This window comes from Neopsephotus bourkii, unplaced genomic scaffold, assembly GCF_033783945.1.
Source record: "Neopsephotus bourkii isolate Nb327-2 ecotype Australia unplaced genomic scaffold, CSIRO-AGI_Nbou_v1 NB_491, whole genome shotgun sequence".
NCBI classification, from domain to species: Eukaryota; Metazoa; Chordata; class Aves; order Psittaciformes; family Psittacidae; genus Neopsephotus; species Neopsephotus bourkii.
The window spans coordinates 53,263-104,101 of record NW_026900992.1 but is presented as its reverse complement, the minus strand read 5'-3'; the positions used below and the strand labels follow the sequence as shown (position 1 = coordinate 104,101).

Genomic DNA, 50,839 nt, shown 5'->3' with positions numbered 1-50,839 from the left:
TTCATTTGGAGCTTCACCTTGGATTTGGCAGGAGATGCTGTTAAGGTCCTTCCCAACCCAACACATTGCATGGCTCTGCAGTTTCCTGCTCATTGCAGATCCCTGTGTGTCACCTGGAGCCGGCGAGGCCTCGGCTCCCTGCAGCGCTGCGGGCAGAGGGGCACTGCCACAGCAGCTCCTACGCTCCCTGTGTTCATGCTTTGGGCCATGCACGTTCCCTGGTGGCACCGTGCTGTGGGCACAGCCCTGTCCAGTGCTGCGGGCACCAAGACACGCTGCGGGCACAGCCCTGCCCAGCGCTGCGGGCACCAGGACACGCTGCGGGCACCAGGACACGCTGCGGGCACCAGGACACGCTGCTCAGCACATCCCCAGAGCCAGAAGCAGCTGGAGCCACCACCCCTGCTGGCGCATTGAGGCATTCACCCACCACTGGGACTCCCCTGCTCCTCCCAAGGCAGAGGCTGCAGGCGCAGGGCTCTGCCGGGGAGCAAAGGGACATGGCACTGCACCAGCTACTAAGAAGGAGAAAAATGACTGCTATAGCTGAACCCAGAACACCCACACAGCCATTCCCGGCAATGAACCCATGAGCACCTCCCATATGAGGCCAAGCTGAGAACATCGGGGCTGTTCAGCCTCGAGAGGAGAAGCTGCCTGGAGACCTCAGAGCAGCTTCCAGTGTCTGAAGGGGGCTACAAGGATGCTGGAGAGGGAGGGACTCTTCATCAGGGACTGCAGCGACAGGACAAGGGGTGATGGGTTCAAACTGAAACAGGGGAAGTTCAGGTTAGATCTAAGGCAGAAGCTCTTCCCGGTGAGGGTGCTGAGGCGCTGGCACAGGGTGCCCAGAGAAGCTGTGGCTGCCCCATCCCTGGCAGTGCTCAAGGCCAGGTTGGACACAGGGGCTTGGAGCAAGCTGCTCCAGTGGAAGGGGTCCCTGCCCTGGCAGGGGTTGGAGCTGGAGGAGATTTAAGGTCCCTTCCAGCCCAAACCAGTCTGGGATTCTGTGAATGTGTGTCTTGAGGCAGGAGTAACGCCGGTACATCTCTGCTGGTTTGCACAGAATCCAGGTTCAGATGCAGTCTGCCTGCCTCCAAGGTTCAGGCAGAGATCCCCACAGGTCTGTTGCTATTCAGGACCATTTGGGAAGGCAGCCTCACAGGTCCTGCCATTACCCATTGTCCCTGGTGCCCCAGCAGTGCCCAGCTACGCTGAGGATAAGCCAATGATATTTAGGGTTTGGGTTTTCAGCTCACCACTAACCTGTGTGCATGGCTAAGGAATGAACACGTGCTGCACAGGCCACACTGCCATGGCCTTGACTGCCCCTTCTTACACGCTGCTGACCCCCCCTTCCCCATCAGGGTGTAACAGGGTTGAATTAAGCCCCTTTGTACAGAGTTGGACACCGAGGTTCACTCCATGACTGACACTCCATGCATGGGAACAGCTCTTTTGTGATGTGCTCGCAGTGGGGACACCCAGCAGGGACTGCCTCAGGAAGACCACATGGGGTGCTGAGCTGAGCCCCACAGTGTGTTGCAGGACAAGCAGCAGAGACCTACCCCAAAGCCAAGCTGAGGCACTGCTCGGGTCACTCCTTATGGCTGCTGCTGGGACAGGATCACTGCGTCAGGCGCTTCCCTTTCTGCAACAGCAGAACCTCCCTGCACCTTCAGGCTGTTTTTAGACTTGTCAGTGATTTCCGATCCCCCCCCCCGGTGATGGGTGAGCCCCGGGTGGGCCCCGGTGGAAACAACCATCTGGAGCCATAACTTCCTATGCCAAGATTTCCCATTGTATGGCACAAGCCGCTGAGCCTGCTTGGAGCTGTGCTGCTGTGCACTGCTTTAGCTGGTGCACTTTCACAAGCGACTCCATGCCTTGCCTACAAAGGTGAAATCAATCACGACAGAGACTTAACAGCAACTGCCCCAGCAAGACTCCAGTTTGAAACAAAATTGAGTTTATTTCAGAATGAATGCAAAGCTATTTCACAGCAGAAAGTATGGCTGAACTGGAGCAGAAGCTAGCTGGGGTGATGCCAGTCTGTCTTCCAGCTAGACGAGTCCTCAGGGAGAGAAAGAATGTTTTCAGCCACTACCAATAGAAGCAGCAGATGTGACTTAAATTTGTGCTGAGATTTTCTTCTCGAGGAGAGGAACAGTTCAACGGAAAAAAACAGAGAGATTGACACCGGACCGACACAAAGAGCCAGCCCAAGCGTCTGCGTGTGGAACAGGAGCCTCAAACCACTCAGGTAACCAACGCAGGAGGTGTGTACACGGCCTTTGAAACCTGCTGCTGCTGCAGAAGCACACGGGAGCTCCTGCCGGAGGCTGCGCCAGGGAGGGGCAGAAGGAATGGATCCCTGTGTCAGTGTCCCAGACTTTTCTGGTTCTGGGGCTTTCCTGTTCAGATGCGCTCCCACTGCCCCCAGCCCTGCGTTGCTGCCAAGAGGGATCAGACTGTCTGTGGTCCTGCACAGGGAGAAGTTTACCGGAGCACTCGGAGCTGAGGAACGGTGATTTGGACATGCTTCTGTTTCCTAGTCAGACATCAACAACAAAGCTGAGGACTCAAGACGCAAAAGCAGGAGGAAATGAAAGGCAGAGCGAGTCCCCGCAGCGATGGGTGTCAGTTTACAAAACAGGATTTACCAGCTTTCAGGCTCTTTGAATTCCCCCTCCTTTTGCTGTCTGTGGAGAGGGGATGAAGACACCTCCTTGTGCTGCGCTGGCGGGGCACCTTCCCAAAGGGCACTGCACAGCTCTGGAACAAGCAGCAGAGGTGGGAGCAGGCTGAGGCTGAGCTTTCCCCTCCTGGCCCCGCTGTGGGGAGCTGAGGGGCACTACTCCCACCTCGGGAAGCACAGCAGGGCCTTTGGTGGCTCTTTGCCACTGTCACCCCTGCGTCAATGGCTGCTTGCACCCCAGGCCTTGCCAGGTCCCTTTCCTTGAGGACAGTGGCCTGAGGCCTGGCACTATCCAGCCAAACAGGCTTTCTCAGCACAGGAACTTCCCTGTGGAGTTCCACTTGCCCTCGGACCATAGAGCCCTGACAGTCTATGGCACGCAGGGCTGCAGCCGCTCACCCGCGAGCCCTCTGGCTGGATGAATGCAGGCGCTGCAGTGCTGGGTTCTGGGGTGCTGGGCCCTGCTCCCAACCCACCTCCTCCCTCGCCACTGCTGCATCTGCTGGACCCTGTGTGCAGGTTGAGACAGGACCAAACGGGTCCTCGGGGAGCAGGTATTTTCTCTTAATGTCCTTTGATGCAGTGGGGGTCCTGTCGTGCCTTCTTGAACAGCTCATCCAGGGCAGGATGCAAGGGCAAGGAGAGCTCTCCTGTTGCAGGAGAGCTTTTGATCCAGATACCAATCAATGGCACTCTCTACTGACCCCTGGAATGGAATTGCAGGAAATCCAACTGTAGCCAATCTTTTCAAGAAAGAAAAGATGGGGAAAGATGGATTTTCTGATGTGGAAGTTTCACCCTCTTGTTCTGCTCTAAACCGGTAGGCAAGATCAGCCAAATCATCCTCTCCAGGGGAATCACAGCAACAACCCTCATCCCAGGGAGCAGCACCCAGGTGAGTCACGCCCCGCTGTTGGTGAGGGGACACTTGCAGGGTGACAGCGGCTGTTCTGAGACCAGTGCCAGAGGCATCATTCCACCAGAGGGAACTGCTTCATCTGCTGGCAGGGACAGCCCCATCCCAACCAGGCCCGGGCTGTGCCAGGGCTCAGCAGAGGCTCTGCAGTCCTGGGGGCTCTCTGGGCCCGAGGCAGCCTCAGTATCCAGGTGGGCTGGCGGACCCGTGCCCCCTGTGCAGTGACCCTGTTCCACAGACTTGTTTTCTCAGGCCTGGAACCCCCATGACCGCTCCACACCCTAGGCACACAGAGCAGCCTCCTCCTTACGTTACCCACAGAAGGTGCAGGAGGTCCACTCCTGCCTACAAGGACTGGTTGTATACATATAATTGTAATGTGTGCTGTGTCATTCCTCCTATCACTACACAGTGAGAGGAAAGGTCTTCACCTGGGCCGGGTCTTTTCGATCCGTGGATGTGAATTTTAGCAGTACAATGAGGACAGTTCACTTCAGAACACCTTAAACATTGGTTCCTTTGCCAGGGTAGGGAACCCAGTGGTCACTTTGCCAAGTGTCCAATACTCCTTTAGTACAACCAACCCTGAGTGTTCTGTTGCTACTTCAAACTAAGCTCTTGCCCTTGAGTTCCTGATTGTTTCAGGAGGGTCACTTCGTCCCAAGCCCCAGGGAAGGACCTGTGTGGCTGTGACGCCCGCTGCCGTGCACAGCGCAGCACTGGAGGGGTCAGGAGGACAGGGTCCAGCTTTACAGAAGCAGCTGCTGGGCTTGTGCGGTGCTGTCGGTCTGGGCTGCGCTCCGGAGGGTACCGCGGCTCCAAAGGTGCTGACAGTGGGTCCCTGGGGGGGGGGGCCGCTGCCGGGCACCCGCAGGCTCCGCTCCGAACGGGCCGAGCGGCCGCTTCCGGCCACAAGCGAGAACTACAGCTCCCGGCAGGCACAGCGCATGCGCCGAGGGCCGAACGGAAGTGGGCAGAGCAAGCCTCGAAAGCACCACCCCTTCTGCGCGGCCGCCATTTTGTCACCGACTTTCACCCGCCGCCCGACGGGGCGGTTTTTTTTCTTAAAGGAGAAGCGGCAGCCCAAAGCCGCCCCGCACAAGGTGCGCCCCAACCGGCACCGGCGGCAGCACCGCGGCACGGAACGGCCGCGCCGGGCGGGGGGCCAAGCGGCATCCCCAAACGGGCCTCGCCCGCAGGGCCAGGGGACCCCGGGGCAGCCAGAGGGGAGCAGGCAGCGGCGGCGGTAGGGAGCGCGGCGGTGCCGAGGGCCGGACGGCGGCCGACGGCGGCCGGTGGATCGGGATACAGAGCGGCGGCCGCAGACGCCGCGGTCGGGTGGGCGCCGCGGCCGAGCCGGCCGGGGGGGGGGGGGGGCAGGAGCGCGAGCGCGGCAGCCCAGCAGCGCCTGCGCGGGGTGGTGCGCGCGCGGGGAGCGGCGCGCTGGTTGGCCGGGCTGCAGCGGGCGGGGGCGGGCCCCCCCGAAGCCGGGCCGCCCATTGGCTGGACGTTGTGCGAGCGGCGGAGAAAGGCGGGAGGAGCGCGGGCAGGGGGGAGGTGGGGCCGGGGGGCGGGGCCATCCCTCGCCTCCCGCCCGCGGATTGGCGGGCGCGAGGTGTGGGTGGGTCGCCTCGCGGCCCCTCGTGAAGGTGGGCGGCAGGCGCTGATTGGGCGCGGCTGAGGCGCGCGGGGGGGGTTTGGCGGGTGGTGGGCAGCGCGCAGCAGCCGTCGCCGCGGCCCCGCCGGTCACCGTCCCGATGCCGGCGGGCGCCGAGCAGCCGCGGGGCGCCGAGCAGCGCCCGCCCGCGCAGGGCCCGCCTGCGCAGGGCCCGCCGCCCGCCGCCGAGAAGCCGCCGTCCTCAGGCCGCCGGCGTGCGCCGGCGCCCGCCGCCGAGCAGGGGGAGGAGTCTGGCGGCAGCCGGGTGCTGAGGGGCGGCCGGGAGCGGGGCCGGGCAGCCGCCGCCGCCGCTCCGGCCCCTGGAGGGTCCGCCGCTGCGTCCCGCCGCCGTAAGGCCGAGTATCCCCGCCGCCGGAGGAGCAGCCCCGGGGCCCGGCCCGCCTCCGAGCAGCCCGCCGCTGAGACGCCGTCCGCGGTGAAGAAGTCCTCCCGGGCTGGGTGAGTGTCTTACGGCAACGGGGCCGGGGGGTAGGGTATGGGCTGGCGGGCGGTCTCGACCCTGTCCCGCTCGAGTGGCGCCCGGGGCCCGCCCTTGGCCGCGGGGCGCCCCGCTCCTCCGCCTCTTTGTTCTGGACTGGCCCCGCCGGTCCCGAGCGCTGCGGGCCTTGCCCGTCCTGCCTGTTGTCGCCGGCGGGTCCTCGGTTGTGAGCGGGGCCGTGAGTGCCGCCTGCGCGAGCGCCCGGGTGCTCCCCGGCCCCGGCTCTTTTCGGCTCCGCAGCCAGGTGAATGCTCGGTGCAGGAGGCGGTGGGATGTGTTTCCCGAGAGGCGATGCCGGCACCTCTCTGCCGCCTTACATCGGGAATGGGAAAACGGCCACGTGTGCACTTGGGGCGCTCGGAGCTGATGCTCCTTGTTCTCACGACAGAGTCCGTGTGCTTTAGAAACAGCGGTTATGGGCAAGACTGGGCTTCTGCTGATATGTTATTATAGTTCACCCAACCTTTCTCTGTGTGAAATAATCCCTGTTGGTGTGAGGGGCTCAAACCAGCAGTGCAAGAAGAAGGTGGTGGGCCTGTCCACAGCTGGGAATTAGGGTCATTGTGTTCATCATTTGGTTTCTGCTGTCATGCTGTGGGAGCTGTCTCTTATTCTTGCTTTTGTGCTTTTTCAGGTGCACGGATAAAGCAGCTGGTAAAGGTAAGAGCTGAATTACTGCTACTGTTGTATTCCACTCAGAAGGTCAGGGACCTTCCCATGAAGGTAGCCAAACATCTGTTGGATCTTCCTTTTAAAGCATGGTTTGTTGCTTGATGGCATGCAGCCTCTTTCCAAGGTCTCCCTCAAGACTGGATCTGGGATAAGCTGCTGATGCTGTTTGCATGTGCCCAACGTGCAAAAACTTAGTGTTCCAGATAAGCTCTGGGGTATTGCTCCACCAGCAGAAGGTGGAACCATGCTGCACCCAGTGTGACTGCTCTCGTTCCACAGTGGCCTTGCATTGCTGGCAGACCCTGGGCTTGCATGCCTTCTGCTGCTGTCAGACACAGCTGTAGGGCCTTGAGAGATGTGGAAATAGGAATGTTCAAGGATTTACACTTGTACTTTTCCTGGTTTAGTGGATGGTGAATTTTTTATGCTTGTGTCTTTACGGGATGAAAGAAAAGTTTTGAAGGGGACAGGACAGCTTAATGGGTCTAATCAAGAAAGTCCCAACTGTGGGGAGCTGCGATCAGGAGCAGAACTTGTGTTCTTCCAGAGTGAGCTATGAACTCTGCATTGTACAAAAAGAAAAATGGAGGGTTTTGCTCTTCACCCAGTGATGGCTTCTGGAACAGTTCCAAGTAAAAGGCTCTGTGTGGTGTTGGTTTTGCTCTGGCACTAGAGAATGGTCACAGAAATGGTGCGGAGTGAAGGCTGTACACCTATGCAAATGAATCCACCTTTCTGTTGGAGCTGTTTGGTTCTTGTTTGCAGGCGTTTGTGTCTTGAAGGCTGCCTTTATTCTTTTAATCCTGCAACTCTTTAGCTTTATTCCTACAAATCTATAGCTTGCTTCCATTTGGGTGTCAAATGTATCACAGTTGTAGCTGGCAGAGGGTATTTCTGCAGACCACAGCGGCATTAACCAGTGTGGTTTTAGCAGGCACACATTTGTGTGCGTTTACCTCTTGCTGCATGAAAGGTGGGGAGAGCATTATAAGAGCTTCAGCCTTCTAGGTCAAAGCAAAGTTGCTGAAATGCGTGAAAAGGTGTGGGGTTGTCACCTAATACACTCCTAGTGTTAACATTGTGTTTTAATGGGAATTCTCAGTGTTCTGGATATCCTTAAGCTAAAATGTTTATGTGGTGGTGGTGGTGACAGCAAACAGGCAGAACAGTCCCATATTTAGCCTAGTTCCTTGGGACGTGCTTGGAAGTGGCAAATGTCAGTCTGAAGTTTCCCAGGTTTGGTGCTGCTCTGTGCTCGAGCCATTATAGACTTCAACTTTGGGCTCTGAGAGATTGGCTTTCTCTGAACATGAGAGTGAAGGAAGTGTTGGTTAAATTTCTTGTGCTCTTTTTCTATGATGAGACTTGCAGCCAGGATGGATGGCACAAATGTTTGTGAGGAAGTTGGCATGGAGAAGCAATGACTACTTATATCATAGAATCACAGAGTGCTTTGGGCTGGAAGGGACCTTAAAGCTCAGTCATTCCCAAACCCCTGCCACGTGCAGGGACACCTTCCACTAGAGCAGCTTGCTCCAAGCCCTGTCCAACCTGGCCTTGAGCACTGCCAGGGATGGGGCATTTACCACCTCTCCAGGATACCTGATTTCACGACACTCATTATAAAATAATCTCTTCTTTGTATCTGAGTCTCCCCTCGGGCAGGTTCAAGCCATTCCCCTTGGCCTGTCCCTACAGGCCCTTGTCCCAAGCCCCTCTCCAGGTTCCCTGCAGCCCCTTTAGGCACTGGAGCTGCTCTCAGGTCTCCCCTTCAGGAGCCTTCTCTTCTCCAGGCTGCCCCAGCCCAGCTCTCCCAGCCCAGCTCCAGAGCAGAGCTGCTCCAGCCCTCGCAGCAGCTCCGTGGCCTCCTGGACTTGCTGTAGCAGCTCCACGTTCCTCTTGTGCTGTTGCCCCACAGCTGGGTCAGGACTGCAGGGGGGGATCCCCAGAGCACAGCAGAGGGGCAGGATCCCTTCCCTGACTTGCTGTAGTCCAAAGGAAATCTGCCTTGGTGCTTTATTTGTTGTTTTTCAGTCTATAGAAGGGCAGGAGTGATAACGCTGCAGGTCTGTGCCCAGCTCTGCACGGGTTGAAGTGCTTGCTGCACCTTGTGCTTATTGGGGAAGACCCGGAAAGCTGCTGAAGAAAGAGTCATCCTTGGACAGGTCACAAGGCAGGAGAGGAGTTCCCCTCCCGCTCCCTCCTTTTTGGCCTTCAGCATAAAATGTTTGAAGAAGCCCGATCAGGTGTTTGCAAACTGCAGTTGCCTCGTGTGGCAGGGCTTTGCAGCTGGGAGCCCTCTCATTCTGGAGGCTAAAATACCCTTGGACGTTTCACCCCTGACTGCAGCTGCCTTGGAAGAAATGCATTAAATCTGTTGAGTGGTTCTGGTGAAGGCTTTGAATTTAGTGCTGGTGTTTGCTGGCACCAGTACTGTTCTCTGCTATAAAATAGTACAGTTTAGAACATGAAATCGGCATGAGCTCAGCCATAGTGGTGTGCCTCTGTATGCAGGACACATGGCCTGTGGAACGAGGTGACATATCCTGTGGATCTATCCAATGGATGACAAAGTTGCTGCATCAGAGTTTGTTCACCAAGTTTTGTTGTCTTATGCTTGGGGTTATATTTTGAAGTAGTCGTTGGGAAAGAAAGCTTAGAGGTGTTGGGTGCCTTCAATCATAACTGAGATGCTGTAACAATGGAAGTGTCTTGCCAAGTTTTATGTTCTTCTGTGTAGTGCCATGGGGTTTTTCTGCCCATTGACTTGGGAGCCCAGGCACAAAGGTATGGCTGTGCAGTTTTGATAGGAAGACTACAGGAAGGTTAAAGTCAAAGGTGTGTGTCGTGTCAGAGTTGGTGTGTGCTTGTGATGGTGCTGGTGTTCATGAAGGCAAAGTCAGTTCTACCAGCTGTATTTCCCATCTCATCTGCTTAGTCATGCAATTCTGTATCTCCTGGTGTGTTTCTGTAGCAATATTAGTTACATAAGTAGAACATTTAATCTCGGTTTATAAATGAATTCATGCAGCTGGAGCCAGACTGTGCAGTGTCATTCACGTTCGACTTCCCACAATGCTGTATGTCCTTATGGAAATAATTTTCATTTTAGTTAGGCCTGACTAACTTTAATTATTGGAATATAGATTTAATAAACACAGTTCATGTCCTTCCATCACTCCACTGAAAATTTAGTGCTTACTGTGGCTCTTAAAATCGTGTTGGCAACCAGACAAAACCTGCTTCCCTGATTCAGTTTGACACCCAACCCAGTTTCTGACTATCCACCTTTTTGTAAGATTTTTATCTGCTGTTTAGGAGCCACTTTGAAGAGTTTGATTGAAATCTTTTGGTTGGTCACAATTCAAACCAGGCTGTGGGGTGGTTCTGCAGGAAGTGCTAAGGGTAGTGGCTGGATACGTGAAGCCTGGATTTACTTACAGCTGTTACCGAGAGGTGTAGTGCCACGTGCCTGGAGTCACCTCCTTGGGAATCCGTTCCCAAATCAGGGGGTTCTGCCCAGCAGTGTGGGCTGGAGGGTGAAGCCAGCAGTGCCGACATGCTCCTGCAGTGTATGGTTGTAGAAAGCATGTGTTGGAAATGGGGTTGGATGGAAAACTTGTGTTGGATGCTCACATGTGGAGAGCTGTCTTGGGGATTTGTTCTGTGATTTCCTCCCCAGTCTTTTCTGTATGAGGCCACTGTAACACACTGTATGGCTGGCTGGCATAGCAGCCACCCTCCCATCACAGTGAATTTCCAGGTATGGTTTGGAGGCCCAGAGAAGGTCAGAGACATTTCTTCAGGGGCTGTGCAGGGATATGAGTGGGGAATACAGGTTTGCTCTGTAGAAGTCCACTTTTAACTGCCAGAGAAGTGGTAAGATTTCCCATGCAAAAAGAAGGCTCTGGTTGTGTAGCACAGGTAACTCATGTTACACCTCGTTGTTTGTATTCTTAAAGCTTTCTGCTGCTTTGGTGATGACTGCTTTGCCTTAAGACTTTGTCAGTGTTTTGAGAGAAATGTCATTACTTAAAACCAAACCTCATAAAACCAGGTGAGTTTAAATAACTCAGGTTGCCCAAACCTTCTTTGACTCCTACGAGGATTTTCCTGTCTCCCATGTGTACAATTTCACAGCTCTTTGGCAGGGGGGGAGCTGTTTGGATAGAGGTTTTCACTAAGATTTTTCTTCCTGAGTTTCATTTTGGCCTGTGCTGTTAGGGAAGCGCGTGTTCAGTGCCTGATCTGTTGTATAGTTGCTGTGTTAAAACTCGCAGTCAGAAATGTCTATATGTTGTCGTGATTTCTGGTTTTCACAGTAGTTGTTTTGTAGCTTAATAATTCACAGTTGATTTCCCTTTCACTTAACTGCACATAGGTATTTTCTGAAGGTGTCTACCAAGGACAGCAGTGACTCCCAGCAGCATCTGTATCAGTGTTCCTTCTGCACACCCTTCCTGCAGGGAATCCTGCTTACATTTCCCAAAGTCCAGGGCAACATCACCACTGCATCTGCAGGGGACGAGGGGAGCAGGGGTGGGAGAGTGGTGTCAGACACAGCAGGATCCTGTAATGAAGGAAGTCCTACTGCTTCTTCAGGAAGTAAATGCAGTTGGTTTGGACTTCCCTTTTCTGCTCCTTGCAGTGAGTAATTGATATGGGCCTGCGACTTGTGCTCTTTCAGTGCTTGGGAAGAAGACTGGGGAGGTGCTGGCTGTGGGCTATGTGTATTTACTGCTCAGGTCCTTGTCAGCTCTGTGTCAGTTACTGGGACGCACTCAGCACTTCCTGCAACCAGTGGTGTAAGGAAGCAGCAGTATGCACCCTGTCCTTGGGCCAGTCTCCTATAGAGAGGATGCTGTGGGCTAGGGAGTGATGTGAAGAAACAAAGCATGAGCAAGTGCAAGTGCCACTTGCTGTGGCTTCCTGTGAGGATCCTTTCTGGAAAGTGGAGTTACGATATAGGGAGGAACTGAAACTTGTAAGGGTGGCTTTATCCTATGGGCTTGGAGACAGTGGACAAGCTTTGGTGTGTATCCCTTCTGTTTCAGTTTGTGGAAGCACTGGTGCATGTAGAAAAATATGACAGGGGTTCTGAGAGATGCTTTTGCTGGTGTGGTGACCCTGCTTGCAGTGCTCTGGGGCAGAATTCGAGTGTGCATGAGAACACGTTTCTGTTGTGTGTCTGGAATGGAAATTTGTGCTGACTACATGTTGAGTTAAGATGGGATGTTACTGGGGTAAGCTTTTAAGAAGCAGAACAGTGCCCAGAGTCTTGACTTTTGGCTGTCTAAATGATTACCAGAGCTTCACCTTTAGTTATTTTCCTCCCAGGTTTCCTTTTCTTGTCCCTTTTCCCAGTAAGGTGTTTCCTTCACAAATGTTAAGATTAAATCTCAGACTAAAATGGGAGATTTAGGTTAGGTGTAAGGCAGAAGTTCTTCCCTGTGAGGGTGCTGAGGCACTGGTACAGAGTGCTCAGAGAAGCTGTGGCTGCCCCATCCCTGGCAGTGCTCAAGGCCAGGTTGGACACAGGGGCTTGGAGCAAGCTGCTCCAGTAGAAGGGGTCCCTGCCCATGGCAGGGGTTGGAACTGGAGGAGTTTTAAGGTACCTTCAACCCAAACCAGTCTGATTCTATAAAGATGAAAGGATGTTTGATGCCTCTTATGTTAGGGTGGTGAGGCACTGGAATAGGTTGCCCAGGAAGGTTGTGAATGCTCCATCCCTGGCAGTGTTCAAGGCCAGGTTGCACGAGGCCTTGGGTGATATGGTTTAGTGCGAGGTCTCCCTGCCCATGGCAGTGGGGGTTGGAACTTGATGATCCTAAAGTCCTTTCCAGCCGTAACTATTCTGTGATTCTGTGTGGCATCATTCAAATCTGTAAGTGTGTTCTGCCCTGCATGCTGTTAGGTTCTCTGTGGGACATGACTCGGGGAGAGGGAAGGCAGCCCAGCTGTTCAGCAGCAGCCTGGTGCTGCTTCTTGCTTTGCATGGGTGCTTTGGCACCGATTGTCTCATATTCTTTTGTCCTGGAGTCTGAGTGCTTATGATCTGGTGTCCATCGCCACTGTTGACACTGGCAACGGAATAACTGGATGCTGGTGTATAATCCATTTTCTGTGGGACTTCTGGGATGACAGGAGCCCTCCAAAGAAACTGCAGCTAGCCAGAGTTGGGGTATTGACAAGTTTATACAGTTTGAAATGCAGAATTGACGGCAGCCTTTCCCATTTAAAACCTGCCTGTGTTTCAGCTTCAAGACATTCCAGCAGCTGCGTTTTCTGTTGGAAGAGTGGAGCATGATGATCTTTTAATCACCTCTGTGTTGTTCCTCTAGCTGCTTTATGCCATTAGCCAAATCCTAACTGAGGAGCATGGCTTTCTGTGTAGAGGTGTTTGTGAGAGGAGATGGATAATGCTGTGTTCATCCACAGGGCTGGGATTTGACCAGGCTAAGTGTGGTACCCAAGAGAAGATTGACAATAACTGAGGTCCCTGGGTAGTCAACTGGAAGAGGTTGGCACCTCCCAGCTCCTTCCACTGGTGATACAGAGAAGGACAGCTGTGTTCCTAACTTGACACAGGCATGAGTCCTGACATTAAGCAGGAAGTATCAGAACCTGGGGGAGGAATCCTCAAACACAATTAGAACTGCAACACCGCCAGTGGCAGTTTGTGATCACCTCTAATGCCAGGTCAGGTGTGTTGGACTAGAAAGCAGCAGGAATAGGAGGTGCTGCTTTCCTCTGAACTGTCAGTTGCTGTCTCTGTGTTTAGTGTTTTGGGTGTTGGTTTGTATTTTGTTGGTGGTTTGGTTTTTGAGGCTTGGGCTGCGTTCATCACAAAGGTGTTTGTGTGAAGGAGAAAGGAAACTGGAAAGAGGCATAAAATATATTGAAAATCCACAGCTTTCTTTCACAATGCTTGATTTCAGGCAGAGCCTTGTGAGTGCTGATTCCAGCTGCTTGTGTAGCTGAAAACTTTGCAGGTCCAAGTTTACTGGTGCAGCTCTGGCCTTTGCACGAGGGACCTGTGTCCCCTGTTAGGAGGCCCTAGAATTGTAAGGATTTTCAATCAGTAGCTCTACACTGCTTTATGAGTTCTACAGAGTAAGCCGTTTGATTTTTTGGAGGTACATAGGCATTCACATGTAAAAGTGCAGTGAATATGTTAGACAAGCATGCTGAAGTGAAAAGGAGAAATTATGGAGAAAGGCTTATTAAGCACTTTCACTTCAGAGAAAGGAAGCAAGATCAGAAGGTGAGTGGGGTGCTCTGTAGAAAAGTATCCTGAGGGAGGTCTCTTTCAAATCCATAAGGCTAATCTTTAAAATACCAGCTTTTGCTAAGAAATTAGCTGAATGCCTGATCTTCCAAGGGAATAAACCTCTTTCAAGAGCAGCAGTGTGTGCTAACACTGGCAACATGGTAATGTTGGAGGGGGGAATTGCCGGAGTATGGTTCCAAGTGGTTTAGGGTTTGATTTAACATTCAAAAGAGCCTGAGGATGTCCACAATTAGGATTAAAGACATAGAGCAGTCGTAGTTCACCATGAGGTCTGCTAAAACAGAATGCCAAAAAGGCGGTGTACATCAAGCTCTGATGATGAAGTGGCTTTTATACATGCAAGACCTGAGTCTTGGTTGCTGTTTTACAACAAAACTCTGATGCCTCACATCCTGTATTCCAGTCAGAGTTTTTTCAATCAGATGCTGATTATTCCCACCCTGTTAATCAGGGACTGGGGAGTGAGTCACACAAAGGTCCATGCTGGAAGTAAAAGGCTTGATGCAAATTGATGCAAAATTAGTGATTTCAGGTTGGGAGGGACCTCAGGATATCTCTGATCCCAACTGCTGTTTCATGTGGGTTCAGCGTAGGGTTCACAGCTCAGGCCCTTCTCCAGTCAGGTCTGGATACACTCAAGACATGGGCCCATGCAAACTTCATGAGGTTCAACAAGGCCAAGTGCAAGGTCCTGCCCCTGGGCTGGGGCAATCCCTGCTATCAACACAGGCTGGGAGGGTGAATGGGTTGGGAGCAGCCCTGAGGAGAAGCACTTGGGGGTGTTGGGTGAGGAGAAGCTCCCAATGCCCTGGCTTCAGTGTGCGCTTGAGCCCAGAACCCTCCTGTGCTGGGCTGCATGCTCAGAGCGTGAGCAGCAGCTCTGGGAGGGGATCCTGCCCCTCTGCTGCGTGAAGGCGAGACCTGAGAGCAGCTCCAGTGCCTAAAGGGGCTGCAGGGAACCTGGAGAGGGGCTTAGGACAAGGGCCTGTAGGGCCAGGCCAAGGGGAATGGCTTGAACCTGCCCGAGGGGAGACTCAAACTAGATACAAAGAAGAAATTTTTTGTAATGAGAGTGGTGAAACCAGGTAGCCTGGAGGCGCAGTAAATGCCCCATCCCTGGCAGTGTTCAAGGCCAGGTTGGACAGAGCCTTGGGTGACGTGGTCTAAAGTGAGGCATCCCTCCCCATGGCAGGGGGGTTGGAACTAGATGATATTAAGGTCCCTTCCAACTCTAACTGTTCTGTGATTCTAATGAGTGCCAAGTAAGGGGGATTAGCAGTGTTCCTGTCCTCCTGACTGTGTTCCTGTTACTGGGACTCGGGATGCTGTGGGCTTCCTCTCGATGTGCAGTTTGCTCTTCAATGGGACTCCAGCGTGGCAGGGCTGCTCCCCAGCCAGTCCTTAGGGGACTGCCCATGGGCTTTGCTAGCAGATGCTTGATAAACTCCCCAGCATCTCGGGCTACTGCTGGCTGGTGCTGAGGCAGCAGAAACCTTTCTGTATGGGGCAGCAGCATAAATGCATTTGGGTAAGAAAGAGCAGGTCAGAGCTGAACCTAGAGCCCAGGCCCTGTGGAGCACTGCAGGTGCCTGTGTCTGCCAGACCAGTGGCAGACCTGGTCACTGAGCACAGCCATCTACTTGGCATTAATTTCTTCAGCTCATCAGGTTTGAAATGTCCCAAGGCATTTGAATTCATTGGGGCCCAGTGTCACAGTGAGCACCAGAACGCAAGAGCAGGTGAACTGTACTTGGGTACTTTTAAGGGATGAACTTGCTCACATAGGCATTTCAGCCAGTTCTGGTATGCCAGAACATATCTGGAGACCAGCCGTCAGCTGAAAAGAAACCACCTGTAGAAGCTGTAAGTGAGTGCAGAGACCTTAGGCTAACAGCACTGGTGATGCTTTTTGCTCTAGCATAAGATCAGAAACATCCAGCTTGGATTCCAGGGTTAGTACCAGGTGATAGCTTGACTTCGCGAACAAAGATTTGGGAAGGGCTTTACCCACGCTTGCTACAAGTGTGCTGATGACTACAAAGGCCAGCGTGGGATAGGCAAATCCGGTTGCAAAAAGCACAGTGAAAGTTCTCCTTGCGTGGTATAGGTGAGGCACGATTCTTTCTACGTTGTCTTTTCTCCCTGAGACTAATTCTCCTCTCAAAGGAGACAACAGTGTTATGTATGGTGTGTCTCCAAGTCTCCCGATTGGAGGCCAAGGTGGACGGTAGTCAGTATGGCCAAGGCTAAGGTATTGTTTCAGGGAGTCCTTATGTCTCCTCTCTGGGGCACTTCTCTTGTGGCAGCCGGTGGCGAGTTCACCATAAAACACCATCTTGGGGAGGCGGTGATCCTCCATCCTGGAGAGGTGCCCTGCCCAGCACAGCTGCCATTTCAGCAATAAGGCCTCGATGCTGGTGACCCCTGCCTGTTCAAGGACAGTAACGTTTGACACACTCAGTCCACTGGATGGTTAGAATTGTACGGAGGCAGCGCTGATGGAAGTGTTTGAGGAGCTGCAGGTGATGGTGGTAAATAACCCATGATTCACACCCATATAAAAGAGTAGACAGTACAATGGCTCTATAGACACTAATCTTTGTACTTTTGTTCAGGTGTTTATTGCACCAGACTCTTTTATGGAGTTTTCTGAAGGCTCTATATGCCTATGCAATACCTATATGCCTATATTACCAGGTATACAATGCTGATTAAATGTGTTTGGGGGATTCTCCAAACATGACTTTTAATGTGTTCCAGTTCTGAAGCTAGCCTTTCAAAAAGCAGTTGCTGAGGTTTATGAGTGTCTATCTTGTAGTGCTTAGGGGAGATGGGAGCCAGCAAATAATCATCTTATAAGCCTTTATCAGAAGGAAATGCAAGCTGCTTTTAAACATTTGTGTCTTAGAGGCAGTGGGAAATGTGATCAGATTTTCAAGTGCAGCCTGGCTGAGGCAAGGCCCCAGGATGTATCGTGTCTGGCTTAGTAGAGCTGTGCTCCACATCTGAGAGAGCCAGTGAGTGGTTTCCCCATCAGAGTACATGGAGGCAGTTACACTGTTCACCATTGTGCCCCAGTTGGGAGTGTGAATTAATGATGGCCTTGATGTTTTCATTATTCTTAAAGAGATTGCAATGGTGTTTCAGATCCCAAAGAAGAGAAGGAGGAGGAGGAGGTCTCCAGTGTCCTCAGCCATGGCTCCCCTGTCAGCACAGCCAGGCCCAGCAGGAGCTGGCGCAGCAGCAGGGCAGCCACTGTGGCCCGCCAGCGGGACACTGAGAACTCACGTGCCTCCAGATCCAAGACGGGCTCCCTGCAGCTCATTTGCAAGTCGGAGCCAAACACAGACCAGCTTGAGTACGGTACGTGAGGAGCCCTGGCATGAGAGCACCTGGAAAGAGTCAGGTCTTGGGCAGCTTTGAAGGGAGCTGAATGTGGGTGTAACGTTGTGAGCTGTATGCAGACTGTGGCTGGTACAGGTGTGGTGCTGCTTGGTCATGAGTACCTTCTGCCACCAGCACTCCTGGCACTGAATGTCGACGGAGGTATCTTGAGACAGATGAGCTCACTGCAGCGAACACAGATTGAAACCTAATGGTGACTTTTCCTTTCAGAGGTCACAGAAGAGCATCAGTCTCCAGCTGGAGTCAGGTAGGAAATTCTTATTTTGTGACATTTCTTCCTCTTTAATGTCTCAAGAAGTTAAAATAAGGGCCTGAGGTTTTTTTCATAATAAATGCTTCTGTGAGCGGGTCTGCAGATGGAGAGTAGCTCTGTTTTCATTCAGTCGTGGACCTTTGTATTTTCAGCCTGGCTTGCAGATGGACTGTAGATGCCAGGAGATACTGTGGAGAAATTGATTTTAAGATTTACTCTGAGCACTCCACCTGGTAGCTTTATTCCCTCAGGAGCAGAAGCTCTAGTTAGGTGGGTTCAGAAGAGGAGGCTGCTCTGCCTAGCTTTGTCTGTTTTGGCTGTCATGTTCTTAGTCAGTGCAATCTGTTGGCTTTCCCCAGTCATGCTGGGTGCGAAAGTGCTGTGTAATAGAGTCTTTCCCATCCCGAGGGATGATGCATGAGTATTACTGCAGTAGTGCTTAAGCTGTTACTGCTAAAGTCCTTCTCTTTTTTTTTGCCAGCAGTGATGACGAGGAGGAGATGCTCATCAGTGAGGAAGAAGTTCCCTTCAAAGATGATCCGAGAGATGAAACCTACAAGCCCCATCTAGAGAAGTAAATCACTTGATTACACACTTACTGTGGGTTTAGACAAAGAAAAAGTACATCTTAGTTGAATGAGCTCAGTACTCCCCAAAGAACCTGAGAAGCTGCTAAGGTGGAATGGCTCCCCCCGGGCACAGTATTTTCTAGATACTGTCTACAGGTATGGGTCTGTTCTTGTCCAGTGGACTACAGCCTTCAGAGCCATTCTGTCTGCCAGGTTCTTCCTTTTTTCTCCTTAGAAGTGGGACTTGATAAATAGACCTGAACTTTTATCCCCTTTTTGCTTTAATCTTTGTGCAAAACAGACAATGGGAGGAGTATTGGAGCAATGCATTGTATTTGTATCTTTGTAGGGAAACACCAAAGCAAAGGAGAAAAGCTAGCAAAGGGAAGGAGGAAAAAGAGAAACAGAAAGAAATTAAAGTAGAAGTAAAAGAAGAAAGTGAGTTTCGGGAAGATGAAGAACCACCAAGGAAGTGAGTAAAACTCTGCAGTTACATGTAGCAGTGTGTCATATATATTTTATACTCTTGCTAGTGTACAACAGTTGTTGTGGTGGTTTTCTTTCCTCCTGGCCTGGGCAGAATCTGTTGTTCTGATAGAAGTCCTGCTTCCTGGTATCTTGGCATGTTCAACAAGGAAAAATGGAGTTGATATTTCCATATAGTTTAAGCTGAGGGTTTTCTCCATACTGTGGTTTTTGTCCCCTTCCTGGATATGGCCACACAGTATGAAATACTTTAGATCATTCTTAAAATCGGTTTCTGCTGTGATGTGTGAGATGGATTAGACTATATTGGAAAGCCAGTTGGAGAAGACAGCGTCTCCTCTGTTCTGGGCCTAGAGGGAGACACGGGAATATTCTGTAAATGTCCTCTTTGTACGTTTGGGACCATTTTACCAGGGTTCAGGAGAATCAGCAGTGTTCCTCTGGCTTTGGAGAACAAACTTTTGCTGCCTGGTCAGTCACTAGTACTTTGAGTGGAGACTTGAAACCTTTAGGAATGCTGGCTCTGGAACTTTCATCTGGCAATTGAGGTAGATTGGATTTGCGGGTCAAAGCCACTCCTTGGGATGGGGTAAGCAGGTTTTGTACTTGTAGCTCCTGTGCGAGCCGTTGGAACAAACGGGGCTCCATCTGCTGGTATGTGCAGTGGGCTCTGCTGCTGCAGAGCTGATCCCACTGGGGAGGGGTCAGGTGCTAATGGCATTTTGAGAACTGGTTTGGTTTTTATTTTCCTGCTAGAAATGGCTTTCTGAGCCTCATGCTCATGGTGCTTGGCTCAGACGCTACTTTTGTACATAATAAAACCTGTGCCTCTTCTGAAGGCTTGGCTTGAATGCTGAGTGCCAGTTCAGCGTGTTACTGGCTTGGTCTTGCTATCAATAAAGATGTCTGAGTACAAGGTAGGAAAGACTTCCATCAACCTACTGGTAATGTCTGTGCAGCAATATGATCTGGCAGGCGTGATGTTCTGAGCAGGGAGCATCTTACATAGGTCTGCTCAGACAAGATGGATTTTTTGTCTTGATAGATGTATAAGCTTCTATAGTTAATTCAGAACACTATAAAAGAGCTGCTAGATCATTCATCCCATTCTTCCCAGTCATGCAGATTGATGTTTTTCATGTGGTATGAAACCAAACGAAGCAGAGAAAATGAGGTGCACCATTAATTTTGGACTGTGCTGGTAAAATTACATGTTTATAAAAACTGCATTAGGAAGTGAAGTGATAAAGGGTTGTGAGAGCAAAGCACATAAGCATCTCTTTCTCAAGAAGGCTGTCTTCATCTGAATCTGCCTCCAACTTGTACTTGATGGATCTTGCAGTAGCTCGCAGCTCATGAGGCAATAGCTTGCTACCTGTTTGGAGCAGAAACTGAGCAGAGCAGAATCTTGTGTGCTGATGCACAGCCTAGAGAGGGATGAATTTAATGACAAGGGTGCAAGTTGCTCAGACAGTTGAGGTTTAAAAGAGAAAATGTGAAGGGTGTGATGCCTGGTGGAGGCTTTTTTACAATATCCCTTCCACTCTCCATGGTGGCACAAGGGTTGGTGGCTTCTGACCGCAGCCTCTTGGGTTGTGGCTGTCCCACAGCCACGCAGATTCCAGTGGACAGGTATCAGTGGTCAGCTGAGACACATCTGAGCCAAGCAAAAACATTCAGCAGCATAGTATGCCAGACCATGCAGCTGCAGCCTCACTGTTGGCATAGGCAGTGGGATTTGAGGTCGGAATCCAGGTATCGGACACGTGGGGACTGCAGCCCCACAGGAGGGTGCTCTGTGGGGTGTGGCAGTTCTGCAAGGTGCAGGGACAGTTTGCATGGAGGCCTGGTTACCCCACTTCTTTAGGGAACCTGCCCAACTATTGCAGGAGTGTTTCGTTAGCAGCTCTGGAGTGTTGGGAGCTGGAGCAGGTGCTGACTTGCCATGTGCAGTGTTACTTCTCAGCCTGGGAGGGTGGAAGAGTTCCATAGTATTTCTTGCAGCATGCTCCTGCTTTGTAGCATGCACTTCAAAAACTCTGCCTGCCACCAGTGTAGGGTCTTTCAGTTCTGTTTCTGTAACCCTGTTGTAGGAGAGGAAGGAGGAGAAAGGATGACAAGAGCCCAAGGCTTCCCAAGAGAAGGTGAGTGATCCTCTCTGCTCAGTTCTGTTCTGAAGACGTGCGTCTCTTGTGTCCTGCACAGAGATGTTGATTGTCTCAAAGCCATCCCTCCTGAACAGTATAGAAGTCTGCTTTGAAGGTGGAGAAGCAGTGTGCTTTGTCTTCCCTTCTTCAATTACCCCTTCTCCCTGTAGTTGTGGGCTTTTGATTTCTTCCAACTGAACCAGCCCCTCCCACCTTCTCCTGACTTCACTTCTGAGTTCATCCCCTGCTGGGCATTGCCCAGTGAAAGGTTTGGGAATGCTGTGTCTCCTGGAGTTTTCTCAGCTCTGGAGAGAGTCCTCAAGGAGGGGAAGGAACTCTTGGACAGAGTCTATAACAGCACAGCCCAAACAGGAATATCGGAGCAATAATCCCTTGCTCTCACGTCATGGAGCTGCACTTGCGCTTGTTTCTCTTGCTGCTGCCCTGGCTTCAGACCCAGGAGTTAACAGGGGCCCATTTCCTCACTGCCACTTTAGGAAGAAGCCCCCGATACAGTATGTGCGCTGTGAGATGGAAGGCTGCGGCACCGTCCTGGCTCACCCACGGTACCTGCAGGTTCGTTGACATTCCTCAGCTCCCAAATGGTGTGAGGGCAGGGATGGGCCACTGGAAACCGGCAGCTAACCCTTAACCCAGCACTGAAGGCTTGGTTCTGATGCTGTCCTTTTGGTAGACTTAATCAGTTGTGGCCACGTGTGTCTCTATCTGTCCTGTTGCTAGATGTCCACATCAGTTTGGCTTTCTTCTCTCAATGGAGATCAAAGCCTTTGTGTTCATGGTACAGGGGTGTCTTGTCAGCGACTGGAGTCTGGTAGCCTGCTGAGGGGTTCCAGCTGTCCTCTTAGACATGTAGAGAGAGTGTACAACCTTCCACTCTTTCTTTATAGCATCACATAAAGTACCAGCACTTGCTGAAGAAAAAATATGTGTGTCCTCATCCCTCCTGTGGTCGGCTCTTCCGACTCCAGAAGCAGCTTCTGCGGCATGCCAAGCACCACACAGGTACAGGGAGGTGGGAAATGGATACAGACTGCTCCCTGGGACAGTGAACAAAGAGGGGAGGAAATGGAAAAGCCCAGAGGCTAGAGGATTTCTGGGGAGCATGAAGCCAAGGCAGATGGCATAGATGTGCATCGGCAGCAGGGTGTTACTTTCTTCTGGATTACAATCTTTATAGCCTGTTTGTTTTGTATTCTTAAAGAGTTTTTAGTTCACCCCCTGGCAAGTATCACTTGGGAGTTCTGTAGAGTAATAAAACACTCCAGGCTTTATCCTAACTTGCCAGTCCTGCAGTATCGGTCAAGATGGATAATTGGCTTTTAGGGGAGCCTTAATCATGTGTCAGCTATCCAGATGAGCTGCTGTGGTATACTGTGGGACTCCTCCTTTGCTATGCCTGCTGGCTTCCCAGCACTTCTGGTTCTGCTGCTGCTTCAGCAGCTTCACCTGCAACATGGGAGAGCTTGAAGGGGAGCAGGTCTGTAGGAGAGTAATGCTCCAACTGGTATTGCTTTTTAGATCAAAGGGATTACATCTGTGAGTACTGTGCCCGGGCGTTTAAGAGTTCTCATAACTTGGCGGTGCACCGAATGATCCATACGGGCGAGAAGCCTTTGCAGTGAGTACTTCTGCCTGTCTCTTGCTATCCTACTTGGAGGGACCCTTGGATACACCTGTTCACAGACTCCACTGAGAGCAAGGGTGGCTCTGAAGTCAGGGCTGGAACTTGTTCCTGGTGTCCGAGCTCTCCTTAAACACACACCTAAAGGAGTGTTTGAGCTGCCCCTTCTCTTACGTACTCCTTGAGTCAGTGTCTCAGGAGAGATCTGAGGAATATAAACCCTCGACAAATTAAAACTGGAAGAGCTGGAGCTACCGTGACATCCTAATTTAGTGAGCCCTGGCTGTTTTCCTGGGCTGCCTCACTGCTCTCCTGCTCCCACAAGTGGGTGGGCACATCCCTTTGTTGTGACCTCCCCTTCTCCCCTCCCAGGTGTGAGATCTGTGGATTCACGTGCCGGCAGAAGGCTTCCCTCAACTGGCACATGAAGAAGCACGATGCGGACTCCTTCTACCAGTTCTCCTGCAACATTTGTGGCAAGAAATTTGAGAAGAAGGACAGCGTCGTGGCCCACAAAGCCAAGAGCCACCCTGAAGTGCTTATTGCGGAAGCACTAGCTGCCAACGCGGGTGCCCTCATCACCAGCACTGACATCCTGGGCACTAATCCTGAGGCCATTGCGCCGCCCACCGATGGGCAGGGCCTGCCCCTGCTTCCTGACCCCCTGGGAAGCGCTGCCCCTGCAGATTGCCTGCTGCTCAATCCCGATGGGATGCCCAAGACGTTCTGCGGTGCGGCCGAGCGTGTGAGCCTGGTGGCTGACGGGAAGCTCTTTGTGGGCAGTGGCAGCAGCACAAACCCCGAGGGGCTGGTCATGAACACCGAGATCCTGGGAGCCACCGCTGAGGTGCTCATCGAAGATTCAGACTCCACTGGACCCTAGTGGGCGGGAGCAGGCGGGTGCTGGGACAGTTTGGATTCTGTATTTAAAAGGAGGAGAAAAGAGAAAGGAAAAAAAAAAAGACACAGAAACAGAGCAAATCTAAACAAATCTCACAATTCTAGTAAAGAACTGAAGGGTCTGCTCCCCTCCAGCTTGGATCACAGCACATCCTCTTTCTCCCAACCGCTGCTCTCTCCCACTACCCCTTTGCAGAAAGGGGCACATGCTGCCATTGCCAGAGCAAGATGGATTGAGTGACATATTTCTCCAAGGGAGGTGGGGGGGGAGAAACGGCTGAAGCCCTTCCTCTAGCCCAAAGTAGATGCCTTTCTGGCTCCTTGATGTGGCCCTGTTTGCAAATTAGAAAGCATCTGATGTGCTCTGGACAGGTTTCTTAGGACTCCCTCTTGCCCCTGGTCCCAACTTCTATGCATCGCTGCACTCTGGTCCTTGCAGTCTCTTTCTTCCTCCTGGGGCTGGGAGTTTGGTTTGGCACTTTAGGCCCCTCACGTAGCAGGGTGAGCTGTGGAACAGGCACATCCCTCTCCCCACCACGCTTCTCTGCTCCAGCTCTGGCAGGAAATGGAGGGAACGCCCTGGCTCATAGATCATGTTTGCTTGGAGAGGCCCGGGGGCTACGGGAGCCCTGCGTGGGAGAGGCGAGGAGGAGCATCCCAGTTTGACGACAGTAATTTGCACTTTGAACATGCTTCGTTTTTGTGTTGTGGTAACAAGATTCGTTATTTATTGATTAAAAAAGGGTCGGTATTCTTTAGTTATGTTTGTAGGGGTGGGGGTGGAAGGGGTTCAGGCTGTTTCCCAGGCTCCTTCGCACCACCGAGCTGCGGGGAGCACGTGGTGCCATTGGAACAGCAGCTGGGAGAGCCGAGGTGAAGGCAGCCTCTGGAGTCAGATGTGTCTCACAGCTTTTCCAGAGTAGAGGGAGAGCCCTTGAAGAGCCTGTTTGCAGTGGGAGCCTCTGCAGCAGTGTTTTAGCAGGAGGATGAGGTGAGTGATGGAACTGCTGGCTCTTTACTCCCTCCCTCCCTCCCAGGTCAGGGGGAGCTCCTTGCATTAAATGTTCTCTTTGCCCTCCCTTGCTCCCTAGCTTGTCAGGGAAGAATGTCATTAGCCAGGAACTTGTTCTTGAGACTCAGGACAGTTGTGAGCTGCTTGCTGCTGAGGGATGTTGTCCTCCTCATCCAACTCTGCCTCTCCTTTCCAGGTCTAGGCAGACACAGAAGGAGGGGCTGGAGAGGGTGGTTTGTCCATGACAATAGACTGACGTGGGGCTCGGGGGCTGTCAGCTTCTCTCCCTGACCCTGTCTGGGGGGGAGGGTGTTGTGCAGTGTGTTCCCAGAGCTGCTCTTTCCCACACAAATGGCTCTGCTTTCCATGAAACGTGGCGGTTCGTGTGTTGCTGTGGAGTTAGGATAGCACTAAGCCCTTGGAAAAGTTTACATAGGATACCATGTGTCTGCTATGGAGACTTGGATCTTTTTGCCCTTCTCTGACACTTTGTGTGGTGATTCAGTGGCCTTGAATTCCTAGTGCTTTTGGAAGAGGTGAAGGAAAACCTGGGCTTTTTGTTTGGTTGTTTTTTTGGTTGGATTTATGCAGCTGGGAGCAGAGCCGAAGTGTCTTGCAATATTACGAGCACATAATCAGCTACATTGGCCTGTAGCACACAGCAGCTAGGCAAAAGTGGGTGCCTGGGGACAGGAGAACAGCAGTAAAACAATGGAATTTAATTGGGAACTACTTACAGGAAACTGACTCTGAACACCCACACTGTCCCCTGTGCTGCCTCGAAATCCAGCTGTGGCCCAAGCCTGACAGCTTCTACTGGGCTGTTAGTCCTGATTTGCCCCCTCCCTTTCCCCCTTACACTAGTGTCTTTGACAGAGCAAGTTCAAGCGCTTCTGGTGTTTATGGCTGAGCAGCTTGCACTGTGTCTGTGCCCTGGGTGTGGGCATCCACTGTTCCTGCACTGTGGCAGAGGTTCAAGCCTCTCCTGGAGATAAGGATGAGGGCCCAGCGTGCTGAACGCCCATCTCCCGGGACAGTGCACATCAGGTCTCCTGCCATATGGTGTTAAACTAAGCCAGTTTCTTGCTTGGATCATGTTACTGTGATTTCCAGCAGGAAGCTTTCGGGTGCCCAGCCAGTGCCCTCCCCTTTGCAGGCTACAGAGAAGCAGCAAGATGCGATGCGTTGGAACCCAGACCAGCAGCGTGGGTCTCATGGGTTAAGTGTGGGGCTTGCCGAGCCGTGTTGTGCAGGGGCATGTCTGCTGGCTCCTTGCCGCGGTGCCCGGGGTGCTACACTGAGACTCGTGGCTTGCTCTCTGAGGGCTGGCACTAAACTGCTGTCAGGTCAAGGGCTTGCTCCCCTCTGGTTACTGACATGTGGCACCAGGCTGGGAGGCAACAGGGGCTGCCTCCTGCACCTACCCCGAGCAGAGCCAAGAGTTTGCATGGGGTGTGGAACGGAGCAGGCCCTTTGCTTCCCAGCCTGGACACCTCTGCTCCCTGCCACTCCCTGCCCTACCCTTCACGCACACCTCTTGTAGCAGTCCTTTTTCTTTTCCCGGTCTCGGCCTCTAACCAGAGCCTGCGATCCCTGGCGCAGGGAAGATGGTGTAGCTCCTCCCACTCCCATCTGAACCCCTAAAACTGACAGAGCCCCCTGCAGCTCCTCCTCCCGTCGGTGTCTCCGTCACTCGCATGCAGTTTGCTTCAATAAATTATTGTAGTAGTTTGCAATAAACTTTTTTGTATCCCCCCCTCCCCCGTATTTATTTTTTCTCTCCTCCCGGGGAGGGAGTGGAGGGAGCCCAGGGCACTGCGCTCGGCTGCGGGCAGGGGTGCCCCTCGGGGGCCCTGGGGTGCGGGGTTGAGGCTGGAGTCCCGCAGCGCTCTCTGCAGTAGCCACCAGGTGGCAACGACGCTGCTGGGTTTGGCCACCGGCCCCGGGGCTCGGCAGGGGCTCGCTGTGCTCCGGTGCCGCAGGGGCATCGCTCTGCAGCTCCTCTTGTTTCTCTTAATCTGGGTAATGCGTAACCAAAATAAATGTACTGAGGAAAAACCAAACCAACCAGCAGGGCTGTTCTTGTCTTGGTGCATGCAGCTCACCTGCCGAGGGTGGCTGGGACCCTGGCCTCCTCTGTCTGCAGGACCACTCTGGGAAAGGGGGTTTAGACCTGGGTGACCCCGTCGCACACAGCCATGGGCTGAATAAGAGGGCTGGATGTGGCCAGGACAGGCCTCTGCAGCCTTCTGCTGGGGTCTGGGTTGCCGCCCAGAGTGCAGCTGGTGCTGGAGCTCCAGCATGGGGTTCCCCTCACCCCCTCCCTAGTGAGCCCACAGTGCTCGGCCCTGCTTGGGCCCCAGCCCCACTGCCCAGGCCGAGGTGCTGAGCAGTGTCCGGGCTCTGCTCCCCTCTTCCCAGCAGTGGCTTCCCACGCCCTGGCTCTGCCATGAGCCCGGGGGATTAGTGTGCTGCTAATGGCACTGTGTGGCTGGTGGGGAGGACTGGGTCGGAGCTGGGGTTGGGAGCCTGCTGCTGCCAGGCAAGCCTGTTCTGGGCAAGGCTCTTGGAGTGGCAATGCTTGGGGGAATTAGGGAAATAATCTGTTGCTGTTGATCCCAGAGGTGGGAATTTGCAGTGTTGTGCCAGGCCCCAGGCGCGGAAGAGGGGGAGAGCCAGGCCAGCAGACGTGTGAGTGGAGCTCCCGGCTGGAATGCACCAGCTCAGCAGGGGATTGTCCTCCCCGGGCCGGGCAGGCGCCGTGCCCTGAGCCGGGTGCCCCGGCTGCCCGCGCCATGGCTGCAGCAGACAGCGCCTCAGCCACGCTCCGGCGCCGCGACCTGTGCAGCCGAGGCATCCGCCTGGCAGGGAAGATGCGCTCGGACGTCGTTGACCTCCTGGACACCTACGTGAGTTTGCGCTGTCGCTGCGGCCCTGCGGGGCAGCTGCTACCACCAGAGGCCAGGGGGCTTTCAGCAGCTGGTCCATGGTAGGGATGAGGGGTGAAGTGCAGCTGGTACCTGGGCCTTGGCGCTGCTGGGCAGTGCGTGGGCAACCTTAAGCACCAGCTCCTGGCTTTGCCCTGCCTGAATGTCTCCTGGGCAGCCCTGAAGCTGAACCGGGGCACCCTGGAGCCGGGGCTCAGGCAGAATGGGGGTGCCCTGTTTCTCCTGCCGCTGGTGATTCCTGGCTGCTGTCATCCCTGCAGGTGGAGCAGCAGGGCCTGGATGCATCGGCCAGCGTGGCGGCGGTGGAGGGGGTGCCGGTGGCAGCGGTGGAGCGCTGGGATGAGCAGACGGGAACCCAGCGGCTGCTGGAGAACCTGGCAGCGTACCGGGCATTCCGGGCCCTGCTGGCGCAGATGCTGGACGAGCAGCAGGAGCAGCTGGGGGAGGCCGATGCCACACTGGGCCCGGCACTGGCGGCCGTCCTGCTCCAGGTCTCGGCCTTCACCTACCACCTCGAGGAGCTGCTGCGGCTGGAGAACCGCGGCCCCCCCGGCGAGGAGGCGGCCGTGCTGCCCATTCCCCCCCAGCTCAGCCTCTTCGAGAGGAAGCTGCGGGGCCTGGGCGTGCTGCGGGAGCTGGCCCAGTGGGCAGTGAGGTCTGTGCGGGACCTGCGGCAGCTCGCCAAGCCCGGCCCGGGCAGCTGCGCAGGCCCCAGCCCAGCCGAGAGCCCTTGAGGGCAGGCAGGGGGCAGGGGTTGGATCCTGCAGAGTGGGGGGCTCCTTGCCCACCTCTGCAGAGCTGTTGACAGCAGAGGGGTGTGTTCCGGGAGGGGGGTGGACGGGAGGGACCATGTCACTGAACCCTGGCCCCCCACGCTCTTGGTGCTGTTTCCTGTGGGGAAGCTGGGCATGGACCGCACTCTGTGCTGGAGGGAGCGAGGAAGCTGACGTGGGGCGAGCCTCGGGGGGTGCAGATGTTCCCTGGGAAGCAGCTTTGCCGCTTGCCCCAGGGCCGTGCACCCCAGTGGGCTGTGGCAGTGTTGGCCTTTCCTGTGAAGCCTGGTCAGTGCCTGGCTTGCCTTGGCTGGGCGGGCAGGAGCTGCCTCAGGGCTGTGTGGAGGCAAGGCTGGAGTGAAGGGACAGAACCGTCACCTGGTGAAGGAGCCTCGGGACGTGCCCCCAGCTGCAAGATGCAAGATGCTCTCGCCTGGCTCACAGTTACTGTGTTGGAATTTCTGCTCTAACTGCTTGGGGGCTTTTTTCTTTGGGGGGGGGGGGGGAGTGGGATATCATCCAGGAGGGGATTTCTTAATCGCTTGGACAAGGTAACGGAGAGGATCTTTTAGCTGAGGGTTGTGATTCAGAAGACCCTCCACAAGGAGGTTTGTGCTTCCAGGCGTTCCTTTGGGACTGGGAACAGCATGGAAGATGAAACAGCTGAACCACATCACTCACCCTGTGAACGGGAATGCCCACACCATGGTTTACTTGCTGAATGGATGCGATGACTTCAAAGCAAATAAAAGGGATGGGTTATCTACTGTGATGACTGGGACTTCTTGGGGAAGCCTGGGCTGCCCCCTTCCTACCCCACCCCAAGGGAAGGTCGGTTCCAGGGGGGTGGGAGGTCTGGGGGGAACGGGACCTGTTGGGAGGCCATGGGGAAGATGAGGGAGATGGAGGTGGCAGGAGGAGGATGGGGGGGTTGTCACTGAGGTTCTGCCCCATCCTGATGTGGTCCTGCTTGCTGACCTGCACGAGGGAGGCAATGCGAGGGGACAGTGGAGCCATGGGGTGGGGAGGCGGCGGCTGGGGACTTGCCCAGCAGGCTCCACACAAAGCGGCTTTGTTGTGGTGGGTGGTGGCAGCACTGGGTCCAGTGCCTGCCCCAGGGCCAGGAGTGTCTGCACAGGCACTGGGTGCTGTGGGAGGACAAAGGCTGCCACTGAGCCAGGGCCCTCAACTCCCATGCTGCCCATTTGGGGATGGTGGGGCCCCAGGGATGGGGCTGCCTTGTGGCACTGGGGGTGGCTTGGTAGTGCCCAGTTGTTTTGTGGGCGATGCCCGGGAGGTAAAACATGCACCTTCTTCAGCACCACTTTCTGCCTGACCTCGGTTTTGCAGCTCAGACCGGATTATTTGCAACGTTTCTGCTTCTGGGAGGAACAATTTATGGCATTTATTATTTTTGTGATTAGTCAACGTGAGCCCCTTTCTCAGCAAATGTTTCTCTTCCCCAGTTTCAGCTGCTTTCTGTTCTTGAAACTATCTTGCTCTTCCCTTGCAGCCCTGTGCTCTGCAGCAGCTGGGTGCTCGCATCCTTGCCCACCTGCTGCCCATCACCTTCCCGAAGGCAGGCACAGACATCTTGAACGCCGCACATCCAGCACCGAGTCTTGCCACCCACACAGGCAGGAGCATAAGATCATAGAACGGACCAGGTTGGAAAAGACCTTTTAAGATAATCAAGGCCCAGCAGTGCCAAGGCCACCCCTAACCCATGGCACTGAGGCCTCATCTCCGCTGGGTGTGAGCACTTGCAGGGCCGGTGCCTGCAGCCCTGCCCTGGGCAGCCTGTTCCAATGCCTGAGCACCCTCTGGGGCAGGAATTGTTCCTCAGCTCCATCTAACCCTGCCCTGGTGCAGCTTGAGGCCGGTTCCTCTTGTCCCATCCCTTGTTCCTTGGGAGCAGAGCCCAGCCCCTCCTGGCTCCATCCTCCTGTCAGGCAGTTGGAGGCAGCCATCAGGTCCCCCCTGAGCTTTCTCTTCTCCATCTGAACCCCCCAGGTCCCTCAGCCCTTCCCCATCACACTTGGGTTCCAGGCCCTGCACCAGCTCCATTGCCCTTCTCTGGCCCCGCTCCAGCACCTCAAGGTCTCCTGTAGTGAGGGGAGACCCCTTTTCTCCTTTGGCAGTTGCCTGGGTGCGAGGTGACCTTCACGTTCCCTGGAAGCAGATTCCAGCAACTCGATCCTCCTGACCTGGAGCTGGCAGTGCCATGAGCTCAGCTTGGGCACTGCTGCCACACTCTGGGAGTCAGAACAGCACTGAGGCTTGGAGGTGGATGGGGATTGAAAGTCGATGGGGATTGAAAGTCAATGATGTTGCTCCAGGGGCTTCCTGGGGCTGTGCTCAGCAGCACCACTGCCACTTTTGCAGCCTCACTCATTCCTTCCTTGCTGGCAACACTAGGTGTGTCTGTTTGCAGAGCACCTGCAATGCTTTAAAACGGCCCCGATACAAAGGAACAATATAAGAACACAAGCCATAGGCCAGGCCTGCACCTCTGGCTGAGTGAGAGGCTCTGGAGCTCTCCCTTCCAGCAAGCCCCCACCATGCAGCAAGGATGTGGTGATGTCCAAAGGGGACCACAGGTGGACTCACTGGTGAGAATGGGGGCACCTGATGGCCAAGCTCTCTTGCTGCTGGGAGGCCCTTTGGGCTTCTGTTGCTGCGTGCTGAAGTTGATCTGGGTGAGGTGACTGAAGCTGTTGATTTTAGAAACAGATACAAAGAGCTTAAGGGGAGCACAGTCGTACCCACATGGCTAAAGCTACCGAGGACCCTGAATGGCCTCCTGTAAACTAAATGCCCACCAAAAAGCCATCTGAGATTGTGCTTTGGGAAGAGATAAAGGATTGAGAATGAAGACCTTGGGCCCACTGTAGGAGAGGAACTGGTTTGAGACCATCTTAAAAATCTGAACATGCACAAGTCCATGGGTCCTGATGGAATCCACCTGTGGGTCCTGAAGGAGCTGGCAAATGAAGTTGCTAAGCCGCTGGCCATCATATTTGAAAAATCATGGCAGTCAGGTGAAGTTCCCAACAACTGGAATACGGGAAATATAACCCCCATTTTCATGAAGGGGAAAATGGATGACCCGGGGAATTACAGACCAGTCAGTCTCACCTCTGTGCCTGGCAACATCTTGGAGCAGATTCTCCTGGAAGGCATGCTAAGGCACATGAAAATCAACAAGGTGCTTGGTGACAGCCAGCATGGCTTCACCAAGGGGAAATCCTGCCTGACCAATTTGGTGGCCTTTTATGATGGGGCTACAGAACTGATGGACAGGGGTAGAGCAGTTGAAGTCATCTACCTGGACTTGGGTAAAGTGTTCGACACTGTCCCACACGACATCCTTGTCTCTAAATTGGAGAGACATCAATTTGATGGATGGACCACTCGGTGGATAAAGAACTGGCTGGACGGCGGCACACAAAGAGTTGTGGTCAATGGCTCAATGTCCGGCTGGAGACCAGTAACGAGTGGTGTCCCTCAGGGATCAGGGTTGGGACCGGTCTTGTTTAACATCTTCGTCGCTGACATGGACAGTGGGATTGAGTGCACCCTCAGCAAGTTTGCTGATGACACCAAGCTGTGTGGTTCGGTTGATCCGCTGGAGGGAAGGAATGCCATCCAGAGGGACCTTGACACGCTTGTGAGCTGGGCTGATGCCAACCTCATGAAGTTGAACCATGCCAAGTGCAAGGTCCTACACCTGGGTCGGAGCAATCCCAGGCACAGCTACAGGCTGGGCAGAGAAGAGATTCAGAGCAACCCAAGGAGAAGGACTTGGGGGTGCTGGTCCATGAGAAAATGAACATGAGCCGGGTTCAGTGTGCGCTTGAGTCCAGAAACCAACCCTATCCTGGGCTGCATCCAAAGGAGCGTGACCAGCAGGTCCAAGGAGCTGATCCTGCCCCTCTGCTCTGCCCTTGTGAGACCTCCCCTGGAGCACTGTGTGCAGTTCTGGTGTCCTTAACATAAAAAGGACATGGATCTGTTGGAACAAGTCCAGAGGAGGCCACGAGAATGATCAGGGGACTGGAGCAGCTCCTGTATGGAGATAGGCTGAGAAAGCTGGGGCTGTTCAGCCTGGAGAAGAGAAGGCTGCGTGGAGACCTCAGAGCAGCTTCCAGTATCTGAAGGGGGCCTATAGGGATGCTGGGGAGGGACTCTTCATTAGGGACTGCAGTGACAGGACAAGGGGTGATGGGTTCAAACTGAAACAGGGGAAGTTTAGATTGGATCTAAGGAGGAAATTCTTTCCTGTGAGGGTGGTGAGGCACTGGAATGGGTGCCCAGGGAGGTTGTGAATGCTCCATCCCTGGCAGTGTTCAAGGCCAGGTTGGAGGAGGCCTTGGGTGATACGGTTTAAAGCGAGGTGTCCCTGCCCATGGCAGGGGGTTTGGAACTGGATGATCTTAAGGTCCTTTCCAACCCTAACTATTCTATGATTCTATGATTCACAGTGCTGGTCGCAATGGGGAAGGGGGGTGTGTGTGCTCCCTAATTGCAGGGGGAAGGAGCTACCAAACCACCAAAACAAACCCACAGATGTGTTTAATTAAAAAAAAAAAATCTTTGGGCTTAACATGTGGTTGTGTTGGGCACCCTTTGTGGGATTGGAAAGGTTTCAAGGTGACTGAGGCAGTTTCCTGGCCTCAGGCATGCCCATACTTGGGTGCTGCCATCGGTGCTAGGTTGTTGGGAGAGGATAAATTCATCATGCATGAGGGGCAGGCAGGTTCAGCTGCATCAGCCCCACCAGCTCTCCCAGCCCCTTCCACCATCCTGCACCAGCATTATTGTGCTGGCTCCTGACACTGTGATCCTGAGCCAGCGGTGCTGGGATGTTCACCAACACTTTCCTTTTTAATAGCAGGAAAACCTTTTCCTCCATCCTGAGTCAGCAGAAAGGATTTCCCTGGGTTTCCCTGTTGTGGCTTTGGCTGCACTCTCTGCCCTAAAGGAGCAGGTGAAAACTGCCAATGCCACGCTGCCTTCCAGGGAAGAGCCGGCATCTCCCTTCTCACAGGAAAGCACACTTCCAGCATAGCCCTGCATGTCTCTGGGAACAAGCTGGAAGGAAAGATTTGCTTGAACTTCTGTGGTTTGCCTCCTCCTCTTTCACCACAGCGCCCGCCAGCCGGCAGCACCGCAGTTACTCTCCACCTTTTTCTTTCCCACTTTTTAACTTCCCTTCTTTTTTTCCTCTATTTAGAGCTTGCCTAATGGTTTCTCACCACAAACACCGCTGGCAGCGCCTGGGAAACAGGTTTGCTAGGAGAGGAGCTGCACTGAAAGCTCAGGAACATCGAGCAGCAGCACTGTGGGACCCACGTCCTGGCCTCTAAGCTGGCATTGACCATGAATGGGGGATATGCCAGCGCTGGAGAACCTGCCTGCCGATTGTACAGCTCTCCCCGAGCCAGGTAATGGCTGTTCCGTTTAATAACTAAGAAGATGGGTTTGTGTCTCTGAGCAAGATGATCACCAGATGAGGTGAGATGATGCCAGCCAGCACTTACTGTTGCCAACATCCTGCTGCTCGGGGGTGCTCTGGGAAGCTGCTTGTGGGGCTCAGTGCAAGAACAAGCTCAGAGTTAACTTTTCTGGGGCTGCAGGAATGGGGCAGCGCTGACTGCTCGGCTCCCAGGGAGTCACGGTAAAGCAGAGGTGTCCGCGCACACCTCGGGGGGATGGAGCTTGTCTGCATCGGTCCCAGTTTGCACAGCGAAGTCCCTGGGTCGCGAGGCAGCACGGAAGCCACAGGAGCATCCCGAAGGATTTGCAGCCTCGTACGAGGCTGGAGCTCGCGTTAACTCCCCAGAAGCCCCTCCCGGGGAACACAAGCGGTGCCCGGCAGCCCGGTCGCGGGCGCTGGGGTTCGGCCCGGGTGCCCGGCGAGGCACGTGTCGATCCTGGGCTGTGAGCTCAGTTCCGTTCTCCACGGGCTGGGCCCGGGCAGCTACCGGGGCACGTCCCTGCCGGCCAAGGCGCTCGCACCCGCGGCTCTGTCGCGGGGCTCGACGCGGGTCCGGCCCCCACGTCCGCCGCGTCGGGCGCGTGACGGGCTGTCGCACAGCGGCGGGTGCGCACCAGGACCCCCGGCAGGGCGCGGGGGACGCCGGGGACCCGGGGACTGCAGGGTCGGGGCACCGGGACACGGGGAGGTGCGGGACGCGCGCGAGGGGCTCCCAGGTCCGCGGGGTGCGTGGGGCCGAGCCGCGGGACCCCCCCCCGGGAATGGTTCCTCCTGGTCGCGCTCCCCCACTCTGGCGGGTGCGAGGCGCCGCCGGGCCGGGCCGGGCGTGGTTACGTCAGGGCTGGCCCCGCCCCCCGCTGCGGCGCCAAGGGGCGGCCCTCGTTCCGCGCCCGCCGGAGCCGGCCCCGGGGTGGGGGCGGGCAGCGTCCTGCGCCGCGCCGAGCATGCGAGAGCCGGCGAGCCGGGCTGCAGCGGCCGCGGTGGCGGAGCCATGCTGCTGGCCTCGGCCGTGGTGGTGTGGGAATGGCTGAACGAGCACGGGCGGTGGCGGCCCTACAGCCCGGCCGTCAGCCACCACATCGAGGCTGTGGCCCGCGCCGGGCCGCGGGCAGGCGGCAGCGTGGTGCTGGGCCAGGCCGACAGCCGCCTGGCGCCCTACATCATCGACCTGCAGTCCATGCACCAGTTCCGCCAGGACACGGGTGAGTCGCCCGGGCCGGGCCCTCCCGCGCTACCCACGCGTTGGTTTGGCCGCTCGACCTGGCTGCACTTTGCACCGGGCCCCCGGTCTGGCCTTGCCGTTGGACGGCGGCCGGGACGCAGCACTGCCCTCGGCTCTCGGCTGCACGGTGCTCCCGGCTTCGGACTTGAGCTGCGCCGTTCGGTGCCGGCCCGGCGGGGCCGGACCTTGCACCGCATCGCGCTGACCGCTCTGCAGTTGCTCGGCACCGCGCCACCGGGCCCAGCCAGCGCTGCCCGCCCTGGTCCCTCGGGCAGCCCCACGCTGCCCTGCCCGGTCAGCTGCTTTCCTGCCTGCCACCATTGGTCCGGATTCGTTCTGCATCCCAGGGCCCTTGTTGCATTGCACTGGTTGGTGTGGAGTTGCTTTGCTGCCAGGTCCGGTATTGTATGGCGTTGCCTGACCTGGGATTGCCTTGCACGGTGTTGCACAATGCTGTGCTGCCGGGCCCCATACTGCATTGCCTAAGCCGGAGCTGGGCTGTACTGCGCTGCCTTTCCCAGTCCTGTATCACATTCTGGTGCCTTGCCTTGCCTTGCTTTACGTCCCTTCCATCCCATCGCCCGCTCTGCCTTCATGTTGCTGGCTTTACTGTGCTGCTGGGTGCTGCACTACATTACACTGCTTGATCCTGGTTTGCACTGCCCGGTCCCATAGGGCACCTGGGTTTGCCTTGCACTGCCCTGTGCAGCTTGCCCTGGAATAGCACAGCTCTGCTTCTCAGTATTCAGCACCATGCTGCTGCCAAGCCCTGCCTGATGCTGCCTGAGCCCATGCTGCCTGGCATCACCTGCTGCCAGCTTGTGTTATGCTGTCCCGCCTGGTCCCCAGGTGCTTGTCATATTGTGTGCTGCCCAGCCTTGCCTGTTCATTCCTGGTCCCATATGGGGTCGTGTTACCTGGCCTCCTCCCTGCTGCACCTCCCTGAGCCCTGTTGCACATTGTGGCCTTTTCCTTTCCTGCCCCACAGCCCCTTTGTGTGTGGAGCCTGTCCTCTGCAGACCCTGCCCAGGCTGCGCTCCACCATGCCTAGCTGCCTCTGTGCTACCCTAGGGCTGCCGCCAACCCCAAAGACCCTGTGCTATGCAATTCTTGTGGGCCAAATTAAGGCATAGGCAGGTGGGAGGTCCCCAGGGTGATGGTTTGGACAGGTGAAGGGGTATTTGGTATGTGGGGGAAATGAGCAGGCACTGGGGGGGTCCACAGGGTATGGTGTCTGGAAGGGCTTCCAAAGTGATGGGGCACATGTGGTCTTGGATGTGGGTCACAGGCATCCATGGGGAAGAGATCGGCACAGGGGATTTGTGTCCCCCAGCATATGATGGCCACAGGGAGGGGACCAGCCAGTTTCCTCATCCCTGGGGTGCGGGGTGTTGGGTGCTGTGGGGTGCTGGAGACTTTCCTTTGTCCTGCTTCCCCCAGCAGCCCTGGGGGCTGGTGGAGACCCTCCCCTGCCGGGGGGTGTGGGGATGAGGGAACTCTGCGGCAGGGCTGGGGGCCAGCTTCTGAGGGCTATTGTCACCAGGAAGGAGGCCTGAATGGGGGATTGTTCTGTGTCTCCCTGGGTTGCTGGGGATGTTGGTATTTTGGGTCATTAAACAGCTCTGATTTGGGGGGGGTCGCGACCCTGGCAGGGCCTGAATAGCTATTGTCCCTTTTCTTCCCGTGCTGAATGGGAGGCCGGCTGGCCACGCTGGTCTGGGGGGACGCCTGGCATTCCCACACCACCGCCCGGGGACCGACAGATGCCACATGCCGCTGCTGCCGCCCTTCTCGCCTCATGCTGGATTAGGATAAATTACCGTCCCGCTCCCCTCCGGCCCTCTTTGTGCCGCCAGTGCCAGCAGCTCTTCTGCCCCGGCTGTCCCGTGGCAGGACAGGAACAGTGGTCTGGCTTCCCTGGGGTGCAGCTGCGCCCCATTCTCCATAGCAGGGTGCTAATGTAATTAGTGCCAATAAACAGCTTTTTTTTTTTTTTTTTTTTTTTTTCCTTTTTAGCCCACCTTTTCTTGGAATGTGTTCTTGTATTGGGGCAGGTGGTGGTGACTGCTCCCGCTGGAGAGGTGGGGGTAGAAAAGGACTGAAATTCTTGCAGGCTGTGCGAGACACGTGGTGTAAAGCTGAAGCAGGCGGCTTAGTATTTCTTCTCTTTGAGCCTTCTTGTTCCTGCTGCTGGCAGTGGGGCTGAGCCATGGGGGTTTGCGTGAGTGTGGAGGCAATGATGCTCATGAGCTCATCCCACCCATTAACCAAACAATTCTGGGCACCAGAGGCATGCTCAGGATGGGACCCCAAGGCTTGAGCCTGGCCACATTCACCATTGCAAGGCTCAGAGCTGCTCCTTAAATCTTTTATTACCCCTCCTGCTCTGGACCTGGGAGGGAGATGGGACATGGCAGGCACTGCAGGAGTCTGCTGCCTACATGCCTGGCTTCATCAGGCTCCCATGGAGGGCCCTGGGAACAGGTTGGATTAGCCAAGTGTGTGGTTCTGTTTCCCCATCAGGGCTGGGGCTAGGAGGGCAGCTGCCACAGTAGACCAATGGCGTGAAATCTGGCCTTCCCTCACTGGGTGCACCCCAGTGCTATGTGTTATACAGCCATTGGGCTCCCTGGCCTTTCAGGTGTGGCAGTGGCAGGGCACTTTGCAGGCAGCAGTGTGGCTACACCAAGGCACAGCAGTCCCCTGGCAGGGTGGAGACAGTGGCTGAGGCAGGAAGCCAGAAAACTGTCCTGTCCCCCTGTGGAACAACACTGGCAGGGCAGGTTGGGGTGGTTTTGCTCCCTGCCTGCAGGTGGATGCTGGCGCCAGAGCCTGACAACATCTCTCACCCTCCCTCAGGCACTATCCGACCTGTCCGGCGCAGCTACTATGACCCATCTTCAGCGCCAGGCAAGGGAGTTGTCTGGGAGTGGGAGAATGACAGTGGGACGTGGACGCCCTACGACATGGATGTGGGTATCACCATCCAGCGTGCCTACGAGAAGCAGCACCCTTGGGTGGACCTGAGTGCCATTGGCTTCTGCTATGTCATCGACTTTGCCACCATGGGCCAGATAAACCGTCAGACCCAGCGCAAGCGCCGTGTTCGCCGCCGCCTTGACATGGTCTATCCTCTGGTCTCAGGCACCCTGCCCAAGTCACAGTCCTGGCCGGCCAGCCCTGGTGCGGCGGCAGCCCCCCCAGTTCCAGCCTGTGCCTGTCCCCAGTGTCTCCTGGTCATGAGTGTCAAAGCCACTGTGTCAGCTGCTGGCTCTGGCACTGCCACCCTGCAGACCCGCAAAGTCCCCCCTGTGCCACCCGCCACCTCCAAAGCAGCAGTGCCAGCCCCGGGGGCCAAGGCACCCGACAGCGTGGCTGCGGTGCGTGGCTCACTGAAGCCGCTGGCAGCCCAAGGCAGCCGGCGGCAGGCAGCCAGCACGCCGGCCTTGAGCTCAGCCAGCGCCACCGCCAGCCCCCCTGGCGCGGGCAGCAGCAAAGCTTCCCGCCCTGGCCTCAGCACCCTGAACCGCAGCCACCTCCAGCGCCTGGCCATTGCCCAGTCCCGTGTCCTCATTGCCTCTGGGTGAGTCCTGCCACGTGTGAGCCAGAGGGTAGCTGGGGGAGAGCAGGGTCAGTATGGGGTTTGGGTTGTTTTTTCCCTGGGGCACAGAGGGGCAGCAGCCCCTGGGGGCTCCCCGCTGCAGGGGTGCGATTGCCCCCGAGCCTGGTAGGAGATCTCATGGTCTTCAACCTCCTGTGGGCAGAGAGCTTTGCTGGGCCCCTCGCTTTCCACACTGGTGCCTGGGGACTGAAGCAGGGATGGGGTGGCTTCTGCATCTCAATGAGTAGGTTGAGGCTGCTCTTTCTCTCGGTGGCAGGGGATGAGTGGGGGACTGCAAAAGGCCCAAAGAAAAGCCATTCAGAGAAGGGGTCCCTCCAGACCCCCACCCTCTGAAGACATTTTTTTCGAGGGAGTGGGCATTTAATGAGCCTGTTTCTCTCCTTTGTCATGGCTCTGCCATGAGCCTTCTGTCACAGCCTGCCCCCTTTCCTCTCCCTCTCCATCCTCCCCCTTCCCTCCACTCCTGACCTGGGAAACTTTCCCATGGAAGAGAGCCCTAAGGGGAGGGGAGAAAGAGCTGTGGCAGCAATGTGGCCATAGGAGAAAAGAGTTAAAAACCAACAGACAGGCCCAGGGAGCAGTGACAAAAAGGGGCTGTGAATGGAGGCGCAGGCAGGGTTTCTAAAGAGTGAGAAAAGGCGGCGGTGGGGCAGGGGGGCATGTCGCCCCATTGGGGGATTTTCTATTTCCAGCCTGTTCAGTTGCTCAGGCAACTATTGTCTGGCCCTGGGGCCTGTGGGGCTGTGGGTGCCTGCTGCCAGCCCTGACGTGCTCTCTGCTGGCTCTTTGTAGGGTCCCCACCGTCCCTGTGAAGAACCTCACAGGCTCTAGCCCCGTCAACCCAGCACTGGCAGGTGAGGGTGGGGTGACTGATCCCCCTCCCCAGGGGGAAGTCAGCCCCAGCTGGCTGTTTTCTGGGGGAACATCTGGGCTTCTGGGTGCTGCTGGGTGATCAGTGCCGTTTCGCCCAGGGATCACAGGGATCCTAATGAGTGCAGCCGGGCTACCCGTCTGCCTGACGCGGCCCCCCAAGCTGGTACTGCACCCCCCTCCTGTCAGCAAGAGCGAGATCCAGTCCATCCCTGGCATCTCCCACTCTTGCCGCAAGACCACCAAGAAACAGGCCAAGAAGGGTAAGAGGAGCTTTTCCACTTGGCTTCCCTACCTGGTTCCCCTGTCCCCTCCTGCTGCTCCCAGAGTGGGTTTCCAGCATGCTGCCATCCAGTTCCTCTGACTCTTGCTCTCCCGCAGGTAAAACTCCAGAGGAAGTACTGAAAAAATACCTGCAGAAGGTGCGGCACCCGCCGGATGAGGTGCGAGCAGCAGGGGCTGTGCTGGGCTGTCCTGGGGTTCTCTGACCTGGGAGTGGCGACTGGAGACATGGGTGACGCCTCCGTGCCATGCAGTGGCCTCCCACTGCCCCTTGTGGCTCTGCCCTGCCCCCATCCAGAGAGGATCTCTGTGCCACACGCAAGTTGGCCAGCCCCTGCAGCCGCCCAGGGAGGGGGGCTGGTCCCTGGGCAAGAGCTGGGCAGCTCACCAGCCCCATGGCCTTGGAGAGGCTCTGGCTACATCCATCCTTCTGACCCTTCTCCTCCTCTTCCATGCAGGACTGCACCATCTGCATGGAGCGCCTCTCCGCACCCTCTGGCTACAAGGGACCCCAGACAGCCATCAAGCCTGACCTGGTGGGGAAGCTGGTGAAATGTGGCCATGTCTTCCACCTCCACTGCCTGGTCGCCATGTACAACAATGGCAACAAGGTGTGAGACTGTGGCCCTGCTCCGTGACTGTGTTGAGGTCCACCTGCCCTCAGCAGGACAGCGCTCAAATCCTGGTGTGCTGGAGGGCCCAGGCCTCCCTGCTCTGATAGGGAGTTTAATTTTTAGCAGCAGCAGGACTGCAGAACTGTTCAGTCACAAACCAGGCTCGTGCGGGTGTTTTTCTCCCGCTGTGCCCAGTTTTGCATCCCTGCTTTCCTCCCGTGCTTAGTGAACTTTGATCCCTGTGTGTTTGAGCAGAGCTACCTGGTGTCTGGTGCCAGGCAGTGCTTTTCCAGCAAGTGCTGGGTTTTCCTGAGCCCCCCTGTGCTCAAAGGCCTTAGGAAAATGAGCTGTTGTGCTTGAAGTCCTGAGGAAAATGTGTTAATGCGTTTCACATGGCTTGAGGAAATTGAAACATTTGCTATATTTTCCTCTTTGAAATAAAAATGTAAAAAACCCAAGGCAGAGGTGGGGAAAGTAGCAAGGGCTGTCAAGCTGGTGAGGAAGAGGAACACAGACCTTGGGGGTTTGGTTGAAGTCAGGTCATTGTAGCAAATTTCTCCAGGCCCTACTCCTGCATCCCAAGTGCTTTTGAAATTACTGATTTCATGAGGAAACCATCAGCCTGCGCTGCTCAGGGATGACATGTCCAGTCTGGCTCATTGCTGGGAGATCCTGGTTTCATTATGTTCCCTTCTTCTCTCAGGATGGAAGCCTGCAGTGTCCCACCTGCAAAACCATCTACGGGGTGAAGACGGGGACACAGCCCCCAGGGAAGATGGAGTATCACATTATCCCTCATGCGCTGCCTGGCCACTCTGACTGCAAAACCATCCGCATCATCTACAACATTCCCCCAGGGGTGCAGGTGCGAGCCAGCCCCATGCCCAGTGGAGTATGTGTATGGTCCTCTGTGGGAACTGGTGGCCCTTGTCATGCCTTGGCTTGGGGCTCTGGGTTCAGTAATGTGTCAGGAGCTGCATGTCCATAAGGATGTTGTGTGTACGTCTGCATGGAAGCACTGGCCCTGTCTGCTTAAGTGGCAGGGGCGCAGGCGGTAGAGTTTAGGGTCACTGTGCTGGATCATGTCCACCCAGCACAGAAGCAAGCAGTTCTGCATCCACAGAGGCTGGGGGTTACCTTGTGTCCAGAGCATCCCTCAGAGCTTCAAAAGGATTTTGTTCTTCCAATCCACACACTGCAGGGACCGGAGCACCCAAACCCTGGGAAGAGCTTCACCGCCCGTGGCTTCCCGCGGCACTGCTACCTGCCGGACAGCGAGAAGGGCAGGAAGGTAAAGGGCAACCAGGGTGGCCCGAGCCAGCCAGGGCACACTCAAGGGTGTATTGAGGGGGAGAGGGAGCAAGCAGCTACTTGGAGCATGGGGAAAAGCAGGTACAGTTTATGTAGGCAAATTTGGGTGGAGGGTTTCCCCACAGCCCACCCATCATGCTCTGCAGGAGCCCAGTGATGTTCCTATGCACTGGGGGAGCTCTGCAGCCTGGTCCACTATTCTGGTTGTGTTAGGACCCTGTGCTGGGATCCCAGGTTCCCTGGAGGGCTTGGCTGTGGGTTGCTCATGTCGCCGGGGTGTACTGGGATGATCAGGCGTGCCCTGAGCAGAACTGAGCTCTCCCTCCAGGGTTTGCCTTGCTGCCTGCCCCAGCTCTCCGCTCCACAGGTACTGAAGTTGCTGCTGGTAGCCTGGGACCGGCGCTTGATCTTTGCCATTGGGACCTCCAGCACCACAGGCGAGTCAGACACAGTGATCTGGAACGAGATCCACCACAAGACAGAGTTTGGCTCCAACCTCACTGGCCACGGCTACCCCGACATCAACTACCTGGACAATGTCCTGGCTGAGCTTGCGGCCCAGGGCATCACGGAGGAGAGCCTGGCACAGGAGAAGGACTGAGACTGCAGCAGTGAGGCCAGGGAAGGGACACCTGTGCCACTCCCAAGGATAAACCTGCTGGGGAAACCCACCTGTGTGCTTTGCAGGGAGCACCTTGAACCCCTGCTCCTAGTGGCACCCACCCAGTGAGAGCATCTGTAGACTGGCTGGGAATCTGAGAGAAGGTCCTTTTGGACATCCCGTTTGCTCCTGTGGGAAAGCCTTGCCCTGCAGAGCTGCAGGGCTTCACGCTGGCCCTGCCATCCCCTCTGCCTGGTGTCCTGTCCCACTGCTGCTGTGCCAGGGGCTTGGGGGGTGCCAGATTCCCCTCTCGTCCATGGATGGTCTGAGCCTGGCTTCATGCCCCTGACATCCATCTGGAGTTGGGACCTGGCCTGGGGTGGGAGCGGGGCCATGGGAGTCCCCCTTGCTCTGCCTCTTCCCTCAGCCATCTGTTTGTTCATTTGTCCTGTCCGGTACCTCCCCACTGGTCTCCTGTGTCCATGGAGGTTGGGGGCCCCGGTCTGCTCTGGCTGGCCCCTAGCCCTGTGCCCTGTTCTCTTGGCTGTGTCTGAGCTGTGCCCTGCAGGGTTCCCTTGTCTGGGCTGCTCCCGTCCTGTGCCAGGGAGGGAAGGGCGGGGGGGACACACGCATGCTTCCTGGCCCATCTCCTGCCCTCCCTTTAGTGGGTTCCTTGAACTGTTCGTATGGGGGAATCCCCGCGGTGAATTTTTATATACCTCGTGTTTGGGGGTTTTCGTATATATGTACATATAGGTGATGGCATTCTGTGAGGTTGCCTGGGGGGGAGAATGCGATGCTGTGGCCAGGCTTGGTGGCACTTGGGGTGGTGAGGGGACAGGGGCAGCACTGCTCCCCTACTGTGGAGACCCCCACCCCAAAGAGGGTCTGTGCCCCATGGTGGGGCTGTCACCTGTGGGTCCCCATGGGGCCAGGCGCAGGTGGGAATCATTTCCCCTTCCTGCTAGGTCCCAGGCCCATCCCCAGAGACCCCTGAGGGAGGAGGCAGCCAGTAGTTAATTGTCACTGGTTTTGGGCTGGGGCCAGGGAGGGTGGCATGGGAGGACATTATGGGTGATGGGCTGTTCCATGGGCATCTTGGCGTTCCTGCCAGGCCCTGGCCACTTCATAGGGCCTCTCAGAGCCACCTGTGAGAGGGTGCTGGGGAGGTGCTGGCAGTTCTGGGAGTCCTGTGGGGCACTCCCTATCGGTGGGGTTGACGATGTTCATGTCCCTGTCCCACAAGGCCCTGGGGTTAGAGAGTGGAGCGGGAGGCAGTCCCAACCACTGCCCGTGCTGACCCCAGTCCTGCACTGCTGCTCCCAGGGCTTTGGGGCTTCCTTGCCCATTTTGTTGCATTCCCCTCCTGGTTTTCCTGGGGGGTCGCCTCACCCCCCTGTCCCTGGGGACAAAGCTGCGGGGGGGGGGGGGGGGCTGTCCTGCTGTGCATCGTTCTGTTGTCGTGGCTGTTTTAACTCTCCCCTGCCTGGGGGTGCGTTGGCCCCCGCCAGCCGCCCCACGGAGCGAGGGCTGGGGGTCAATAAAGCGGATGGCGGGGATGCTCGCTGTCCCTGCACGGCCTGGCCTCTCTGTTGTCTTCTGTCCGTCGTCTGTGTGGCCAGGTGAGCGAGGGGGCACGGCAGGGAGGGCCGTCCCCTGATGCCCCTTTGCATGGGGCTGCCCCCAGCCTTCATTAGCATGGGATGGTATTTTCTACCTCAAGGGAGAAACCCTCTTTCCGCAGGAAAACCCCGTTTCGGGCGGCTCTGCAGCTGGAGGAGCTGCAGCAGTGCCCTTCCTCCTCCACCGCAGCCCTGGACTTCCCCCCTGCAGAGAACTCGTGGCTGGAGCTATGCAAAACCCTCCCATGGCCTGGGGAGCCCCCCTCGCCCGCGCTGTCACCATCACACAGACTCTTCACAACGTGACTTTTTTCCCCCTTTTTTAATGCTGTGTTCCCTCCAGTTTCTGGCTGAAATAAAACTGATCCGTGCCTCCGCGCGTGTGTGTATATCTATCCTGATAGATATACATGGAGACAGGGGCTGCCCTCCCCTGCAGCAGGCAGAGGTCGGTGCCCAATGCCGCGCGTGTCTCCATGAGGTCGCCCTGCTCCCTCCTGTCCCGCAGGCAAGTGCTGCCCCTGCCGTCAGTGCTGGCCCTGCGTGCTGCAGGTCCCGGGGGCTCTCTGCGGGGCTGGGGCTCTTCTTGCCAGGAGTCAGGCTCCTGCACGCATCCTGACCCGGTTTTTACAAGGAGCAGGATGTGCCCATGCACTGCTGGTGTTCTGTGTGTGGAAGAAGGGAGGGTTGTGCTGCTGCCACTGGCTTTTTGGGGCCAGCCTGAGGGTTTCTATTTCCCTGGGAACCCCAATGTCCTGAGCAGCTTGTTGAAGGGGACACTGGGTCCCCTTTTTCTGGTTTTGAGATGGGGGCACAGCTGGGGCATGGCTGCAGTGGAGGGGAAGCTCATTTCATCTCTGAAACGGCAGAGCCCCAGGACTGGTTGGAAGGGGAAGATGCAGTCATGGAGATGCAGGGCCTGGTGGAGGGATGTCATGGTGTGTGCTGGTCACGGGTTGACCCTGGGACTTGGCCTCTGAGGTCAGCTGGGGACAGGTCTGAAGGGCCATGGAATCTCTCAGGAGCTTGACGCTGGAGCTTGGGGATCTGGAGGGCAGGAGCATGTGTTACCCCATGGACAGGTGAGCCTGGGCTCTCTGTGGGGACAGGGACCCTCAGCTCCTGTGGGCTGCTGGTGCTGCACAGCTTTGCCTGTGGAAGGGGTGCTGTGTAGGGGGCTTGGCCTGGGTTTGGGGGACAGTTGGGATGGGAGGGGACATGGGATGGGGACATGGGATGGGGAGATAGCAGTCATGCCAACAGCCCCTCTGGCTGTTGCTGGTATCCCTTACCCACAGCGAGCACATTCCTGTCCTCCAGGCTTGCAGCAGGGCTGTCCCCTTCGCCCACTGCACGGTATCCCTTTGCCTTGTACCTCCAGCGGCTGTAGCAGACCATCGCCAGGATGGTGGCCAGCCCCGCCAGCACTGCTGCAGCGATGCCGGCCACCTCGCCCCCTGACAGCCCCCGGCCCCTCACCGTCTCTGTTGCGTGCTGGATTTCTTGTGGCTGGACTGGCCGCCACACGTGGCTCTGCCCATCCCTGACCCAGGCGCTGCCCCCGTCCACGCTGCTCACCAGCACGGTGTCAATGGCTGGCGGGCTGCTGGGGGGCCGGGTGAAGGGGGGCAGGCGGGCAGGTGGCAGTGAGCCCCCTGTGAGGATTCCAGCCTGGACGCAGTATTCCACCTGGCAGCTATTGCTGATGAGTGCCAAGTGCTGGCTGAAGCCTGGAGGGCATTTCTTGGCATGGAGGTCCTTGGTAGTGCCCTGGTGCTGCCTTGCCCAGGGGTTCCCTGCCTGGCAGCTAAAGAAACCCCCAAAGGGCACTGCATACTGGCTACCCCCCTCGTAATCCTGGCTCACGCACACCATAAGTTCATCAAAGAGCTTCAGTGGGAAGTACCCCAAGGGGCAGGATTGGGCACCAGTGATGGGGTTGACGCTCTGGCTGCTGAACAGCCCTCCAAAGAGGTATCCCAATCCTGGGGCCATTGTCCTGCTCGCAGCACACCAGTAGGCACTGAATTGCACCCGGGAGAGCCAGAAGACATCCTGGCACTTGCGGTGGCAGAAGATGCCCAGGGTGCACTTTTTGTGGCACTCCAGGTGGCTGTGACCTTCCTCCTGCTCCTGCATGGCCAGCAGCACTGCAGTGTAGGTGGTGGGGCAGGAGAATGCCCCAGTGAGGGGGTTCTTCTGCTCCAGCCCCTGGCAGAGCATGTTGGTGTCAGGGCCGGCCAGCCCCGTGCACTCCTGGAAGACTCCCCCGAAGCTGAAGTTGGTCATGGCACCCTTGCAGGAGCCATCATCGATGTTGGCATGGAAGTTGAAGTTGGGTGAGGTGGCATCGGTGCAGCCCGGGTAGGTGTTGAAGGTGTAGTAGCGGCGGATGGCCATCTCCACATGCCTGGCCAGCTTCTTTACTGTGGGGGATGGCAGCTCTGGCAGGGTGCTGGGCTTGATGACGAAGTACAGGGGCAGCCCTGAGCGGTCGAGAGCCACCAGCTGGTTTCTAATTCCCTCCTGCCAGGTCTTGAGGGTGATGCCTGGGTAAAAGGGGGTCCCGCCAATGCTCTCTACCCTGGAGCTGGTGCGGTTCTCCAGATACTGCTTGGTGAAGCCAGAGCTGATGTTCAGGGACTCCTCACTTTTCACACTGATGATGCTGTGGAAAGCCACACCGGCTGAGGCTGTGACCGCACTCCGTTTGGCCCAGCTGTCCTTCAGGAAGGTTGCCTTGATCTGATCCTCCTGCACCAAGCTTGCTCCAGCATCCACAGACGTGATGGTGTGGGTGCCATAGTTAAGCACCAGCACCTCAGCCAGAAAGTCAGCCATGTGCGTCTGGTTGTTCTCCAGGTGGCTGGCGATGGTCAGCAGCTGCTTCTTGAAGCCTTCGTCCAGGACTGCCCCTGGGTCGACCTTGGCTGTGTAAACCAGGTTCCTGACCTGCACGCGGGTGGTGACAGCACGGTCTTTCACTTGGTGGGTCTTGGTCCTCTGAAAGTCATAGGAGAACTTGCCATTGATGGAGGAGAAGAGGAACAGCTCCAGGTTGATGGAGGCAGAGGTGATGCTTTGGTAATCTTTCCAGGACTCGATGATCTCAGAGTTGATGTCCAGGTTGCTCTGCTTGCGAGGGATAGTGAAGACCTCATCTGGGATGATGTAAGATCCATCTTCTGTGGTCTTACACAGTGAGTAGCCCAGATTGATGACTTTGCCCATATCCAAATTCCTGAGGTTATCCCAGCCCCCCCCTGGCAGCACTTCCAGACCTGGGAGCTTCAGGGCCTTCTTGCACTCCGGAAGCCTGGTGGAGGGGGACAGCTCCTGGCTCTGCTCAGCCCCTGTCACCAAAGCCACCAACATGGAGGCCAGCAGGACCCCCACCAGCAGCCAGCCCATGGCTGAGCCAGCACAGACGTCTGGGCGCTGGGGCTGGAAGGGGAAATGAGCTGCTGGGGCTGTAGCTGTGGGTGTTTCCTCCTTTGGGGGTTGAACAAATGAAAGGAGAAGTGAGAACCGAGGACTGATCAAGTGGGTGGGGAGTAGCACGTAGAGGTGCCCAGAGCCCAGAGCCTCCCTGTTGTGGAAGCTCCCTGTCCCTAGGAAAGCTGCTTTGCAAGGGATGGAACAGGGAGAAACCTCTCTCTCATCTTGTCACTGTGCGGTGTCCCTTGGGCAATGCCTGTGTGACTCCCTCAGGTTAATCCCGCCTTGCTCCTGAGTGACCCTTCTTGCCACGCAAGGGACCTGTCCCCAGACTCTTGGCCGGGGGGTCCCACTCACACGATGGGGTGAGGCCTGTCCCTTGGTCACATGGAGCTTGCTGCTGCCTCCAAGGCTCTCCCTTGCTGCAGAAGCTAGGAGAGGAAGCGGGGAACTGGTGCAGTGGGGTTTCGATGTTGGGGACTGCAGTATTTGTCTCTTCTCTCTTGGGGAAGAGGCTGCCCCACACCCTGGGACAGGGTCTGTAGGTTTGGAGGTCTGCCCGTGGGGGCTGGGCCTGTAGCACAGGTGTCCTCCCATACCAACATCTGCAGTAGGGTCCTCTGCAGCCTCTTCTACCCCATCCCAGACCTTTCCCAGGTCCATAGGCTCAGGGTTGCTGTGCTGCTGGAAGCTGGTTCCAGTGGTACTGGGCTGGCTCAGCCCAGGGATGCTGGCACATGGCTGGGACCCAGTTCCAGCAGCACAGGGCGGCTGATAGGAGTTTTGGGGAACAAACAGTTAAAGCAGCTTCTGCTGTGAAAGCTGTGCCTCTTTCCATGTGGACAGCTTCATTTCCCCTATTTCTGCTGATCAGTTCCTCCGCCCAGGAAAGTTCTGGTAAGGACAAGGCTGAAGTGAGAGCTGTGGTGAAGCAGGGTGGGGATGGGATATCACAGATGCATGTGTTCCTTTGCCAGGATAATGCTGGCTATCTGTGTGTGGAATAGACAAGATAAAAACTGTTAAGGATGGCCATGCTGGCACCAGTGTGAGGCTCCCACACCAACCTGGAGCCACCTGCTTTTCACACCAGGTTGTGAGGCTCCCTTACCTAAAATCCAGCTGCGTGTTCACTGCCACCCAGTTCTGAAGCCTGAGCAGTTGCCCCTGGCAGGGAGCTGCAGCTGGTGACAGCTGTGGCCCCTGGGACCAGAGGAGGGGGAGAAGTCCCGTGGGGCAGAGAGGAGCTGCCTTGTCCTCCTATGAAGCAGGAACAGCTCTGAAACAGAACCCAGGGCTTCTCTGTGCTGCATCAGCTGCTGCAAGCCATCCTATGCCGTGAGGACCAAGATGCAGCAGCGTAAGGCACAACCTCTCCACTGCATCCAGCGGGGGGGTTCAAATCAATGAATTTCATTCCTGACTGCCACGGGGAACGAGCGAATACCAGAGTGGGAGAGCAAGCCCTGCTCACCTGGGGGGGGTCTGAGAGGGTGGACAAAGACCTAGGCAGGGTGGCTGCTGCTGCCTTCTGGAGTGTGAGGAATGGGCAGTGAGGAGGGTGGCAGCAGCGGAGCTGCAGGGGCTGCAGCAGGAGGCAGAAATGTGGTTTAGTCTCCCCCACCCCATCCTGGGTTCAGTGTAACAGTTACTGTTCTCCTTCCCAGGATCCGGTGCAGCGCTGAGTTCCGCCTTTACTCTGAGAATAACGCTGGGAACGCACCCATGTTTCAGTTGCTGCTCGGTCGCGCTTACCCCAGTCAAGGACTTTTCGGTCCCTCACGCTCTTCTGGTGAGAAGGGGCAGAAGAAGCCGGGACGGAGCAGAGACAGGACACTGGACCTGAGCTAGCCAAAGGTGTATTCCGTACATACCATAGCACATCATGCCCAGTGTAGAAACTGGGGGGAGTCATCTGGAAGGTTGAGATCGTTGGTCAGGTTGGCCTGGTTCTCAATCAGTGCGTGCTGAGCAATTGTACTGGGCATCACTTGTGTCTATTGTGTTGGTTTTTTTTCACTACCCTTTTTGGTTTTATATTCTCTCCCCTTGTTATTTCCCTTCTCATTATTACCATTGGTGGTAGCACTAGTGGGTTTGTGTTATACCTTAGTTACTGGGCTGTTCTTATCTCAACGTGTGGGGTTTCCATTCTTTCAATTCTCCGCCCCATCCCTCAGGAAGTAGGGGGGATAAAGGTGGGAGAATGAGCGAGCAGCTGCGTGGTTCTGAGTTACTGGCAGACACCCCCAAAACCAGCAGAGGCATTAAATGCTCACAGCTGGGGCGAGGAGTGGCACGTACTGCTCACAGCAAGCCACAGAGTTTGTGCAACCCAAATCCACAGGGCCTGGCACAGATGGAGGCAATGGAAAACATTTTTGGTGCTGCTTCTGGGCTGCTGGGTGCTAAGTCTGATTTCTGACCGTGTCCATCAGGGACCCTTGGCCAGATTTGTGCATCCTCATCCTGCTGGTGCTTTCTGTGGGCTGGGATCCCCTGCAGCGGTGTGTCAAGAATGGGAGGGCATCACAGTTTAGTGCTTTGGCTGTAAAAAGCAGATGGCCTCAGAGAAGTGCCTGAGGGCTACTAATAAATACAGCCTGGAGGGAGGAACTAGAGTTTGCTACAGAACAGAAAACCCACAGGTCATAACCACTGAGAAGTATAAGCCTAAGTGCTTGCAGGGATCACCTGAGATTGACATTACACTGGAAAAGCATGAAGTATCCTACAGCCACCAGGTCGGCTGCTGGCTTGGACTGATGCTCAGCACCAGAGCGTGGAAATTGCTTAGCGATGAAAAACTGTATATGTACCATGTCAATGAACAAATAGGCAGACAGAGAGGGTCTATATATCTACATGCCCATAAAGAGGTATTTAAGCTTTTCTTGGCAACGCAGAAACCTGAACGGGGAGGGGGTACTTTTACAAGAAACATGCCTTTTGTCCTCATCGATGTTTTATATTTTTAGACAAAGCTTGGGAATCTTGTTACAAGGAGAAGCGGAGAAATGTAAGCTCAAAATCTGTCAAAATGAAGCACTTGTGTTTTCCAGTTTTGTTCCCTTTTCTGCCTGTGTCCATTACAGTGGTAAAGGAGTGTCCCGATTTGTGGATTTCCGTGGAGAAAAAGGGACTGAGCAATTTTGGGAGCTCTGTGCCTGGCATGTGTGCTGGTAAATGAAGGATACAATGTGGGAACTCAGGCCATGCAGATGCAGGTACAACTTGAGTGGCTGTAAGTATGATCCTGGCTGTTTGTCTTAATTAACGTCTCTGCATTAAGATGCTGATTTGACCATTGTCAAGTCCTGTCTCCCAGAGAGACTCAAACTCAAAGCACATTCAGGCAGAAGGGCCCTTTCTCCTGAAAGTCGGCCACAACCTGGTTTTCTGTAGGTGAACTCCTGAGATGTTCAGGCTCTGTCAACATCCTGACAAGGGCAGAGCCACAAAAGCCCCAAGGAGCCCAGGAGGTCCCTGGGGACACTTTCACTCCACCACTGGGAAAGGTGACAGCCACCACACACCAGGGGAGGGCAAGGCCAGACAGGAGGAGGAAGCATGACCTAACCTTGATGCATCCAAAGCCAGCTTTGGCTGTTTCTGTTCCCTGCCCCACCTGATGCAGACCAGTGCTTTAAGTTGCTTTTAAACTAACATCGTTTAAAGCCGCTGTTCTTTTCTCTTTCTGTCCCATGTGCTTGTGCAACCGCTGACATCAAACAGACAGTTTTGTAAGCACTTTAAAGACTTCTTCTTGGGTAAAGTGAAATCTTCTAGCAATACCCTTACAGCACCTGAGGGCGTGAGGCAATTGGGGCACGCTGGCTATCGCCTTTGTGATATGGCAGGTGATTGCTGCCATTTAATGGGCCCTATA

General features: G+C 55.6%; 4 protein-coding genes across 5 annotated transcripts; 3 read left to right on the top strand and 1 right to left on the bottom strand.

Annotated features, from left to right (window-relative positions):
* The first annotated feature begins 5,356 nt into the window (after positions 1–5,356).
* ZFP91 (ZFP91 zinc finger protein, atypical E3 ubiquitin ligase) lies at positions 5,357–23,180 on the top strand. The gene is made up of 11 exons (XM_061350415.1): positions 5,357–5,730; positions 6,405–6,430; positions 16,881–17,096; positions 17,349–17,385; positions 17,873–17,965; positions 18,310–18,432; positions 20,540–20,590; positions 21,091–21,169; positions 21,502–21,616; positions 22,133–22,232; positions 22,608–23,180. The coding sequence occupies exons 1-11, from the start codon at positions 5,372–5,374 to the stop codon at positions 23,116–23,118; spliced, it is 1,710 nt and encodes a 569-aa protein (XP_061206399.1). The 5' UTR covers positions 5,357–5,371; the 3' UTR covers positions 23,119–23,180.
* CNTF (ciliary neurotrophic factor) lies at positions 18,310–28,285 on the top strand. Of its 2 annotated transcripts, none has more exons than XM_061350417.1 (3): positions 18,310–18,432; positions 26,770–27,056; positions 27,356–28,285. In XM_061350417.1, exons 1-3 carry the CDS (start codon positions 18,414–18,416, stop codon positions 27,827–27,829), a joined length of 780 nt encoding a protein of 259 aa, XP_061206401.1. In that variant the 5' UTR covers positions 18,310–18,413; the 3' UTR covers positions 27,830–28,285. The 2 variants fall into 2 exon arrangements, with proteins under 2 accessions (XP_061206401.1, XP_061206402.1); XM_061350418.1 differs by lacking the exon at positions 18,310–18,432 and adding an exon at positions 23,313–24,126 and having other exon boundaries at positions 26,786–27,056.
* A 5,948-nt stretch (positions 28,286–34,233) lies between these two features.
* Positions 34,234–43,469, top strand: DTX4 (deltex E3 ubiquitin ligase 4). The gene is made up of 9 exons (XM_061350428.1): positions 34,234–34,570; positions 37,450–38,173; positions 39,005–39,066; positions 39,184–39,345; positions 39,464–39,525; positions 39,823–39,975; positions 40,682–40,843; positions 41,180–41,269; positions 41,657–43,469. The coding sequence occupies exons 1-9, from the start codon at positions 34,360–34,362 to the stop codon at positions 41,888–41,890; spliced, it is 1,860 nt and encodes a 619-aa protein (XP_061206412.1). The 5' UTR covers positions 34,234–34,359; the 3' UTR covers positions 41,891–43,469.
* Positions 43,470–44,245: 776 nt separating this feature from the next.
* Positions 44,246–46,933, bottom strand: MPEG1 (macrophage expressed 1). Its single transcript, XM_061350404.1, has one exon. It carries the CDS (start codon positions 46,921–46,923, stop codon positions 44,764–44,766), a length of 2,160 nt encoding a protein of 719 aa, XP_061206388.1. The 5' UTR covers positions 46,924–46,933; the 3' UTR covers positions 44,246–44,763.
* Between the last annotated feature and the right edge of the window lie 3,906 nt (positions 46,934–50,839).

What these genes read in the sequence shown, in the direction of transcription:
- DTX4 (XM_061350428.1), top strand. Translation starts at nt 34,360, where the DNA reads ATGCTGCTGGCCTCGGCCGTGGTGGTGTGGGAATGGCTGAACGAGCAC. An exon ending in CAAGAAACAGGCCAAGAAGG is followed by an intron (nt 39,346 to 39,463) that starts GTAAGAGGAGCT and finishes GCTCTCCCGCAG; the next exon opens with GTAAAACTCCAGAGGAAGTA. An exon ending in TGCGGCACCCGCCGGATGAG is followed by an intron (nt 39,526 to 39,822) that starts GTGCGAGCAGCA and finishes TCTTCCATGCAG; the next exon opens with GACTGCACCATCTGCATGGA.
- CNTF (XM_061350417.1), top strand. An exon ending in TTGACCTCCTGGACACCTAC is followed by an intron (nt 27,057 to 27,355) that starts GTGAGTTTGCGC and finishes TCATCCCTGCAG; the next exon opens with GTGGAGCAGCAGGGCCTGGA.
- ZFP91 (XM_061350415.1), top strand. Translation starts at nt 5,372, where the DNA reads ATGCCGGCGGGCGCCGAGCAGCCGCGGGGCGCCGAGCAGCGCCCGCCC. An exon ending in AAGAAGTCCTCCCGGGCTGG is followed by an intron (nt 5,731 to 6,404) that starts GTGAGTGTCTTA and finishes GTGCTTTTTCAG; the next exon opens with GTGCACGGATAAAGCAGCTG. An exon ending in GGATAAAGCAGCTGGTAAAG is followed by an intron (nt 6,431 to 16,880) that starts GTAAGAGCTGAA and finishes ATGGTGTTTCAG; the next exon opens with ATCCCAAAGAAGAGAAGGAG.
- MPEG1 (XM_061350404.1), bottom strand. Translation starts at nt 46,923, where the DNA reads ATGGGCTGGCTGCTGGTGGGGGTCCTGCTGGCCTCCATGTTGGTGGCT.